This window comes from Medicago sativa, chromosome 3, assembly GCF_051527215.1.
Source record: "Medicago sativa cultivar Bolivia chromosome 3, Bolivia_mono, whole genome shotgun sequence".
Classification (NCBI taxonomy): Eukaryota; Viridiplantae; Streptophyta; class Magnoliopsida; order Fabales; family Fabaceae; genus Medicago; species Medicago sativa.
In genome coordinates, this window is record NC_140751.1 from 14,619,176 (window position 1) to 14,690,973 (window position 71,798).

The 71,798-nt window shown below is 34.0% G+C and overlaps 5 protein-coding genes, 1 long non-coding RNA gene and 2 pseudogenes across 16 annotated transcripts in view; 1 reads left to right on the plus strand and 7 right to left on the minus strand.

Annotated features, from left to right (window-relative positions):
* Positions 1-16,463: 16,463 nt before the first annotated feature.
* LOC146935985 (putative disease resistance RPP13-like protein 1) lies at positions 16,464-21,032 on the minus strand. Of its 2 annotated transcripts, XM_085750981.1 has the most exons (3): positions 20,910-21,032; positions 16,880-20,358; positions 16,464-16,777 (listed from the first exon to the last, which is right to left on the minus strand). In XM_085750981.1, the coding sequence occupies exon 2, from the start codon at positions 20,318-20,320 to the stop codon at positions 16,913-16,915; it is 3,408 nt and encodes a 1,135-aa protein (XP_085607107.1). In that variant the 5' UTR covers positions 20,321-20,358; positions 20,910-21,032; the 3' UTR covers positions 16,464-16,777; positions 16,880-16,912. The 2 variants fall into 2 exon arrangements, with proteins under 2 accessions (XP_085607107.1, XP_085607108.1); XM_085750982.1 differs by lacking the exon at positions 20,910-21,032 and having other exon boundaries at positions 16,880-20,374.
* A 1,117-nt stretch (positions 21,033-22,149) lies between these two features.
* LOC146935986 (disease resistance protein RUN1-like) lies at positions 22,150-29,024 on the minus strand. Of its 2 annotated transcripts, none has more exons than XM_085750980.1 (6): positions 28,932-29,024; positions 27,176-27,613; positions 25,736-26,834; positions 25,159-25,434; positions 24,291-25,046; positions 22,150-23,104 (listed from the first exon to the last, which is right to left on the minus strand). In XM_085750980.1, the coding sequence occupies exons 2-6, from the start codon at positions 27,397-27,399 to the stop codon at positions 22,268-22,270; spliced, it is 3,192 nt and encodes a 1,063-aa protein (XP_085607106.1). In that variant the 5' UTR covers positions 27,400-27,613; positions 28,932-29,024; the 3' UTR covers positions 22,150-22,267. The 2 variants fall into 2 exon arrangements, with proteins under 2 accessions (XP_085607106.1, XP_085607105.1); XM_085750979.1 differs by having other exon boundaries at positions 27,176-27,725.
* A 2,757-nt stretch (positions 29,025-31,781) lies between these two features.
* On the minus strand, positions 31,782-34,668 carry LOC146935987 (putative disease resistance RPP13-like protein 1; annotated as a pseudogene). Its single transcript, XR_015030419.1, has 3 exons — positions 34,535-34,668; positions 32,198-33,974; positions 31,782-31,905 (listed from the first exon to the last, which is right to left on the minus strand). The product of XR_015030419.1 is annotated as a putative disease resistance RPP13-like protein 1 (transcript).
* A 1,231-nt stretch (positions 34,669-35,899) lies between these two features.
* On the minus strand, positions 35,900-40,521 carry LOC146935988 (putative disease resistance RPP13-like protein 1). Of its 4 annotated transcripts, none has more exons than XM_085750986.1 (4): positions 38,040-40,521; positions 37,809-37,944; positions 36,678-36,989; positions 35,900-36,475 (listed from the first exon to the last, which is right to left on the minus strand). In XM_085750986.1, the coding sequence occupies exon 1, from the start codon at positions 40,388-40,390 to the stop codon at positions 38,042-38,044; it is 2,349 nt and encodes a 782-aa protein (XP_085607112.1). In that variant the 5' UTR covers positions 40,391-40,521; the 3' UTR covers positions 35,900-36,475; positions 36,678-36,989; positions 37,809-37,944; positions 38,040-38,041. The 4 variants fall into 4 exon arrangements, with proteins under 4 accessions (XP_085607112.1, XP_085607110.1, XP_085607109.1 ...); XM_085750984.1 differs by having other exon boundaries at positions 35,900-36,513; positions 36,678-36,994; XM_085750983.1 differs by having other exon boundaries at positions 35,900-36,513; positions 36,678-37,013.
* A 1,175-nt stretch (positions 40,522-41,696) lies between these two features.
* On the minus strand, positions 41,697-53,999 carry LOC146935989 (putative disease resistance RPP13-like protein 1). The gene is made up of 5 exons (XM_085750978.1): positions 53,704-53,999; positions 53,469-53,525; positions 42,798-46,401; positions 42,121-42,176; positions 41,697-42,004 (listed from the first exon to the last, which is right to left on the minus strand). The coding sequence occupies exon 3, from the start codon at positions 46,392-46,394 to the stop codon at positions 42,873-42,875; it is 3,522 nt and encodes a 1,173-aa protein (XP_085607104.1). The 5' UTR covers positions 46,395-46,401; positions 53,469-53,525; positions 53,704-53,999; the 3' UTR covers positions 41,697-42,004; positions 42,121-42,176; positions 42,798-42,872.
* On the plus strand, positions 50,447-53,056 carry LOC146935990 (uncharacterized). Its single transcript, XR_015030420.1, has 3 exons — positions 50,447-50,709; positions 51,385-51,581; positions 52,888-53,056. It is a non-coding gene; the product is annotated as an uncharacterized LOC146935990 (long non-coding RNA).
* Positions 54,000-59,306: 5,307 nt separating the features above from the next.
* Positions 59,307-64,941, minus strand: LOC146935991 (putative disease resistance RPP13-like protein 1). 4 transcript variants are annotated; one of them, XM_085750988.1, is made up of 6 exons: positions 64,842-64,941; positions 64,677-64,734; positions 60,557-64,068; positions 60,110-60,216; positions 59,773-59,853; positions 59,307-59,672 (listed from the first exon to the last, which is right to left on the minus strand). In XM_085750988.1, exon 3 carries the CDS (start codon positions 64,035-64,037, stop codon positions 60,570-60,572), a length of 3,468 nt encoding a protein of 1,155 aa, XP_085607114.1. In that variant the 5' UTR covers positions 64,038-64,068; positions 64,677-64,734; positions 64,842-64,941; the 3' UTR covers positions 59,307-59,672; positions 59,773-59,853; positions 60,110-60,216; positions 60,557-60,569. The 4 variants fall into 4 exon arrangements, with proteins under 4 accessions (XP_085607114.1, XP_085607116.1, XP_085607113.1 ...); XM_085750990.1 differs by lacking the exons at positions 64,677-64,734; positions 64,842-64,941 and adding an exon at positions 64,456-64,563; XM_085750987.1 differs by having other exon boundaries at positions 60,110-64,068; positions 64,677-64,896.
* A 6,090-nt stretch (positions 64,942-71,031) lies between these two features.
* Positions 71,032-71,798, minus strand: part of LOC146935992 (putative disease resistance RPP13-like protein 1) — a 5,238-nt pseudogene continuing 4,471 nt past the window's right edge. Inside the window, exons 4-5 of the transcript XR_015030424.1 lie at positions 71,337-71,549; positions 71,032-71,222 (exon numbers count right to left, since the gene is read on the minus strand). The product of XR_015030424.1 is annotated as a putative disease resistance RPP13-like protein 1 (transcript). The remainder of the gene's footprint in view (positions 71,223-71,336; positions 71,550-71,798) is intronic.

Below are 71,798 nucleotides of genomic sequence, written 5' to 3' on the forward strand. Positions count from 1 at the left end.
GTTAACTGCCAATATTATATTATTCTCCAGAACAATCTGGTCCTTGTTAATTAAATTAATCCAGAGTGCTCTGGTCCTAATTAACTATTAATATTATATTTTTGTTCAAATTTAATTATTCTCCAGAACGATCTGGTCCTTGTTTAATTAAATTAATCCAGAGTGCTCTGGTCCTAAATCAACTGTTAATATTATATTGCTGCTTATATAATCATTCTCCAGAGTATTCTGGTCCGTGTTAAAATAACATTATATTTCAGCTTAACATTATTTTTCTCGTTCTGCTTATATAATTTTCATATCATTATTCAAAATAACAAAAACATTCAAATAATCAAAAATCACAAAAAAAATATTTTCATAACAAACCTTGATCTCAAATCAAGCGATCGTCATTTTATTTTATTTTCTTAAATCAAATTTCAAATCAATTTTAATTCTACTTTAAGTCTATTTTCTTTCAATATCAAAAATACAAACAAATCCCAATTTTCCACTTGGCTTTTCAATTTAAAACCTTTTTCAAAACTAATAAAAAACACAAAACAAATCAAACGTCAATTTCTACCCCGAACTACGAGGTTTTGATCCCTCACGGGTACGTAGGCAAATGACAGGCGTCCTTTCAAATCAATAAAAATGTAGATAAATTAGGTCTTTCTTTTCTTTTATCATTTCAAATTCCATTTTTTAAGCAAGCAAGTTTATAGCACAAAAGTTAAATAAAATCAAGAGGTTCTCGTAGAGTACTACGAATATTTAGGGTGCTTAACACCTTCCCTAAATATAACCAACCCCCGAACCCTTAATCCCTAAAAATGTGGTATTTGAACCTTTTTCCACTTTCTTTTGAAAAGAATTAAATGTTCAGTCGTGAAATCAAAAGTGGGTCAAACGCCAATCAAATGGCCTTCGACCGTCCGAAAAATGACGCGACAGAAATGGCGACTTCACTGGGGAAAAAAAGTAAGAGGGTTAAGCCTAACTTGGCATTATTTAAATTTTGTGCTCAACTTGCAAATTTTTTTTTTTATAAAAGATGGAAATTACGTGTATGTTTGTTCTCATTTCTTCTTTCTCATTTCTTTTAACGTGAGTGGTGAGATAAGTCCTAACCCGGACTTGAGGGAAATATAAGATAGGGGTGGTAGACTCATAGTGGCATACCGAGAGTATTCTCGTGTCTTGACACATGTGAGATAACCACACTTAGCGGAGGAACTTGAAGTGATATTTGTCGGCGTGTGTTGTCACGTTTAGACTTTATTACTTTTAAGTTTCGTCGAAGCTAAGAACCTTTAGCTACCTTTAACCCATCTTGGCCTTTTAGGACGTAGTGCGGTGGCTAACCGGGTGTTGTCTCGGTATTAGTCGACACGCGATACTACACTCAAACGAGACTTTCCTACGAACGCTGTTGGACCGGGTGTTTTCTCGGTATCCGATAAAATTCGGAGGGGGTTGGACTTTGGGAACTTGGTAGAACCCTTGTTACAAGTGCAAATTAAACCATAGTCCTTACCAAACGGCGTTGTTACCCTTGACTCCAACATTATGGACCTAACCTCACCATGTTTTCACTGTTCTTGTTGCATAATCATGCATACATGCATTCATTCATAAAAACTTTTCTCATCAAAACATCGAAGGACTTAGATAAGTTTTTGTAAACATCAGATATATTCCCCCTTGAAAAGAGGAACACCAAGAAATACAAACTTTAAAAATCTTAATTAAGCTTTTAGCTTTTGTTAAGAACTTCTTCCATGGTTTCGTTCTTACCTTTTGAAAATAGAACCGATTGCAATATCTTTACAAATTTTCAAATGGAATTATGTTCATCTGCGATGTTTACAATTCACCTTGACAAATCCTTCGATAACAAAAATTGTACATTTTTTGCATAAGCATTTCATACATCATGTGCATTCATAGTTTCTAGTCTGTGTCTCATACTTTGTCTCTATCTACAAACGGTCAATCCATCAGTAAAGTGTCTGATGTCTTTATCCAAGTTCGGCTCGCATATGCAAACACTCGTACAAACACAAAAGATGGATCAACTTCAACAAGAGGTCCTTAAGCTTCGGGTGGTACATGGAATGTTTAGCTGCAATTGGGTCTTTGCTGATATTTATTTCTACTACTCATTTGTTCAAAATAATATGTTTGTTTGTTGCTTTATGTTTTTTCAAAAAAAAATCATGTCGTCCCGCCCAAGACGAAAGTGAACTTGTGTAGGGTCTTTTGCTTCATGCATTTTTCATCATTAAATTAAAAAGTCGTTTTGATCCCGACTTTGTTTTTATTTTTGTGCTTTTTTCTGGAAAAAATGGTAACACAAAAAAAACCAAAAAAATCTCTTTTTCTTTAATCAGTTCAACATACCTGCATAATCATATTGTTTAAATCAATAATCAAATCATGCATTAAATAACCTGTTGAATACAATAACCAAATACTCTCTTCCAACTTTGAGTTCTCTGTATCCGAAGATGAAGAAGAGGAAAATGTAAAGACTCCCAATGAAATCTCTCGCATACCGGGGCATCTTAGCCATCAAGGTTTCAAGCAAATATCATAAAAGATTTGTCCAGAAGATGACTTTCATTTACAAAGATTGGCACGAAATGCTACCGTCTACACTTCATGAGTATTGTACTGCAGTACACCCTTCAACAGGGGCAACTCCCCTCCATCCCTCAGTATACAATATGAAGGTGGTGTCTCCCGTGGAGGTCAAAGTCCTGTCGATCGGAGTACTGCTGAAATCCTAGCTTGGTTGAACTTAAAATGCATGACGACCTTGTACAAAAGAGGTTTGAAACAAGCTTCTAACAAAAAGGTTTGTCCCCATGAATTTCAAGAAGGGAACTTTGTACTATCTTCCCAACCAGACTCCAGGGGCAAGTGGATGCCTAACTATGAAGGCCCGTGTGCAATAACTCTTGTGACTACAGATGTTGACACATCCGCCAGCCGGTGCAGTCAAGAAATACTTTGTCAAAAATAAAAGCTCGATAAGTCGCAAACCTGAAAAGGCGGCTTAGGCAAAAATGAGCGTCTCGGTGGACTGAAAACCCAAAAGGGCGGTCCAGGCAAAAATTAGAGACATGAACAAAAATGATTGTCCTGATAGATTGAAAACCCGAAAGGGCGATCTATGCAAAAGTTAAGGATCATGACAAAGTAACTGCATCAGTAAGCACAATCAACTTGGGGCATCCAGTTATCAAAAGACCTCTGATTCGAAGCATCTGCAGATCAAAGACTCGGAACAGGGGCATTCAAAGTTGTTAGGGAGAATAACGGTTATTGTGTTCAATGTACCTTCCCATATACTTACCATTTTCCAAATTTTTCAAAGATCCGTGGAGCCATGCGATTGGCAGGTCACCACTCAATTCATCAAATTTGAGCCTGTACCCATTTATTTGGAACTCTCATTTATTCTATTTGCAAAATTTCTTCTATTTTTAATGACAATACTTGAAGCAAAATTTTCAAAAAAACAAAACAAAACTTTATTTTTTTACATCTTTTGAAAAGTGTGAACAACAAACACACTCTCTCTTTGAACTCTTGAGTAGATGAAGTGTACGTCAACATTTGCCTCGAGAACGGTTACATTCCGGAAGAGAAACATGACTAAGCACTATGGAGAGGACTTCTGCCTTGAGCAAGATGCTGTCACAGTCCAAAAATACAAAAAAAAAAAAAAAATCAATCAAAGCTCACTAAGTTGAAAATCTGAAAAGGCGGCTTAGGCAATAGGGAGTGTAACACCCCGTTTTCCCGACTTAAAAATTTCATAAAAATTATCAGAGTTTATCAACATAACGGAGCATCACATACATCAATACATCATTTAACAACAAATATAATACTAGGAAATACTATTTATTTAAGCAACCTGTCTTTATAAAATTCAATAATCAAATGCAGCGGAAATTTAGTTCGCAACGTCACATAAAATCTTTGGCATGAAAGGCCACAACTTAACATCTCAAATAGTCTTCATAAAAATGTTCAACATTATTAAATAAAATACGTAACAAGGAAAACAAGCATCAGACAATCCCCATCCCGTTACGTATCAGAGCATCCTAGACGACACGATGTGAGGAGTCTACTCACGAACACAGCTAGTCTTTATTACCTGCACATTACCCACGGTCGAGGCAACATATACGCAGAAGGGGTGAGATTTCACATTCATTAAAAACAAATAATATTTCATAAAAGATAACCAACAGCACATATCTAACTTAATATTATCATTTAATCGTCATTTAACAAGGTTAAGTAACCAACAACTTCATAGTTATTCAAAGGTAGCATATTCATCTTAATTCACTTCGTTTACATTATTATAATTATTGGGACGGCAACAACAACAACAAGGCAGCAACATCATCACAACATTCATCATTTATTTGAGTTATGACGACTCTACAATGCAACAACAACATCAACAACAACTTAGACAACATCAACATGCATGTGGTACCACCAGGGCATTAAGCCCCCATCGCTAAGGTCATATTTGGACCGTCGGGCATTAAGCCCCCATCGCTAAGGTCATAAGAACCTGTCAGGCATTAAGCCCCCATCGCCGACTATGCAACAACTCGACTCTAAATGCAACAATCTTCATTTTTAATGTTAAATTAATTAACAAATAATTCTCAACAACTCATTACATCAAAACAACATTGCCGGAACATCATAATTAGCAGTATCATCATTATTGTAAACATCAGAAAGTAACTCATCAAAGCAACGGGCGAAAAGACACAATTTCGCACAACAGCAGGTCTGTACTGCACTAACTCGCAGTGGCGAGCTAAACAACTCGCAGTGGCGAGCTCAATGGGGAAGCTCGCAGTTGCGGACAACATTGCTCGCAGTGGCGAGCTAAAAGGGTTACTCGCAGGTGCGAGTAGGAACGCTCGCAGTTGCGAGCGATGACAGAACAAGGTTCTGTCGGAGCTCTGCAACACATCTCAGCACTCGAATTCTCACTACCCAGCCCTCTAATTCATCACCAATCAGCATCTAAACGTGTTCTATGACTAATTAACATCTGTCTACATCAAACTACATCAAAATTCACTTAATTCTTCCACTTTTAATGATTTTTGACCTAATCCCAATCCCTTAAACCTACAACAATTGATCACTTCTATGAATTAGAACTTGTTAATAATGAGAGTTAGTCTCACCCTTACCTTAGATTATGTTTCTGAAATCCAACAGTCGCGTTCTTCGTTCTTAGGGTTCTCTGACTTCCCTTCTTTTCTCTGTTGTACGCGTTCTAATTTTCTCTCCTAATTACAGACTTTTATTCTTTCCCTAATTGCTCTTCTCACCACAACTTACTCTTTCCCTTAATAATTATTTATTTCTACTAATAACAATATTTCTCCCCCACTTAAGAAAATACTTATATTATTAACATATCTTCTACCAATATAAATATATTATAATAATTCACATGATATTCTAATAAAAAGCCATAAATTACTTAAATATTAATTATGAAAAAGTGGGCGTTACAACTCTCCCCCACTTAGAATATTTACGTCCTCGTAAACGTACCTTGTTCAAACAACTTTGGGTAAGATTCCCGCATCTTACTCTCCAATTCCCAAGTCAAACTTTCACCAGTTGCTCCTTCCCAAACGACTTTCACAAGTGATATTTCCTTGCCTCTCAGCCTTTTCACTTCACGATCTTCTATCCTTACTGGTAAGGTCTCGATGGTAAGGTTGTCCCTTACTTGCACATCATCTCTTGGAATCACATGGGATGGATCCGGCACATACTTCCGAAGTTGCGATACATGGAACACATCATGCAAGTTCGAAAGATGTGGTGGCAAACCCACCCTACAAGCAACTGTTCCAATCCTTTCTGAAATTTGCTACGGACCAATAAATCTCGGAGTCAACTTCTTTGACTTCAATGCACGTCCAACGCCCGTCACCGGAGTGACCCTCAAAAACACATGGTCTCTTTCTTGAAACTCAAGGTCCTTCCTGCGCTTATCATGATAACTTTTTTGTCTATCCTGTGACTCTTTCATCTTTTCTCTAATTAACTTCACCTTCTCGGTAGTCTGTTGGACAATCTCTGGTCCCAATACTACACTCTCACCGGATTCAAACCAACACAACGGAGTTCTGCATCTCCGTCCATACAATGCCTCGAAGGGTGCCATTCCAATACTAGCATGGTAACTGTTGTTGTACGTGAACTCTATCAGAGGTAGATAACTATCCCAAGTTCCACCTTGCTCAAGCACACAAACTCTCAATAAATCCTCCAGCGACTGAATTGTCCTTTCCGATTGTCCATCCGTCTACGGGTGGTACGCTGAACTTAACTTCAAATTAGTGCCCAAGGCCTCATGCAAACTCTTCCAGAACCTCGATGTAAACCTCGGATCTCTATCCGACACAATACTCGATGGGACACCATATAGCTTCACAACATCTCTAACATAAATCTCTGCTAACTGGGACACAGGAAAGGTAATATTAATCGGAATGAAATGAGCCGACTTCGTCAATCTATCTACGATCACCCAAATTGCATCATTCCCTATGTTGGTATTCGGCAAACTCGTCACAAAATCCATGGATATACTATCCCATTTCCATTCCGGAACCTATAGCGGTGTCAATAACCCGGCAGGTTTCTGATGCTCAACCTTCGACTTCTGACAAGTCAAACATGCATACACAAATTGTGCCACGTCGCGCTTCAAACCTGACAACCAAAACATTTTCTTCAAATCTTGATACATTTTAGCAGCTCCTGGATGAATACTCAAACTACTCCTATGGCCTTCTTCAAGGATCATCTTCTTCATCTCATCATTATCCGGAATACAAATTCTTCCTCGAAACCTCAACACTCCTTGGTCATCAACCTTAAAGTCACTGTCTACAGCAGGATCGCTTGCAACCATTAAATCCACCAACTTCACATCTACTTTCTGCGCCTCTCTGATACTATCCAGAAATTCATTGTTGATCTTTAACATCCCCAATTTCACACTCCTTGGCGACATTTCGCAAACCAAACTCAAGTCTCTGAACTGTTCAAGCAACTCCATCTCCTTAACCATCATTGCCGACAAGTGTAAAGTCTTCCTACTTAAGGCATCTGCAACAACATTAGCTTTACCCGGATGATAATTCAAACTAAAGTCATAATCCTTCAATAATTCGAGCCACCTTCGCTGTCTCATATTCAATTCCTTCTGATCAAACAAATACTTCAAGCTCTTGTGATCACTAAACACCTCAAATCTCGAACCATACAAGTAATGTCTCCAAATCTTAAGTGCAAATACAACTGCAGCTAATTCAAGATCATGAGTAGGGTAGTTTCGTTCATGAGTTCTCAACTGTCTTGATGCGTATGCAACCACCTTACCATCTTGCATAAGTACACCTCCTAAGCCCAACTTGGACGCATCACAATACACTACAAAAGGTTCATCAGGTTTCGGCAAGATCAAAATCGGAGCCGTCGTCAAACGCTTCTTCAACTCATTAAAACTGTTCTCGCAATGAATATCCCACACAAAGGTTTTACCTTTACACGTCAACTGCGTTAACAGAAGTGCTAACTTAGAAAATCCTTCAATAAATCGTCGGCAGTAAGCCATTAAACCCAAAAAGCTTCTAATCTCTGTAACTGACTTCGGAGTCTCCCATTGTGATACCGCTTCAACTTTAGATGGATCAACTGCAATACCACCACCAGAAACAACATGGCCAAGAAAACTTACTTCCTTCAACCAGAACTCGCACTTAGACAATTTAGCATACAACTTCTTTTCTTTCAGCACTTGCAAGACAATCTTCAAATGCTCAGCATGTTCTTCCTCCGTCTTAGAATAAATCAGAATATCATCAATGAACACAACCACAAAGCGATCCAAAAATGCATGAAAATTGCGATTCATATACTCCATAAATACACCAGGTGCATTACTAACACCAAAAGGCATCACCTTATATTCATAATGTCCATATCGCGTCCTAAAAGCCGTCTTCTGCATATCTTCATCTCTTACTTTAATCTGGTGATAACCCGACCTCAAGTCAATCTTGCTGAACACACGTGCACCCACTAACTGATCCATCAAGTCATCAATTCTTGGAAGTGGATACCTATTCTTTATAGTTACTTTGTTCAACTGTCGATAGTCAATACACAACCTCATACTGCCATCTTTATTCTTAACCAGCAACACTGGAGCTCCCCAAGGTGAAACACTTGGTCTAATAAACTTCTTGTCAAGTAGATCTTCTAACTGTTTCTTCAACTCAGCCAACTCAGAAGCTGACATACTGTAAGGTGCCATAGACACAGGCTTCGTTCCTGGAACAAGATCAATAGAAAATTCAACTTCTCTTTCCGGTGGCACATCAGAAATTTCATCAGGAAAAACTTCAGGGAAATCGCACACTACTTTTAACTTATCGATCACTGCTTGATTCTCCAAAGATAAGGATGCCATCAAAGAAAACATCAGGATTCCATCGCGTTCTAGCTGCTTCAGCTGCTTAGTAGACAAAAACTCCGCTCCACTCTCTTCTTCAGCAGAAGAAAAGTACACCGTCTTTCTAAAACAATTAATATGCACATGGTTGTATTCCAACCAGTTCATACTAGGGATTGCACAACAAACAACAAACAACAATCAGGACAACAAGGACAATACAAAATTGTCACACAACACTACTAGGCTCGACACGACTCTACTAATTGGCTGGACGGACCGACCTGCTCTGATACCAATTGTAACACCCCGTTTTCCCGACTTAAAAATTTCATAAAAATTATCAGAGTTTATCAACATAACGGAGCATCACATACATCAATACATCATTTAACAACAAATATAATACTAGGAAATACTATTTATTTAAGCAACATGTCTTTATAAAATTCAATAATCAAATGCAGCGGAAATTTAGTTCGCAACGTCACATAAAATCTTTGGCATGAAAGGCCACAACTTAACATCTCAAATAGTCTTCATAAAAATGTTCAACATTATTAAATAAAATACGTAACAAGGAAAACAAGCATCAGACAATCCCCATCCCGTTACGTATCAGAGCATCCTAGACGACACGATGTGAGGAGTCTACTCACGAACACAGCTAGTCTTTATTACCTGCACATTACCCACGGTCGAGGCAACATATACGCAGAAGGGGTGAGATTTCACATTCATTAAAAACAAATAATATTTCATAAAAGATAACCAACAGCACATATCTAACTTAATATTATCATTTAATCGTCATTTAACAAGGTTAAGTAACCAACAACTTCATAGTTATTCAAAGGTAGCATATTCATCTTAATTCACTTCGTTTACATTATTATAATTATTGGGACGGCAACAACAACAACAAGGCAGCAACATCATCACAACATTCATCATTTATTTGAGTTATGACGACTCTACAATGCAACAACAACATCAACAACAACTTAGACAACATCAACATGCATGTGGTACCACCAGGGCATTAAGCCCCCATCGCTAAGGTCATATTTGGACCGTCGGGCATTAAGCCCCCATCGCTAAGGTCATAAGAACCTGTCAGGCATTAAGCCCCCATCGCCGACTATGCAACAACTCGACTCTAAATGCAACAATCTTCATTTTTAATGTTAAATTAATTAACAAATAATTCTCAACAACTCATTACATCAAAACAGCATTGCTGGAACATCATAATTAGCAGTATCATCATTATTGTAAACATCAGAAACTAACTCATCAAAGTAACGGGCGAAAAGACACAATTTCGCACAACAGCAGGTCTGTACTGCACTAACTCGCAGTGGCGAGCTAAACAACTCGCAGTGGCGAGCTCAATGGGGAAGCTCGCAGTGGCGAGCTAAAAGGGTTACTCGCAGGTGCGAGTAGGAACGCTCGCAGTTGCGAGCGATGACAGAACAAGGTTCTGTCGGAGCTCTGCAACATATCTCAGCACTCGAATTCTCACTACCCAGCCCTCTAATTCATCACCAATCAGCATCTAAACGTGTTCTATGACTAATTAACATCTGTCTACATCAAACTACATCAAAATTCACTTAATTCTTCCACTTTTAATGATTTTTGACCTAATCCCAATCCCTTAAACCTACAACAATTGATCACTTCTATGAATTAGAACTTGTTAATAATGAGAGTTAGTCTCACCCTTACCTTAGATTATGTTTCTGAAATCCAACAGCCGCGTTCTTCGTTCTTAGGGTTCTCTCTGACTTCTCTTCTTTTCTCTGTTGTACGCGTTCTAATTTTCTCTCCTAATTACAGACTTTTATTCTTTCCCTAATTGCTCTTCTCACCACAACTTACTCTTTCCCTTAATAATTATTTATTTCTACTAATAACAATATTTCTCCCCCACTTAAGAAAATACTTATATTATTAACATATCTTCTACCAATATAAATATATTATAATAATTCACATAATATTCTAATAAAAAGCCATAAATTACTTAAATATTAATTATGAAAAAGTGGGCGTTACAGGGAGCGTCCCGGTGGACTGAAAACCCGAAAGGGCGGTCCAGGCAAAAATTAGGGGCACATAAAAAATGAATATATTCCCGGTGGACTGAAAACCCGAAAGGGCGGTCCAGGCAAAAGTTAGGGATTTTTCAAAGAAAAACATGACTGCTGAAGCATGCCAATGAAGGAACACTCTACGCTGGACTACAAATGACAACTTCTTTCAGACTTCTCGCCAACAATGGGATTTATCCCCAAAAGGCATCAGTTGCTACTTTGTGCCTGATTTTACACCGTCAACGGCTCTATTTGCTCACAATAGTATCATCTCCATGGAAGTTTGTCGAGTGTTTGTACTGCGATGTCAGTCCGCCTCCCATCTTATCTGTCTTATCTCATTTCTTCTAGTTCACCTGTCACAATCCAATCATACACTCGTACATTCATACACTCATACATTCATACACTGATACATTCAACATTAAATACTTTCACGTATTCATACATTCATGCATACGCAACATATACACAATGTCATTCATACATGGTCGTATTGGTCACCCAGAACTTTGGTTTTGTGCTTTCAGTCCAGTCCTCGTTTATCACGATGCCAAACAGCAAGTTTTATGAACAAAACGGTTGGAAATTACCTTTCTATCATCAAAAGTGTCATCCTGGTGTGTCTGGTCCAGGGATGTCACTAACCAATCAATTTCAGGTGGCTAGTTTCCGACAAAAGGACAGCTTGAGTCTACCTTCAATCAATTTTAAGTGGCTAGTTCCGACAAAAAGACAACTTGAATCGAACCAATCAAACTTCAAATGACTAGTTTCCAACAAAAGGACAACATAAACCCTTTCAAAGAGTGTCATCCCTAGCATAGCTGCTCCAGTGATGTCGCTAATCAATTCAATTTCAAAGGGGTCATCCCTAACGATTAGTTGTTCAAGTGGTGTCACTAATCAATTTCAATTTTCAAAAGTGTCATCCCCAGTGTGTCTGGTCGAGAGATGTCACCTGTCTTGTCTCAAGCTACCAGTCCACCAACGGACGCTTGACTTTACATTTGTTTCAAGTCACCAAGTCCACCAACGGACGCTTGAGTTTACCTCTTATCTTGTTTCAAGCCACCAAGTTCACCAACGGACGCTTGAGTTTACCTTTTTATCTTGTTTCAAGTCACCAAGTTCACCAACGGACGCTTGAGTTTACCTTTTTATCTTGTTTCAAGTCACCAAGTTCACCAACGGACGCTTGAGTTTACCTTTTTATCTTATTTCAAGTCACCAAGTTCACCAACGGACGCTTGAGTACCTTTTTATCTTGTTTCAAGTCACCAAGTCCACCAACGGATGCTTGAGTTTACCTTTTTATCTTGTTTCAAGTCACCAAGTCCACCAACGGACGCTTGAGTTTACTTTTTTATCTTGTTTCAACTTACAAGCCCACCAACGGACCACTTGAATTTACCTTTCATCATGTTTCAAGCAGCCAGTTCCAACCAATGAACAGTTCGAAATCACATTTCATTTTCTCGAAAATGTCATCCCCCAGTGTGTCTGGTCGAGGGGTGTCACTAAAAAGTTTTGTCCCCGTCAAACTATCGTTTCAAACCAATACGATAGCGGACAATCGCCTTCCCCAGTGAAACTACATTCCCCAGACGGGGTCGGATCCCTCTCTTCAAACTAATTTGGGTATCCCGTCGTTGTTTCTCGTCTCAGTCAAATTATCTTTGTTGTCCTGCATTCATAATCACATCATGAGCATTTCATAGCATCTTAGGTCAAAAATGGCGTACTTTTGTATTTAAGTCTCTTCGGCCCGTCAAATCAAAGATTCCATCTTCAAATCTCCGGACGAAGAAAACTTAAATAGGGGCATCTGTCATACCCTAATTTTTGACCTAAGGATCCTACATTCATACACCAACACGTGTCCTTTAAACCCGACTACTCTCAGTCTTTTTCAACGAAAATTCGGCAGAGAGGTATTTTAAAATACCTCATATTTGATTCGGAGTCGGGCCCTCTTCTCTCAATTTTTATTTTTTATTTTTAGTCCTTCTTTTATTATTATTATTATTATTATTATTATTATTATTATTATTATTATTATTATTATTATTATTATTATTATTATTATTATTATTATTATTATTATTATTATTACTACTATTACTATTACTATTATTATTATTACTACTTATTCATTTATTAATATTATTATTATTTGTTTTTTTTGTCTGTCCGTAAAAGTCCAATTTTTGTCCAAAATATCCAAACACAACTCACAACAGCCTGTCAATGTCCCCTTGTGCCCAAGCCAATTTCGTTTGTGTCTCTGCTTTAACACATTGTATGTCTCAACCCCTTTCTATAAATAAATCTGCAAGCAACACACAATAGAGGAGGATTTTTCCAGCAAGAAACAGCACAAACATGCATAAACATGCAGGAAGAATTTTTCAGGAACAATTTCCATTCCATTTTCGATCCAAATAGCCATCAAACACACAATTTTTACACAGAAACAATTTCACAACAAAACAACCAGCAATCTCATAACAAAACCACTCATCAACACAAACCCTCACCAATTCCGGCAACAAAATCAAGTCCGAACCAAACATAAACCCAACAAAATTACAAACCAAAACCTGCAAAACAGAGATCGAAGCACACAGCTCCAACATAACACAAACCTTCTCACAAACGCACAAATCTCACAAACCGAAATACGAATCGGTTTAAGCTTTAAAGGTAGTACCTTTTTTCGTTTCCTCTAGATCTAGGGTTGAAGGGTTTTGATTTCGGGGATTTTAAGTCTAAAAACGAAAAGAGAATAAAAAGAGGGTTTAGAAAATATAATTTTTTTGAAAAAAGGAGTCGTTTTTATTTTCCGATACGGTGGCGCCGCCGTCCTAGGCAGGCAGCCGCCGCACCGGAAAATCACTCCGACAGTGGCCTTTTTGTTATGAACGAGAGAGAGAAGAGAGTGGGGGGAAGAAGAAAGAGAAAGAAGTGAATGAAATGAATTAAAAAGGAAAGGAATCATATTTATACCTCATTTCTTCCTCAGGTTTGATCTAGGCCGTTGATCAAATCAACGGCCATGATTTAAACCCATGACTCTTACCCACGATCCATTAACCCACCAGGCTCAACCCAACTGAAATTTTACAAGCCCAACTCACTTTCTGTTTTTTTCTGCATTTGTTCTCTACAGTTTTACTCATGCACCCCCCGTTATACTGCTCACACTCCCTGCATCTCATGTTTTTATTTATTTCATGCATTTTAATTTCTTTAGCATTTTTATTTTAATTCTCATGCATTTTTATTTTATTTTTGCATCACATTCTATTGTCTACTACTATCATATGCATATTTAAATTTTGTCAATAAATACACACCTCAATCCAGAGTGCTCTGGTCCTAAGTTAACTGCCAATATTATATTATTCTCCAGAACAATCTGGTCTTTGTTAATTAAATTAATCCAGAGTGCTCTGGTCCTAATTAACTATTAATATTATATTTTTGTTCAAATTTAATTATTCTCCAGAACGATCTGGTCCTTGTTTAATTAAATTAATCCAGAGTGCTTTGGTCCTAAATCAACTGTTAATATTATATTGCTGCTTATATAATCATTCTCCAGAGTATTCTGGTCCGTGTTAAAATAACATTATATTTCAGCTTAACATTATTTTTCTCGTTCTGCTTATATAATTTTCATATCATTATTCAAAATAACAAAAACATTCAAATAATCAAAAATCACAAAAAAAATATTTTCATAACAAACCTTGATCTCAAATCAAGCGATCGTCATTTTATTTTATTTTCTTAAATCAAATTTCAAATCAATTTTAATTCTACTTTAAGTCTATTTTCTTTCAATATCAAAAATACAAACAAATCCCAATTTTCCACTTGGCTTTTCAATTTAAAACCTTTTTCAAAACTAATAAAAAACACAAAACAAATCAAACGTCAATTTCTACCCCGAACTACAAGGTTTTGATCCCTCACGGGTACGTAGGCAAAGGACAGGCGTCCTTCCAAATCAATAAAAATGTAGATAAATTAGGTCTTTCTTTTCTTTTATCATTTCAAATTCCATTTTTTAAGCAAGCAAGTTTATAGCACAAAAGTTAAATAAAATCAAGAGGTTCTCGTAGAGTACTACGAATATTTAGGGTGCTTAACACCTTCCCTAAATATAACCAACCCCCGAACCCTTAATCCCTAAAAATGTGGTATTTGAACCTTTTTCCACTTTCTTTTGAAAAGAATTAAATGTTCAGTCGTGAAATCAAAAGTGGGTCAAACGCCAATCAAATGGCCTTCGACCGTCCGAAAAATGACGCGACACACGTAATGATGTCATTTGGAATGCAGCTCATCATACTTCAACAAGCATTGGGAGGACGGCACTAGATTTATGGCAGCAATGGCAGGAGGTTCATAAACATCCCCCACAACCGGTTGTGCAACACGAGCAGAATAGAGTGCAAGGTAACAGCTCAGTTTGGGAGAAACCACGCGAGACATGGTTGAAGTGCAATGTGGATGCCGCGTTCCATGACCGTAACCATATTACATCTTTTGCGTGTTGTGTTAGAGACTCCCGCGGGCAATTTATTCGGGCTCAAACAAAATGGCATCGGGCAAATATGACAGTTTTGGAGGGGGAGGCAGTGGCCTTACTCGAGGCTCTTCACTTTGCTGATGCGAACAGATTGGACCGTCTACTCTAGTGCAAGCTCTATCGTCTCGGTGCCAGGGTGATTCGGAATTCTATGCTATTGTTTCTAGTATGATTTATCAGTTATCTTTACATTCCAACTTCGAGGTGAAGTTTGTTAGGAGACAAGCGAACATGGTTGCTCATAGTTTAGCTAGGGCGGCCTGTTCTTGGGCTAGTCACCGTATTTTTGATTCTTATCCTTCTTGTATTGAACATTGGATGATTAATGATAATAATTAATTTTGTTTCGGTCAAAAAAAAAAAGAACATGTATCATATATCAAAAATAGAAATTAGGTATTGAAAATTGTGTCAATTTATTTTTCAAAAAGTTGAAAACTATTTTCTTCTAAATAACTATTTGCTATTTGTGTTAACATGATCCTAAACTTAAGTTGTGACAAAGTTTTGACATGATGGTACTTGTGTCCTTCCTCTACTTTCTTTTTTGGGAGGGTGTCCATCTTGTATTGTTACAAGTGTTAATATTGACTGGCTAAAAATAATATATCTAATTGTTGTAGGACTTTTTTTGTTTACACAAGCATATCAGATGTAACACCATGTTGTTAGATAATATAACAATGACAAATATGAATGTCCATGCAAGAAAAAAAGGATCTCAACATTTAAAACACTTATATATCTGTAGGTAGAATGAGTAAAATTTGAAAATGAAGAATGCTATGAGACGGTTTTAAATAATTTGTGCTAATGAAGCAATGAAATTAGAGGCTCAAGAAGTTGTATGCTATGCAAAACATATGATGACGATGATGGTAATGATAATCTATTTGGTATATAACATGAATACATCAGAGAAAAACGAGAAATTTGTTGTAGACAGCCACTGTTTCTGTTTGATGCTATGTCAACAGATAGAAACTAAATAACCAAATTTCACTGATAACAAAGAATTTGCTTAAAACATGGTCCAACTATGATTAGAAAACAGCAAATTTCACTGATAACAAAGTGCCATGACATTCAGTTTTTTATAATAATTTTGATCACCTCTTTCTATCAATAAAAATGTAAAACTGAAAATCACAGATAAAGATCATATCGTCACCATATAATTGGTAGATGCAAGTTATTCTGGTCATTGGGTTGGCACATACTGAAAAACAGACAATTAATGGTGTACACATGAAAGTCGCATGAATATTAATGAGACCCCAAAAAAGGGATACAAAGTCACAAGAATAACAAAGAGAAGATTACAAGCGCAACAAGCCGCAGCATCCACACATCCAAATGTGGAGCCTACAATTGGACCATGCATGAGCTTTGTGGAAGTGGAATAAACAGCTGCATACTTCTGTTTGTGTGTGAGAGCAGTGGTCATGCCATTCATCTGGTCATGAATGAGAACGGAAGGCAACAAAAGAGCATGGTTTCAGGTCACATGTAAGCAGTCTGAAACACCATTGTAACATATATCACAAACACCGTGCACTGTTCAACATAAAAGATAGTATCTTATGAATAATTTTTACTATTCAAGTGAAAATATACTAATGTTTGACAACTATAAACAGATTGGTGAATGTGGTGCACCTGGCTACAATAACATCTCATCTCAGCCGCCAATCAGGAAATTGTCACATCAGGAATGTGACTAATTGTATGCCAACGCTCTCTTTCCTCCTTTTGGTACTTCTGCTTAATTAATGGGCAATCATGAATGGACAAAGTAGAAAGGGAGCTGGGTAGACCCTCCTCTGGTAAGCTCTCAAGACAAGGACAGTCTTCAATACATAGAGATTCAAGGGAAGTAAGGTGGAGAAGACCCTTGTAGTTTATTATTCTTAGGTTGGAACAATTTGTTAACTCAAGGGATTTAATAGTTGATGGCAGCAGACTCTCCTCCGGAAAGGACTCCAAGATTTCCAAATCATCACCAACAGTGAATTGTTTCAGAGACTTGAGTTGAAACAAACCCCACTCCTCTCTCGAAGCCATCAACTTAGGACATTTTTCTATTTGGAGGCTACATAGGTTGGAAGGCAACTGTCTCCCAGAAAACGACTCCAGCAATGGACAGTCGTACAACACGAGAGAATTAAGATTGGTGAACAAGTGAAGTGGAAAAGGCAAGGAGGAAGAGTGCCAACCTGTTATAGTTAGAGTGCGAAGAGTATTACAGCTATTGAAATCCAAAGAGGACCATTCTAGATTTGGATCAAAGAAGTCTTCAACTTCCAACTCTTCAAGAAAGGCACTGTTATAGAGAATTTGATCTAGGGACGATTGAATGATCCGAGTTCCACAAAGGATGGCCCTATTCAAGCTGGATGGCAATTCATTTATCAAAATGTCATCACATCTCTTTAGTTCTAGCTCATTGATATTAGCAGCCTTGGGAATTGATGCCTCCAACTCTTGGCAATCAATAATCCCTAATTTTTGCAAAGAAGGAAGGTATTGAGGCAAGGCCCTTTTTAACTTGGGACAATGTTTTATGCAAAGCTCTCGAAGAAAAGGGAAACCTTCAAGACATAACCAGTCCTTCCATTTAAACATGTGCTCAAATCGCAAAGTTTCAAGTGATCTAAATGGAACATTTGATGAATTATAGCCGCAAAACTCTGAACCAATGATCTCTATTCTATCACAGCTTGAAATGGAAAGCTTCTTGAGAGAGGGGAGCTGCCCAAGTGGTGGAAACTGGGAACGGAGTTTACATCCCAACAACTCAAGAGATACTAAATTTGGTAAATGATAATCTCTAAGCCAATTTGGAAAGCTACTGCCTCCATAGTCTTTGATGGTGAGCCTCATGAGATTTCGATTTGGTTGAAGAGCCTCCAAGACAAAGACACGTGCTTCAATTACTGACTGATCCATTTCTATCCATTCTTCGTATGACAAACTTAATTCTTCTAAATGTTTCATATCTTTCAAATTTGCTGCCACAGCATCTGCAGGATCAATGACATTTTCCAACCCTGAAATTTGAAGCCTTCCTTGAAGTTGGTTGAGTTTCCCCAACTGCTGAATATCAAATCCATGTTGCTCTCCCACAACAAAGTCAGTCAGCATCTCAAGATTGTTTAACACTCCTATCTTTGTTGGCATCATCTTTATATGAGTGCCTTCCAGATTTAGATGACGTAACTTGATGAGTTTATAAAAATTTGAAGGGAGCTTAGTCAGTTTAAAACAGTCTTGCAATAAGAGTGTCTGCAAATTATACAGCATACAAATGGAACTAGGTAAGCTTGCAATCTCAGTGTAAGAAAGGTCTAGATAGTGTAGAAGCTTTAAATTTATTATGTCATCAGATAGCTTTAAAAGATTGCAGCCAGAGAAAGACAAAATCTGCAAATATTTTAGTCTTGAAAACAAATTATGCTGCACATTGGTGCTTATCTTAAAGCGTTGGTCACCATAGCCCTGTGCTTCTACAATCAGACTGTGTAGTCCCTTAATTTTATGAATAAGCTCTAGTTTTCTATCACCATATTTCAAATCAAGGCTGCACCAAATGTGACGCGTCCTTTCAGGAATATCTTGCACGTTATCACCCTCTATTCGTAAGCGGGACTCTCCTGACACTGATTTGGCTAAATCATTGACAAAATCATGCATGATGAAGTAGTACTTACCAGTACATAATGGCATAATTACTGATTTTTGGAAAAATGATATTGACACTAGATCATTAAAGAATTCATTACCCAACTCTTCTCCGTTTTGGTCTCTTCCACGACCATTCAGCAAACCTTCTGCCCTCCAAAGCTTGATTACTTCACCCTTCTCAAACTCATAGCCCTTGGGAAACATAGAACAATAATCAAAACAATGTTTCAAATTTGAAGGGAGGTTAAGGTAACTCAATTCCAATACAGGGTTAATGTTGTTGTCACTCTCTGGTAAACGCCACAAATCAGTCTCCAATATCTTAACCCAATCAGGTTCAGAAAATTTTCTTCCCAAGAGATTCCCCAATGTTTTTAGAGCTAAAGGCAACCCTCCACATTTTTCTACCATTTTTTTGGCTATCAATTCAAGATTTGGATATTCAAACACATTTCTTCCTGGGAAAGCATGTTTCACAAATAAACTCCAACAATCACTCTCCTTCAATTGTTTTAAATGAAGTAGTTGCGTGGATCTCATGATTGATGCTACTTCCATGTCACGCGTTGTCATGATCACCTTACCTAAAAAAGATCCACGGCTAAAAGGAAGAAGAAAGTGATCCCACATATTCCTATTTTTATTCCTGACATCATCTAGAACGAGCAAAAATTTCTTGCCCATTAACCTCTGTTGCAATTGATGTTGGAGTATTTCCAAGTCTTCACTATCTGCTGCTGAAGAATGAACTGACCTAAGAATTGATTGGGTCAGACGAACAGGATCAAAAGATTCTGAAACATGGACCCAAGATTTAAGTTCAAAATGCTCCATGATCAAGACGTCATTGTAGACAAGCTTGGCGAGGGGTGTCTTACCCATCCCAATCACACCCACTATACTGATTATGGGTACCTGGTTGCCACTGTCACTGCAGGAAAGTAAATAGTCGATTATTTCATGTTTCTCAAGCTCTCTACCATATATGACAGATTCATAGACCAAAGATATAGTTGGTAATATTTGGGGAGTGGCTCCATCTTCATTACTAGCACGAGTTGCATCTTGAAGTCCTAAATAACTTATTTGATCTGCAATAAACTTTAGCCTCTTAAGCAATACTTTAATCCTAGATTCAAATATCTTCTTTCGTTGTACATCAGTAGCAATCATATCCAATATTTTCTCTACTTCGTCTACTTCATTTTTGAGATCATCAAGCCAATTCCTCACGTTTTGGTTATGGTACTGCTTTGCCTCTGCGTCATCCAGCACTTTATTGATAGAAACCAGTGTGATTTCAAGTTTTTTCTCCACATCTACGTGGACGTAGTCTCTGAAATCTGTTGAAGCTAACCTCTCAAAAATCACTCGAAAGACAGACGAAAGAAATGTCCCACCAACAACCTCTGCCATGATCTGAGCGAGCGTGGTTCAACACTATGGGAGATTATCTACAAGAATAGATGGTTATATTATCTTCTATATACTAAAAAAGAACAAGTCTACAATGGTAGTATAGTATTGTTTTATTCAGATAATTTTAATGATAAAGTAAATAAAAAGACATGATTCTAATGAAGTTTGATTTCACAAAAAATACCTAGTCAACAGTTAGAGTCTTTTATTCTATAATCTGACTTAAGTGATTAATAAACTTTAAGAAAAAACCGCCCGAGTTTAAATCTAGCTTTAACAGAAATTGAATTCTAAGGGTTTCCCCTACACATTAGAGAATAGTCTTTTTTTTTTTTTTTTTTGTGGTGGCCGGGGTCTGAACCCCTGACCTTGCATATATTATACATTGCTCCTATCAACTGAGCTAAGCTCACGAAGACCATTAGAGAATAGTCTATTCACAATAACAAATATGCAAAGATACTGTCTAATGCATATACATATACATACTCTCTAACAACAAGCAAACAACTCATAACTTAATACAATCCTTAATCAGATACCTCTGGATATACAAAGATTATGAATGTAAGAGAGGGAAAGTTACCTGAATGAGACTGGGATCAATCACCAAAAAGAAAGAATATAGAACGAATGAAGGAAGAAGTGTTGTAGAATAGAGGCATAAAATTGATATGAGACACTTTTTTGTTTCCCGCGTCAACGGAACAAAAATTCAACACCTCACCTACTATTATGTATCAAGACTACGACTTAGTAGTACCTACGACTTTTATTTACCTCGGATAGCTATCATAAGTAAAGTTAAGGAAATGCTTATGGTACCCATCTCATCTCATTTTAATAGTTGTTATGAAGTTGTGTGCGGTTCTCAAGGAATAATTATATGAGTTGATTTCAATCGCAAAATTAATATTTTCTCCGTCCCTATAAGTAAGCATTCAATGACTAAAAATTTGTCCTTAAATATCAACACGCTTTCAAATTACTAGATGCATTTATTAGTTTAACCCTAATTAATACTATAACTTATCTTAAAATATAAAAAATCAAATTTAATACACAGGACAATTTGATAATATAAACACACAAAATAGACACATTAATTGCACTAACATTTTTTAAGAAATATGAATAGGTAAAAGAGGTTTATATATAGGGATGGATGGAGTATAATTTACTAAAACCCCAACACTCTTATTAATTGTAGTTGTTAGTGAAATTCAATAAATAAAGGTATATTACGATGTTCTTGGTTCAATTTATGACCCGAGATCACCCCTCTTCATATTTCTCTCTATTTCAGTCTAAATGAGTGATTTTCAGATAGATCTATGTCTTTTTTCCTTCGTTATTTCGTCGTTTGAGTGTAACATTCTTTGATTTCCGTCTTGATGCGGTGTTCAGTTGGTTTCTATTGAAAGATCAAATATTCAATCAATGATTCGGACGACAACATTGTAGATCTTGAGGCATGAATATTTCGGTCATTTTAAGTTTATCATATTGTTTATAAGTCATTTTGTCATTGTATGCTATTAACTTATATATTGTGAGTTTGTTCGTAAATTCATCCTTTACATTTTTATCGATGTTGAATAAATGAATATCATTTTATTTTTTTGAGCAAAAATGAATATCATTTTATTTTTGTAAAAAAAAAAGGAATGGATTTTTTTGTTTATAAAATAAAAAATGGGCAATGAATTTTCTATTAAGGACGCATTCGTGAAAATTCGAATGGACAAACATTGTACTATTTAGCAGCAATCTTCAAGTCGCTAAACTACTTGACCAGAAAGAAGATAAAGATAGTATGCCCAATGTTTATGAACAATGACCACTTCATTCACAGTTAGTACATTCATATGGATTTTTCCTTCCCATAAAAATATTACACAACATATACAAGGAAATTCAAAATTTGGACAAAAGTGTGCACAATTAAAAATTCTTGAGACCTCTATTCCGATTCAAGCATAAACATTCTCCCAATCTATTTGAAAATCTTACAAATATTTTTTTATTTCTCTTAGGTAATGGCTCATTCTTGATGATAGGTGATGGCTCCATCTTCACATCAAGTGATTGCTGCATTTCATCTTCAAGTGATGGCTCCCTCTTCACATCAGGTGATGGTTGCACTTCTGGTTCAGGTAATGGCTCCATCTTCACATCAGGTGATGCCTCCCTTTTCCCATTAGACGATGGTTTCACTTCCAGTTCAGGTAATGGTTCCATCTTCATATCAGCCGATGGCTGCACTTCTTCTAGTGATGGCTCCATTTTCACATTAGATGATGGTTGCATTTCCGGTTCAGGTAATGGCTCCATTTGCACTTCACTAGATGGTTTAACTTCCACAGTATTTGATTGCTCAATTTTCATAGCACTTGACTCGGCATATGTTAGATAGACAACTGTCTTCTTAACAGTCAATCCATGCCCAAAAGCTACAAATATCCCCACATTGTCCCCAACTGCTAAATTTGATATTACACTCTGCCAGTCTTCATCGTTAAAGGACATTACTGTGTCTCGCTTGTATATATGGAGCGTGAATTTTGTGTAATTAATGATCAAAACACTAATCAGACATTCAGTTTCCATGTTTTCAGACATGGATGAATAAACAACATATAAAGTTATTCCCTTCAAGCAACCATCACAATCCTCAGGCACTTCAAATCGTACTGAAGGTCCTTCACTTGTATAGGCTAACCAAGAAGGATAATTGTCACCCAGAAGTAAAGAATCACTAGAATCATTGATTGTCAATCCCTGTATCATGAACATATGCTTTGTTATTTATGTAATTATGCTATGAAAAATAGTCATTTTGTACCATTTATAGTGTCAAAATAGTGCTCCTTCACTACACAGAAAAATATATACAAGGCAGCCGATTTAAGGAAAACAGGCAATAGTTTTGTAACACACCCATCAACAGTTGAATTTAATAACATATTTATGCTTTAATAATAGCTGCAAAACTGACATGTCATACGCCATACACATCTTTTAACTCGTAATCACCAATATTCTCATGTTATTATTACTACAAGCACTTAACTTCTATTTTTTCAAGTTGTTATCCTTAAAGGGTAATGTTATGGAAACAATTGGTTTAATGTCCTAAATTTCTACCAACTTAGAGGAAAGAAGTAGTATTTACCAAGTTCTTGTTCAATAGTAGTATTATACAAAATAATATCTTATAAAAAGACTTAAGGAAAAAAAAAAAAGCAAAATGCATTACACATTCTCAATCAACACAAGACGTGTAGTGGTCAAATCAGAATATGCTAACGACAGCAAAGATCCATCCCAAATACAAACAAGAAAACACATAACAGCCAGTATATCCCAATTTAACTGCACCATATATGCTTACTAAAAGAAAATGCAGCCAAATATGAACACCACCTAGAAACATAGCCACAGTAAAAACAAATACCAAACACTAAAAATGCAGGCCATGATTCAACCACAGCCACTCCAATTCAAAAGAAAAACCCCTTAATTCTGCTTCCACACAATGAACTAATGAATCCCTTAGTGATTTGTATTTTATAATAAGATCCAATACATTGATCACCTCAACACTAATATAATTTTAATCTGTTGTTCATTTTCCTCCTATATCTAAATGACTAAACCTGCATAGCTTCAACAATATTCAACTACCCTTTTCAAGTTAAACATATGTTACGTGTGTGAGTAAGCTAAAAGAATGAATATTAAAAAAAGTAACAGATATGAAGTTAAAGAAAAATAAATTGTTTTAATTTCTATGTCACATGCCGGATCCTAGCATTTATGATACTTTATCTGATAGATATTTGAATAAATCTGTATCTTTAAGAAACTTTTACCATATAAAGAAAAATAATGAAAAGTAGAAATTCATTCCATTTCTCTTAAACAATTATAGATATCAGTAAAGGTAAGAGGATAGAAGAGGAACCTGTGATAAGCTCTTGCCCAGAGCATCGACGACTATGTGGCAACTTCCCATTGTAATCAAAAAAGATTTCAAGGAAATATCCGAGATTTTTGATGCATGCGATGTTTCCGATTCAGTAAGGTTTGCACCATATAGACCATCAAGAAAACTTGTTAATTTTTGAATTAGTTGAATCACGGATTGGCATTCTACCCTAACACTTCTATGTTCTGAACAACTACTGCGCATTGATGATTGATAACCCAAAACCAAATTATTACTCTCTACATCCAAGGATGTGAGGGGAATATGTGGCAAGGGATTCATTGTTGGTGACATCCAAGACCAAATGAGAGAAGGAAAAACATCACGTGATAATCCTTCATATCCGCATAGGGATATATACACAATGCTTTTTGATCTAACAATGGAAAAGGGTGCTTGTTTGACGCCAGTATTTGCTGCAACTAGAGTTGTCAAGGATTTCATTTGCACTATATCTTCTTCCAATTTGTCAATCTTTGAACAACCAAAAATGATGAGAGTTTTCACAGATATCAGCTGATAGATCTCCCTAGGTAGATTGCCAAGACTTGTACAGTCCTTCAAATTTATCAGAAGAAGCTTCTTGAGAACTCCAATGGACGGGTGTATCTCGGACAAACTTGGACAATCCTTCATAATGAGCTTTTCTAGATTCGGTAATTTTGAAAAGTCAGGAGTGCTTTTCAAGTACTTGGAATGACTGAGATTGAGTATTTTTAGCTTGTCCAACGACTGCGAGAACATAATTATTTAAAGAAAAGTTAGAGAGGAAAATGAAAAATGAAAAGGTAGCAAGAGATACTATTGTTATCAACCTGAGTTTTAAAATAAAATGTTATCATACCTTGGTTTCCTTCCATACTTGTTTAACATTGCTAAATTTTAATTCTAAAACAACTAGATTTCCTTGATAAAAGTCTTTCGGTATACAGTTGAAGGTAGATCGTTGCCAATTGACCCATCTCAGTTGTTTAGAAAGATGTCCAAAATCTCCAGTGATGTCAACACAATCAAGTTGCAAAAGTCTCATGTTCTGCATCTGTTGGAAAACATTGGTACTGAAGCTATCTCTGCCTTTACTTTGCAAGTTCAAAATCAATCCCTCAACTTTTTGTGTTCCCTACATGTGAAGGAAAAAGGCTAAGAAAAGAAGGGAAAATGTTTTTGGTTGACTTGAATGAAATGGTTTAAATTGATTGAGAGAAACTTCACTAGCCTTCTTAGGGATATTTACATAACAGAAAATGAAACAAATCTTATACAAATCTTAACAGTTTACGTGTTAGAAAATGATAATAAAACAGAAGAGGTGCGGCCCATGTACACTTGTAATACACATCAGAAGGAAAACAAAATTTTATGATCATGATAAGATTATGCAAGATAATCAAAAATTTCAATTGTATAGAGTCAGTTCTTACCGTATTCTTTGTCAAAACACTATGTGCATCCTCGTGAAACCACAACCGACTACGCTCCCCTGGATCGTTTGTTGAACTTCCACGAACAATTTCTCTTCCCATGTCTCTTATTAAATCATGCATTCCAAGCTTGTTATTCTTTTCGACTTTTAGAAGGCTCCTCTCTATGAGGACAGCTATTCCTATACCAGCAAAAAGTCCACAGCCATTTAGTATCTCGGTAACATAGTCTTTGTCCTTGCCGATAAAGAAACAACATACGTCAAGAAATATAGCCTTTTTCGTGTCATCTGTCAAACCATCATAGCTTATTTTCAATTTCTCTTGCACTTCTTCATGGGGAATTTTTTCTAACTTTGATAGCACACTTTTCCATTCTTCTTTTGTCCTTTCAAATAAGTAAGATCCAAGGACTTCAACAGCCAGGGGTAATCCTCCGCAGTAATTAACTACATTTCTTGAGAGATCACTGAAGTTTGCTCTTGGGGTCGCATTTCTAAAAGCATGCCAACTGAAAAGCTCAAGGGACTCGTTTTCATCCATTTCTTTCGCTGTACAGACACAGTCAACTTCAAGTGACTTAAGCACGTGTGCATCTCTGGTTGTAACAATTAGTACACTTCCCAAACCTAAACATTTATAATTTCCACACAGGGCTTTTACCTGCTGAACTTTGGTCACATCATCAAGTACAATGAGCACCTTTTTTGCAGCGAGTCTTTTGTTGATTGTAAATGTCCCTGATGCAATGTGGTGTATCTTCTCCTTTGTTTTGAAGAGATCTGAAAGAAGTTGTTGTTGTAAACGCATATACCCTTTATCTGATTCACAAGTTTGTCGAATATTCTCAATGAAACTTCTATGCACAAATTTGCGATGAATTTTATTGTAGATGCCTTTGGCCGTGGTAGTTTTACCCAACCCGCCCATTCCCCAAATACCTACCATAGACACTTTGGTTGATTGATTTTCAATCGACAACATCACTTGGTCCACACGGGACTCTAGTCCTACGGGGAATTCTGTTGTAGGCAAGAATGTGTTTTCCAGCTTTCTCAAAACTTCATCAACAATTTTATTCACTAGTTCACTTTCACTCCTTCAAGTTCAATTAAATAACTATGATTATAAAACAGATAAAATGAAAAGGATAAAAATGATAAAAAGTAACAAGAAACCACAAGAAATGATTGACTATGAATAAACTATCAATTTGGTTCCTAAACTATTACTCTCTTCAGTTTAATCTCTTAAGTTTTGAACTATAGAAACGTAATAAATAGTCCTTAAAACTATTTTTATTCCATCAAGTTAGTCCCTAAATTATCATTCTCTATCATGTTTTTAAACCAACTAACATACTAATTTGATGCATTGATAATAGCTTAAGGACTACTTATCGTATTTGAACAAATTAAATGCTCTTTCTTGATTTTATACCTGAAAATGCTGGAATCCCATCCAGAAATATTTGCAGCTTGGGTAAGAGCACGCTTCCATGTCCGCAAAAGTTCTTGCCTCTCTTTTGGTGGGTGAATTCTTTTGGTAATAGCTTCTAAAGCTTTTCCAAAATCACCCACCTGGCGACGAACGACAGAAGGGTCAACATGGTAAAATATGGGGATAACCACTGGACCGTTATTATTAGTTTTGCGGTGTTCCATGATTTTCACCAGTTCAACAAGACACCAACTAGATTCTGTGTAGTGTTCTGAGAAAATAACCAAACATATTTGAGACCCTTGTATAGCTCGCAATAGTTCTGGTTCTACTTCCCATCCCTTTTTAAGCTTTTCATCGTCAAGAAAAGTGTTAATTCCCGCGTTTGAGAGAGCTGCATATAGATGAGAAACCAAGCTCTTACGCGTGTCTTCCCCTCTGAAATTTATGAACACGTCATAGATCCATTGTTGAGACATCAAATTGAACGATGACGATGAAGATGACATTGATTCCATGAAGTTAACACTTTTAATGTAAAGGCAAAAAACTGCAAGGATAGTACTTTAGATATATAGTAGTATAACTTCACTTTAGATTTCAACAAAGTAAAACATTTGGTGGACACCCCATATAGACGTATACACCTTGAAATATAGAAATATAAATAGTATGTGATAGATGTGTTAAATGAGTGTTAATTGCGGAATATTTGCAATAAAAATAAAATAAAAATGCACCATATTTTGTTTGAAACTTTGAGTTTGACTAATTAAAAAAATAAAGTTTATGAAATTCTTTTAAAATAACTTTCAAGTCTATCATTTTATTTAGGAATGAAATAATAATTCCATGTTACCAGAAAAGAAAAAGAAAAAAATTAGTGGTAACTAAAAAGAATTGAAATACTAGTTTTTTGTTCATAAATCAAACTAATAAAACCATACATGCCCGAGACATTGAAAGGAGTACACTCCAATATCCCAAGCCAACACCACCAGATCAATCCAAATAATTTACATAGTTCTAGCGTTAAAAATAGGGTTAATAGGTCTTTACCTCCCTGTAATATAGGTCATTTCCGGTTTTCCACCCTGTAAATTTTTTTTTTATTCAACCCCCTGTAATTTTTTTTATTTACCCCCCTAATAGGCCAAACAAAAACCAATTTTATTTTTTTTCTTCAGGAAATTTTCGTTTTTGTTTGGCCTGTTAGGGAGTAAATCAAAACAATTTTTTTTTTTATAGGGGGTAAATCAAAAAAAAAAAAAAATTACAGGGGGACAACCGAAAATGACCTATATTACATGGTAAAGACCTATTAACCCAATTGTTTACATCATTCGAGTTCAATTTATTAATGTAGTGAGCTTAAGTACAAATTTAACTTATTTAATTCACAAATTAAGTTCTAATAGTTAGTTATCCAATCGATTTGGGAAATAACAGTGTTGAGTTAGTATAGGAATAAGTTCCCTATACTTAATTTTACAGTGAAGTCTATATTTTTTTTGACAGGGAAGACTAAACTGATACATTGATATGCAGGGATTGGAATTCAGAATTCTGATTCTGTACTTCTCAACACATAGTGTGTAAATCTAATCACTAAGCTACTTGAAAGAAGAAAAAAAATGAGTTGAAAAGTAGAAATTAGGAAATATTAGAAAAGTAAAAAGATAACGATTACAGAATATATGTGGCGCCTAGCAGGAAAATAGTAGAAAGAAGAGTTAAAAGATTAGAGAAAATTTACCTGAGCGTGTTGTTTCAACTGAGACTGAGACTATACAGAATGAATGAATGAATTAGGAGGAAGAAGAGGTTGTACTTGTAGAAAGAGAAGTATAAAAATGAATGTACTTTTAATTTGTATCAGATGAAGTGAAATGAGATCCAGCGCGACGACTCTGTTTCGCGCGTCAACGCAAACAAATATCCACCACACCTACCATATGGTAAAACTATCATCAATATATATATATATATATGGGGTTTGCTAGGATACACCCACTAGTTTTTATTAAGGTGTGTTTTAGCAAAGATATAATTAAAAAGTTGTTAAATACACCTTAAGGTGAATGTTGCTAAAACACACCTTCTAAAAAATAAGTGGGTGTATGTTAGCAACTCCTATAGGCATTTGCTAGGATACACCCACTTATTTTTTAGAAGGTGTGTTTTAGCAAGTTATAACTAAGAAGTAGTTAAGTACACCTTAAGGTGTAATTTGCTAAAACACTCCCACATAAAAACTAGTGGGTGTGTTCTAGCAAATCCCTATATATATATATATATATATATATATATATATATATATATATATAGGGTTATGTTACAAGCCACCCTTTGGTGGTGTCTTTTATCAAGTCACACCTTAAGGTGTGATTTTCACTTTTTAGTTATAACTTTGATAAAAGACACCTTCATAAAAGGTGTCTTCTATCATAACCCATATATATATATATATATATATATATATATATATATATATATATATATATATATATATATATATATTTATTTCTTTTTATTCATTTACTTGTTTATTGTTTTTGTTAACCCTCTAGTTAAACTCGAATGTTTCAAGTTTCAAGAAATATTTTGCAATTAGCTACCCCTTATTTAATTTAAATTAATAAATTGGTTTTTATTTTCAATTTCTTTTAATATAGAAAAATATTAAGTTGTCTTATTAATCAATTTAATTAAATATAAAATCTTACTATGTTGATCATTGTTTTTAACGTAAATAGTTAACAACTTAGATTTTCGTGATTAATGAAGTTTTAAAACTAGTTATTAATGACACAACTCAATTTTTGTTGTATATATATTTTTTATGTATAAATAAGATGAAGTATACATTTTTTTGTGATTAATGACACAACTCAATTTTTGTCGTATATATATTTTTTTTATGTATAAATATGATGAAATATACATTTTTAATAAATATGATGAAAATTAGTATCAGTGTCCCAATATCATAACTGATTTTGATATGGTCAAATTTGAGGAATGATACCGCCAAACTCTCAAGCATCCTCCCAGTGACACATGCTTACGGTCTTAAAGAAGTCAATGATTTTCTTTTTTGTTAAATAATTTAATGACTATATTTTTACCTTTCTAAAATGAATAAGTGAAGAGTCTAGGATTCGAACTTTGTTTCTTGCATACAAGGTTATAGACCGACATAACTTTTTTTTTTTGGGTGCTATACACCACGTAGTGTAAAACATAATAAGTCGATGATCATTTCTTTTTCAAAGCAGGTAAGTTTGAATTGTGTTATTTGAGTTTATCTACTAGCGCATGGGTAATTATGAAACCGTTTGGGAGAGTTTATGAAAACAACTTATGATGTGTCTTGTACGATTCGTACTTTGGTGGAGATCATTTGGTTGACTTTATTTTATATTTTGTTATAAAAATAACAAGCATTTAGAAATTACAAAGAGTTGCATAATTCGAAACAAAAATTACTAAACCTTTTGATTGGATGCATATAACATAATCCAAAACTCTTGATTCAATCAAGTCTCCATATAGCTAGGAAACTTCAAATGCATATTCTAAGCATATCTTTGATGCACTGGCTAACAATATTGAAGTAACATTTTTTTTTTTTCTTTTTAGAAAGACAATGCACATACGAGAAAACAAATCATCATATACAATATCAGTAGGCAGGTCTTTAAATTTATAAACCCTAGAGGTTGGAAACAAAAGATGTTCCATAAAATAAAATTATCAGGAAATATGCATCATTTTCCTTACCTCAGTCAAAATCATCAAACTACAATAACTCTTAGGAGCTTCGAAACAGCAGTTGATTGACAAAAACATTCTGTTGTAGAAAACTGAGTTCTGTCGCAGAAGCATGATTCGTAAATGTGGTATTAGTGTTTTATCAACATCAATGATCTCTACATGTGATTCAAGTGTGGATGAAGATGAAAGAGTTTGATGCCCTGCTACCACACAGAGCCGCATGCACACATTGAATATATACCACACGCAGTGTGGCAGTGGATCATTTGTACGCTAAGCTTTATTTTATATTTATTGAGATCGTAGCCTAAGCTTAAGTTAGTGTTTAAGGCAATGGCAACAGAATAGTTTCACAAACTTGTCTATTTTATTAGACTTCTTATACCAACTTTGGTCAAAAAATTGTTTTCTAAATGCCTAAAAAGAAAGATAGAATGATGTTACTTGGCTATCTGTGAATCTCATTTCCTCTAGTATCATTTTCTTCATGAATGTCATCATTAAACTTCTAACAGAAAATTATATATTAGTCCTGTTGTAATCATTACTTGTAAAAGAAATAAACAAACATAAGATATAGAAGTCATAGTGTATATAATTTACATGCACAATAATATCGAAATACTTCTGAATAGACAAGAATATCTTTAATGTGTAGTCTGGACAAAATTTTGTCGCAAGGGTGGTTCACATGATTGATCTACATTATTCCAAGCCAAATGAAAATTACAGGAATTCATGAAAAGAAGGAGGTATTGGACCAAATGAGCCTTCTTTCAACAACTGAAGCAGGGAACTTGGATTTTCTGTTATAGTTTAATCCAATAGTTAGCAAACTCAAAGATGTAGATTTTGAAAACTTGCATGTCAAGACAAGAGATGTTGTTGCAAATAATTTGTTTTCTTCAGCTGCATTTTCTACTTTTTTCTCGAGTCTCGTGTTTTATGGGCCCCTGAAATTACAGTGACAAGAATATTAAAGAGACCCCAAAAAAGGGAAACAAAGTCACAAGAATAACAAAGTGAAGATTATATGGTGAATTATATGAAAAAGAAGAGATTGGATGGCAAGAAGAGCATGGTTTCAGGTCACATGTAAGAGGTCAAAAACACCATTGCAACATATATCAGTATATCACAAACACCATGCACTGTTAAGCCTAAAACATAGTATCTTATGGATTATTTTTACTATTTAATAAAAAAATCTACTAATGTTGTAAACAGATTGGTGAATGTGGTGACCTGGCTGCAATAGCATCTCATCTAAGTCTCAAATCAAGAAATTGTCACAGAAGGGATGTGACAAATTGTATGCCAACGCTCCCCTTGCTCCTTTTGGTAAAGCTGCTTAATAAATGGACAGTCATGAAGTCCTTTAATTTTATGAATCTGCTTTAGTTTTCTATCACCATCTTCCAAATCAAGGCAGCACCAAATATGACGTGTTCTTTTAGAAATATCTTGCATGTTATCACCCTCTATTCGGAAGCGGAATTCTCCCGACACCGATTTCGCTAAATCATTGACAAGATCATGCATGACAAAGTAGTGCTTACCAGCCCATTGTGGCATAATTACTGATCGTTGAAAAAACGATATTGACACTAGATAATCGAAAAATTCATTACCCAACTCTTCTTCACTTTTGTCTCTTCCACAACACTTCAACAAACCTTTTGCCATCCAAAGTTTGATTAGTTCACCCTACTCAAACTCATAGCTCATGGGAAATATGGAACAGTAAGCAAAACAATGCTTTAGATTGGAAGAGAGATTAAGGTAACTCTTTCTCAGTATCGGGATTATGTTAAAGCCAACCTCTTCTAAACACCGCAAATCAGTCTCCATTATCTTAACCCACTCACGTTTAGAGAATCTTCTACGCAAGAGATTCCCCATTTCTGTCACAGTTAAAGGCAACCCTCCACACTTGTCTACTATTTTCTTGCCAATAATTTCGAGATTTGGATATTGACTCGCATTCCTATCATGAAAAGCTTGGCTCACAAATAAACTCCTACAACCACTCTCTTCTAATTGCTTTAAATCAAATAGTCGGGTGGATCTCATGATGGATGCTACTTCCTTGTCATGCGTTGTCACGATTATCTTGCCTTGAGAAGATCCATGGTTAAAAGGAAACAATAACTGCTCCAAAAATTCTCTGTTCCTTTTATAATTACAGTCAAGAACAAGCAAATATTTCTTGCCCGTTAGCAATAGTTGCAATTGACGTTGGAGTATTTCCAAGTCTTTACTTTTTGGTGGAGAACAAAATGACCTGAGAATTGATTTGGTGAGACCAACAAGATCATAAGATTCTGAATCATGGACCCAAGCTTTAAGTTCAACATGCTCCATCATCGTAGGATCATGGTAAACAAGCTGCGCAAGGGTTGTATTACCTGTCCCAATCAGGCCCACTATACTGATTATGGGTACTTGGTTGTTGTCACCGTCACTGTCTGAAATTAAAAATTCGATTATTTCCTCTTTCTCATTCTCTTTACCATATATGGTACAATCATCATCCACCCAAATCTGCGGAGTGACTCCATCTTTGTTACTTGCTTGAAGTCCCAATCTATCCTTTTTCTCCGCAAGAAACTCTACCTTCTGTATCAATGCTTCAATCCTAGCCTCAAATCCTCGATTAACAAAAAGTGAAAGAAAGTGTTGTATCTTTCCCTTTGGTTGTGCATCAGTAGCAATCACATCCAGCAGTTGGTCTACTTCATATACCTCGTGTTTGAGATCATCAAGCCAATTCTTCACGTCTACGTTTTGGTACTGCTTTACCTCTGCATCATCAAGCACTTCATTGATAGAATCCAATGTGATTTCAAAAATTTTCACCAACCCATCATCAAAGTAGTCTCTGAAATAACTTGAAGACAGCCTCTCATGAATGACTTGAAACACATATGAAAGAAATGCCCCACCAGCCATGATATTAATTAATTGAACAAAGACAGAAGGACCGCAGATCTGAGCGCGGTTCACAACTCTGAAAGGCTAGCTATCTGCAAGAATTGGTGAAACAGAACAAGTCAATATGATTGAATGTTTTTGTTTTTATTAACATAATTTTTTATTTATGTTAAAAATACTGGAGGGTGTTTTAGATACTAGCTGGATCATTATCCAATTCAAAATTTTGAATAACATGATAATGCTCAGGAAACAAAAATTTCATATTGATCAAAGATTCTAAAGACACTACTAATCTTCCATAAGAAAACGATGAATTTTTACAAGGTTAACAAAATATATACTCTTGTAAAACAAGAAATTAGGCTCCTCCTGTGAAAAAGGCAACTTATGACCATGTTTTTGTGTTTAACAACGTTATTTTAAGACAAAACAAAAAGATATGAACATGTTTTTATGTTTAACAACGTTCTTTTAAGACAAAACAAAAAGATTAAAAGCACTAACATATTAATATATATTGCTCAAAATTCCAAAAAGTTAAACAAAAACCTTTTGAAGCAAAATTCAAGAACAAATGAAAAGTAAAAAAGAGCAATATTAATGAGCTGGGTTGAAAAACTAAGATAGAGAAGAGACAAGATGCACCTGATGCAGCTAGAAATGAAGTAATTTTCTTGGCCTGTCAAACTGGAAAATTTGATTGAAGAAGTTGCAATAGAAACTTAGCTAAAGCTTTTTCTGACCAAGTGGCTGAGATTATTGCAAACTCATTCATATATTGATATTTTTGTTTATTAGGGGAAAACCAACGAATTACATAAAACCAACTCAATTGATAGTGTGAGTGAGTGAACTATAGTACTTAATCCGGGGTCACGGGTTCAACTTCCACTGAAGGTACGAATTAGTTAGTTATTACTTTTGTTAGATTTTGGAGTGAGGGGAGAATATGTTTTTCTTTTCTAAATTATGAAAAGAAGTGTGATTCAATTGTTATATGACTATATATCATGGTATTTATTATTTTAATATTTTTAAAATCTTAAATATATAGCCTCTTCAAAAAAAAAATCTTAAATATATATTTTTTAAAAACTAACACTACTGTATTAATAAGGTTGAATTCAAACTCATGATTTCTGGTTTAGCTCGAAGAGATCCTTTAACATCCCATTCAATTCCGCTTGTGTTCTTCCCATAAAAATTAGAGGGATGTCACTAAAAAAAAAGTCCTTCTTTTAATACCCTTTAAAATCTCCCTCCTAAATAAATAAGTGAATGAATATATGTTCTATGACAATTTGTTGCAGACAACTTTGAAACATAGTTTCAGAAGACCTTTATAAAAGTATGTGAAATATGTTTCATTATAATACTTGAATACAAACCATGAACAAATTGGAATGGATGGAATTTACACAATGTCAGCCGCTTCCCTTGCTTACATCAAGATCGTGATACTCTATGTTGAATCCAAATCACCTTTGTGTAAAAGAAACAAAGACCAAAATTTTTGTTGCGAATGTGCATCGCATGCTACACTACATCTTTTTAGCAGCAAGAACAATGCCTTCTCTACCTAAACATGTACGAAGCAGACAGTAAGCAGAATATAAATGAAATTACCCTAAAAATCTGAATGAGCAAAACTCAACTTTTCTATCCTTATGTTTCGTTTTTCTAATTTCCAATTTATTATATACTCAGTTAAGTGTAGCCTAACAATGCAGAACTTACCATTGTAAGTACTATCTTTGAAAGCAATGAGCATGTCTGGTACATATTTCAAAATAAACTATATTTCATGATTCAATCGGTACAAAATACAATTTTATTTGAAAGAAGCCCTCATAAGTCACAAACTTCGACAACTCAGTAGGATATAGAATAAGAGGTGAAATTTCCAAATCAATATTAGCTTGTACAAGTTTATCTTATCCCCTAAGTTCTATTGCCAAGAAATATCAAGATTGGGTTAGAAGAAATTAAATTCAATAATATTAAAGAAAATTACTGAAACAAGATTTGTATTACTGAATAGAGATGATTACAACAAGACAATTAGAGATCAATAGAGCGAAGAAAAAGATTTAAGAGGAATGTGACAGTTTACATGGCACGTTGCCCATAAGTATGTTAGAACAGCAAACACGTTCAAAAATCAAAAGATTAAAGAAACAGTAAATAATGAACAAATAATGTTTGGTAACAAAGTTAGACCAATATCGCCTATGTCTCCAACTGCAGAGCAGCTGCAGTTCCTTTTTATTATGAGTGAAAGATTAAGGTTTACAATGCCCAACTTGTGTATAAAACTATTATTCAGACTACAACATCACCCCTCAACCGTACCCCCAGTCACCATCACGCAACAAACTATGATACCATTGTTCCTTATGCTCATTTCTCAGTCTTTACCCTCCAATTCTTATCACTTTGAGAACTTAGGCAAGTGTTCAATTTGTTCTTTTTTCATCAGTCTTCAATTCAGAAAGTGATTTGAAATTGAAACCATATTGTCGACAACTTGAAGCAAAAATGGCATCTTTCCATAAGCATCACATCATCCGTATGCTTCATCCAAACCTACAACATATGGTAGCAACATTTTGGTTCATAGGTTCCTATATGATAAACAATAACATGTCATTGTATCCAAATACTTCTGATTAGGCTTTCTTTTAAGCGTAACCTGAAGGATTTTTCATCCATACAAAGATCCATATGAATTTTTTAAAACTGTACAGCAATTAGCTAAGCATCCAAGAGATAAATGATTGAAACTTACCTCATGAAAATTACAGGCACTCGTGAAAAGGTATTGGATTTTCCATAAACGTCCGGGAGGTTAACAGACAGAAGATGCTGATTTTGAAAACTTGGCTGTTAAGACAGGTTAAGCTCTTGCAGTTACTTTGTTCTTCAGCTGCAATCTCTCCTTGCCACTGATGATGAAATGGTTTGGAGGGACTCACGTAGACTGTGATCCAAACAACATCGAAGCTCCCGTCCACCATGAGAACAGAGGTTTTTTCTTGAGTTGGATGCCATTGAATCCACCAAAATTCCCTTTGGCAACAAAGTGGATGTCTCAGGTTTTCTGAGCTGACACAAAAGGAAAAGACTTCAAAAAATATGATACACAAAGTCAGAAGAATAACAAAGGGGAATTGTGCTTTGCAAGTAGTTGCAGATAACTTTGAAACATAGCCGTCTCATTGGTTATAATTATAATGCCATCCAGCTGCATTTTTCAAAGTAAAATAAATTTCATGATTCAATCAGCGATATAATAAAGCTTTTAATACAACTTTATTTGACAGAAGCCCTCATTAGTAACAACTTTCGACAACTCAGTAGGATTTTGAATAAGAGGTCATCATATGCCGAAATCATTATTGGCACAAGTGTATCCCCTAAAAATATCAAGATTGGATTAGAAGCAATTAAATGCAATAATATTAAAGAAAATTAAAGCTCTGTTATATGATTTCTATCAAACCATTTTGTGTTTTTTTATTGCACCGGTTTTCAGAAGACTATCTGTTGGAAACTGATTTTAATTGTAAGAATTCGAACTGAAACTCGATTTTTGTTACTGAATAGAGACTGATTGTGTCAGTTTACATCAAATAACTACCTAATCTCCCAAATGCATAACTTCTTTAAGACTCTCTAGGATAAAAAATTGGCTTATTTCTCACATTAAAAAATTAAATTAAGACTCTCTAGGATAAAAAAAAAGGTTTCTAATTTCCAAAGTAGTTTCAGATATGGACACAAATATAGAACACAATCCATAGATATTCTGATGATTAAAAGTTGGGAAGAAAAACACATTATAAAATAAGGGAAGATGACAGTTACGAATTAATTAATCAGCATCTAATTTTGTTGAAGTTCAAAACTATAAATTTACCTGAAGAAGAAGAAGATAAATCTGAGCAGAAATTGAATCACCATCACAGTCCAATAAATAAATCTTAACAAAATCAAGACAATCATCATTTCCCAAACTACCCTCACACCATTCCAAACACAGAATCCCTCTCAGCCTGAGAAAATAAATTGAAGTCAGAAAATAGTGATATAAAATTAAGAAAATAAATTGATGCAATTGTTTGGTTAAGAATAGAATATATGTTCGTACCTTCAGAACCACCAAAAATGGGATTCCTGCCTAATTCCGTCAATCTCCACATTCCGGATGCGACTAATTGTATGCCAACACTCTCCTCTCTCCTTTTCATACTTCTCCTTAATTAATGGACAATTTCTAATTACCAAGTTCCAAAGAGAGTATACCTTCTCTGGCAAGCGCTCAAGACTAGGGCAGTTGACAATATCTAGAAATTTGAGAGATTTGAGGTGGAGAAAACCCTTGTTGTTCATTTTCCTTAGATTTGAACAATTATTCAAATTAAGAAACAAAAGAGTTGGTGGCAGCAGATTCTCCTCTGGGAATGACTCCACGTTTTCAAACTCATCACTAACTTCAAATGAATACAAGGAATTGAGTTGGAACAAACCCCACTCCTCTCTCGAACCAATCAGTTTTGGGCAATTGAATATTTTCAGTTTCCTCAAGTTGGAAGGCAAACCACCCATTGGAAACGATTCCAGCTCTGGACAATCGTACAGATACAGATAATGAAGTTTGGTGAACAAGTGTAGTGAAAAAGACAAGGAGGAGAAGCACCATCCTGTTATAGAAAGATCGCGAAGAGAATCATAGCAACGTAAATCCAAAGAGGTACATTTTACAAAGCCAGTAAAATCCAATTTCAACTCTTCAACGAGGGTAAAATTTATTAAACTTTGCTCCACGGAGAACTCAGTGTACCGATTTCTACGAAGGACAAACCTTTTCAAGCTGGATGACAATGCATTTACCAAAATGCTATCACATCCTATTATCTCTAAATGTCTGATATTATCACCCTTGGGAACTGATACCTTCAACTGTTCACAATTATAAAGTTCCAGTTTTTGTAAAGAAGGAAGGTGTTGAGGCAGCAAGGCCCTTTTTAATTTGGGACAATTTCTTATAGTAAGCTCTTTAAGCAAAGGAAACCCTTCAAGACAAAACCATTCCTCCCAATTGATCATATCCACCAATTTCAAAACTTCAAGGGACCTGAACGGAACATTTGTTGTACTATTGTTGTAAAACTCTTCGCCGATGATCTTTATTCCGTTACAGTTTGAAATAGAAATCTCCTTGAGAGAGGGGAATTGCCCAAGCATCGGTAAATGGGAACATAGTACACAATCCTTCAGTTTAAGAGATACTAAGTTGGATAAATGAAAACCACTTAGCCAATTTGGAAAGCTACTGCCATTGTAGTATGTGATGGTGAGACTCTTCAAATTGCTATTTGGTTGAAGAGCCTCAAAGACAAATACATTGCATTCAACTATTGAGCCATCCATTTCTTTTCTTGTACCATTAAACATCAAATGTAATTCTTCTAAATGCTTCTTATCTTTTAAATTGGCTGTCGCAGCAACTGCAGGATCAATCACATTACCCAACCCTTCAATATGAATTGTTCCATGAAGATGGTTTAGTTTCTCCAACTCCTTAAGATCAGGCTCATTTTGCTCTTCCACAATAAAATAAGTCAAGGCCTGAAGATTGTTTAGATTTCCTATATGCTTTGGCATCTTCTTTATACTAGGGTGATATCCCATATTGTTAAGACCTTGGTAATCTCTTCGATTTGAAAGTTCAAGATGACGTAAATTGACGAGTTTTGAGAAATTTGAAGGGAGCTCTGTCAAATTACTACAAGCTTGCAATAAGAGTGTTTGCAAATTATACAACATACAAATAGAATCAGGTAACCTTGTAATCTTTGTGTAAGAAAGGTCTAGATAACGCAAAAGCTTTAAATTTCTTATCTCATCAACTAGCTCTGAGAGACCGCAATGTCTAAATTTTAACATCTGCAGAAATTTAAGTCCTGAAAACAGATCACGTTGCACAGTTTTGCTTATTGACACACCCCTGCCACCTTGTAGTATCAGACTACGTAGTCCCTTAAGCTGACAAATTGGCTCTAGTGATTCATCAACACAATTTAATTGAAGAGAGCACCAAATGTGACGTGTCCTTTTAAGGCTACTTTCCACCCTGGCTCCCTCTATTTGCATACAAAATTCACCTGACACTGATTTTGCTAAATCATTGACAAGATCATGCATTAAAAAGCAGTCCTCATAAGAACCAAACATTGAATTAGATTGTTGGAAAAATGAAATTGACTCGAGATCATTGAAAATTTCATTACCCAACTCTTCTTCAGTTTTCTCTGATCTGCAACATTTGAGTAAACCTTCTGCCATCCAATACTTGATTAATCCACCTTTGTCAAACTTATAACCTTTGGGAAATATAGAGCAATACGAAAAACAATGCTTCCGATTGGAAGGGAGATTATGGTAACTCAGTCTCAGTACTGGATTAATATTATTTTCCGCGTCTGATAAATGCCACATATCAGTCTCCAATAACTTAATCCATTCATGTTGAGAGAATTTTTTTCGCAAGAGTTGGCCCAATGTTTTTATAGCTAATGGCAACCCTCCACACTTGTCCACTATTTCCCTGCCAATTGATTCAAGATTTGGGAGTTATACTTGTTGTGGAGTGTGCTTTTGATATAAAACGGCATAACCGAGTGTGGCTTTAAGTACCTTGGCTACTAAGTCACCTCGGATTGTTCGTTGCCAATTAAGCAACAAATTGCTCAACTGCATAGCCAAGCTTAACACAATGAATTTATTTAGGGTTAATAGTGTTTTTCACCCCTGTAATATAGGCTATTTCCGGTTTTCGCCCCTGTAAAATTTTCGGTTTGATTGCATCCTTGCAAAACTTATTTTTTTCCAGAAAACACCCATCCCCAGTCCAACTCAGCAAATTTGCTTACGTGGCGCTGATTTGACATTTTTTTTCATTTTTTATTTTTTTATTATTTCCACATCAGATTTTAATTTTAAAATATTTGAAAATAAATTTTCAAAAATAAAAAAAATCATAAAAATATTCAGTTTTTTTCCAAAAATTTAAAAAATCTAAAAATAATTTTTAAAAAATTCAGAAAAAATATTAAGATTTTTTCCAAAAATTAAAAAACAGAAAAATAGTCATATTTTTTATACAAAAAATTTAAAAATCGAAAAAAATCTAATTTTTGAAATTATTAACATATTTTTTCGAAATTTAAAAAATTAGAAAAAAAAATCAGAAAATATAATCAGATTTTTTTAAAATTAAAATGATTTTAAAAAATTCTGGAATTTAATTTTCAAAATACAAAAAAAATTAAATTTTCAAAATAAAAAAAAGGTCATAAATTCTGGAAAAAATTTCTGGAAAAAAATTAAAAAAATTCTGAAAAAAATTTAATTTTTAAAAATCTGGATACAAATTTAGAGGGTTTTATAAAAGTCGTGGAAATTCCATTTTTCCTAGAATTAAGCTCTTCCTTAGGGGAGGTAGAAATCATAAAACCAGAAAAGTCGTGGAAATTCTGGAATTAAGCTCTTCCTTACAGGGGCGAAAACCAGAAATGACCTATATTACAATGGTGAAAAACACTATTAACCCAATTTATTTATATCACACATTTACGGGGAAGGAAATCATTGTGCAGATACACTAGCTTCTAGAGGTTTATCTCTTTCTGAGTTTACTTGGTGGAATACCACGCTTGTTGTGATTATGTAGGACCCCTTGAAATGCTACATAACAACACAAACTAAGTGATCCTGCTTTGACTCACACATGATATTAATGACATTTTATCGGCAAATATAATTTACTATTGAAGTAAACTTGTATCACCTAAACAGATACAATAACAGTTGAGCCATTTTCAACATTTGTCTGTGTGGAACAGGTATGTCCAAGAAATGGCATTGTCACAAGAAATGTCTAACACTTTAACAATACAAGAAGCTGAAACATTGATGCATTGTTATCACCTAAAATTCTATTCTCTCTCACACACATATTTCTTCCACTTGGAGTATATTAACTTCGTCCTGCTGCTCCTCGTTTCTTTGTTCACGCAAAAAAATTAACTACAACTTCAGATATTCATGGCACTGCAGAATAAGAAGTACGTTATAAGGGATACGGGTCGTTGGTTCATCTTTGCACAATATACAATCTTACAAAACAATAATTAGTTGTATACATAAAGTAATCTTTGCACTATTACCTGAAGAGTCTTAATTTGGCTTCAAGGTCTTCAACAAAGGTTGAATATTCGCCAACCTACAGTATAGAATGAATTCTAAGTACACAAATCAAATTATTTATTGACCAAAGTACAACGTGATCATTTTGAAAATATATTTGAAGTCTTCAGCAGAGTAGGTCCATAGAAATAGAATAGTTTGCAATATGAACCTAATTTTACAGTAATAATTTGGAATAGTATTGACCTGAATTTGCTAATATTTGTTTTGAATGTCATCATGAAGTGTAGTTGACAAACAAAAATACAACTGAATGATTGTAAAAGAATAGAAAAATTATTGTTAAACTTGTGCATACACCTAGATCCATTTGTTTTCAGTTCTTCTCACCCACTGATTTTACTTTGGCTAATTTAGCTGTTATGGAGCACTTTCACCATATCAGTGGTTGATGAAGCTCAGATGGAATTCCCCTTTTGTTGGCTAATTGGATTTCAGCTCTTGGATTAGACCAAAAAAGGGATTTGCTAGCACTATGTGATTATCTACAAGACTACAACCTCGAACATGTTAATTTTGTAGTTTCAGCATCAGTTAATTAACGTTAAAGAGATTAAAAAAGGGTGCTACTATGTGATTCAGATTTTTACTATTCACCAAAAAAGTAAAAAAATAAAATAAAGATTCAGATATTCACCTATAGTCAAAGTATCTGTATCTGGGAGCCATAACTTGGTCTTGCTAGCACTATGTGGCGGTGGGGATTAGCATCTCATTTCTGATCAATGAAGTCAATCTTCACAAAAGGGATGCGACGAATTGTATGCCAAGGCTCTCCTCTCTCCTTTTCATACTTCTCCTTTATTATTGGGCAATATGTAATCCACAAACTCACAAGGGAGTTGGGTAGAGTCTCCTTCTCTGGCAAGCTCTCAAGACTAGGGCAGTTGCTAATAAATAGTCTTTCGAGAGATTTGAGGTGGAGAAAACCCTTGTTGTTCATTATTCTTAGCTTTGAACAATTTTTCAAATTAAGAGTCTGAAGAGTTGGTGGCAGCAGATTCTCCTCTGGGAAGGACTCCACGTTTTCAAACTCATAATCACTAACACAGAATTCTTTCAAGGAATTGAGTTGGAACAAACCCCACTCCTCTCTCGAACCAATCAGTTTTGGGCAATTATATATTCCAAATTCAATCAAGTTGGAAGGCAAACCACCCATTGGAAACGATTCCAGCTCTGAACAATCGAAGAGATCCAGAGCAACAAGACTGGTGAACAAGTGTAGAGAAAAAGGCAAGTAGGAGGAGCCCCATCCTTTTATTGAAAGTCTTCGAAGAGAATCATAGCAACGCAAATCCAAAGAGGGACATTCCACAAAGCCAGTAAAATCCAATTCCAACACTTCAAGGAGGGTAAAATTGATTAAACTTTGCTCCACGGAGAACTCAGTGTACAGATTTCTTCGAAGAACAAACCTTTTCAAGCTGGATGACAACACATTTACCAAAATGCTATCACATCCTGTTATCTCTAAATGTCTGATATTATCACCCTTGGGAACTGATACCTTCAACTGTTCACAATTATAGAGTTCCAGTTTTTGTAAAGAAGGAAGGTGTTGAGGCAACAAGGCTCTTTTTAATTTGGGACAATATTTTATAGTAAGCTCTTTAAGCAAAGGAAACCCTTCAAGACAAAACCATTCCTCCCAATTCTTCATTCTCTCAAATTTCAAAACTTCAAGGGACCTGAACAAAACTTTTGTTGAACTATTGCTGTAAAACTCTTCGCCAATGATCTTTATTCCGTTACAGTTTGAAATAGAAATCTCCTTGAGAGAGGGGAACTGCCCAAGCAGTGGTAAATGGGAACATAGTACACAATGCTTCAGTTTAAGAGATACTAAGTTTGATAAATGAAAACCACTTAGCCAATTTGGAAAGCTACTGCCATTGTATTCTGAGATGGTGAGCTTCTTCAAGTTGCTGTTTGGTTGAAGAGCCTCAAAGACAGATACATTGCATTCAACTATTGAGCCATCCTCTTTTCTTGAACCATTAAACGTCAAATCTAATTCTTCTAAATGCTTCTTATCTTTTAAATTGGCTGTCGCAGCATCTTCAGGATGAATCACATTACCCAACCCTTTAATAAGAATTTTTCCATGAAGATGGTTTAGTTTCCCCAACTCCTTAAGATCAGACTCATTTTGCTCTTCCACATTAAAATAAGTCAAGGCCTGAAGATTGGTTAGATTTCCTATATGCTTTGGCATCTTCTTTATACTAGGAAATTTAAAACTTGGGTAAAAAAGGCTTTCATAAGGAAGTTCAAGATGACGTAAATTGACGAGTTTTGAGAAATTTGAAGGGAGCTCTGTCAAATAACCACGGCCTTGCAATAAGAGTGTTTGCAAATTACACAACATACAAATAGAATCAGGTAACCTTGTAATATTAGTGTGAGAAAGGTCTAGATAACGCAAAAGCTTTAAATTGCTTATCTCATCAACTAGCTCTGAGAGACCACAATCTCTAATTTTTAACATCCGCAGAAATTGAAGTCCTGAAAACAGATCACGTTGCACATTTTTGCTTATCGACACACCAAACCAGCCTTGTAGTATCAGACTACGTAGACCCTTAAGCTCAAAAATTGGCTGTAGTAATTTATCATCACAATTGAATTGAAGAGAGCACCAAACATGTCGCGCCCTTTGAAGGATACCTTCCACCTTAGCACCTTCTATTTGCATACAAAATTCACCTGACACTGATTTTGCTAAATCATTGACAAGATCATGCATTAAAAAGCAGTCCTCATAAGAACCAAACATTGAATTAGATTGTTGGAAAAATGAAATTGACTCGAGATCATTGAAAATTTCATTACCCAACTCTTCTTCAGTTTTCTCTGATCTGCAACATTTGAGTAAACCTTCTGCCATCCAATACTTGATTAATCCACCTTTGTCAAACTTATAACCTTTGGGAAATATAGAGCAATACGAAAAACAATGCTTCCGATTGGAAGGGAGATTATGGTAACTCAGTCTCAGTACTGGATTAATATTATTTTCCGCGTCTGATAAATGCCACATATCAGTCTCCAATAACTTAATCCATTCATGTTGAGAGAATTTTTTTCGCAAGAGTTGGCCCAATGTTTTTATAGCTAAAGGCAACCCTCCACACTTGTTCACTATTTCCCTGCCAATTGATTCAAGATTTGGATGTTCATACACACTCTCGCCATGAAAAGCATGTGTCACAAATAAACTCCAGCAGTCGCTTTCGTCCAATTGTTGTAAATCAATTAATTTGGTGGATTTCAGGACATACACTAACTCTTTGTCACGTGTTGTGACAATAATCTTACTTCCAGAAGATCCATGATTAAATGGAAGAAGTAACTGCTCCCAATCTTCCTCCTTCTTGTGCCAAACATCATCCACAACAAGTAGATATTTCTTGCCTGTTAATATTTTTTGTAGTTCTCGTTGGAGTAGATCCAAGTCGTCACTGATTGCTGGAGCATGAAATTTGCTAAGAATTGATTTGGTGAGTCCAATAACATCAAAATTCTGGGATACATAAACCCAAGCTTTAAGTTCAAACCTCTCTTGTATCTTGGGGTCATTGTACACAAGTTGAGCAAGAGTAGTCTTTCCCATCCCACCCAAACCAACTATGCTGGTTACTGATACCAGGTTGTCATTGTCATTGTCTTCAAGTAAATAGTTGATTATGTCCTCCTTATAACCATCTCTACCATATATGAGAGATTCATTCACCAAAGATGTAGTTTGTGATCTTTCTGAAGGTTTCGAATTGAATCCAACTTCATTACGAGCACAAGTTCCTTTATTCAATTCCAGCATATCAATCTTCTGAGCAAGAGAATCTAGGCTCTTTATCAATTCTTTGATCCTAGATTCAAATGGATTAGTAAAAGTTGGAATGAAGTTGAAAATATTGCCAGAAGAAGGTTGAGATTCGGCCTTCAGCTTCTTGAGTGGTGCATCAGTAGCAATCTCATCTAATAGTTGGTCAGCCTCATACATAGAATGCTTAACATCACCAAGCCACGTCTTCACGTCTGGATTCACGTACTGCTTCTTTTCTGCATCATCCAGCACTTGGTTGATAGAATTGAGTATAGACTCAAGTTTGTCCACCAATGTCTCAAGTTTGACTCTACGAAAGTAATCTATGAAATTACTTGAAGCCAACCTCTCAAGAACCACGTCGGCAAAAGATCCAAGAAATGCCTCAACAATCATCTCAGCCATGACTTTTCTGTAACACAGAAAACATTTGAGATATGAGTGTGATGCACAATCTTGACTTGATACAACTCAGATGATATCATTTACTGTTGGCTTTAATGTTATGCCTTTAGTACTTCATTGTTTTGAAAGAAATATCATAAATAAAAAAAATAATACAGAAAATTTGGTCATGAAATCATGTGACTATATTAATTCAGGTTTCTATATTAATATCTCAAATATTTTTTTTTTTGAAGGAATCTCAAATATATTTTTAAATTTTAAAAATAATCAGTGCCTTTGTAAAACAAATAAAAATAAATAATCATTGTCTTTGTCTATCGTTTAGATATATTATCAAATACAATTCTGATTTTATTTATTTAGGATTAAATATATCATCGACGTTTTTTTAATAGATATCATCGAGGCTTCTATTTTTTTTCTTTCTCGGCCACTATCACAGTTTAATTGTTGTTGCATTTTGGTCTTATTCAAGAACAACAACAACTCCCATTAGTTACAAAACACCAAAACAAACTCAAATCCCTCCAAACTCCCTCAAACCAAACTTATCCAATTTCTTCACATTTAAGAAACACGTCACTCAAATAACAAATAAGTATTTATAATCCCTTAGCATTGACATTTTATGTTTTACATGTTAGATTTTTTTTTGTTTGAATTTGTAATGTTCCAGTGTTTAGCGTTTATGAAAATTTTGTTTTTTTTTTTGTAGTAAATGATCACATATTTGCATTGTGAATGTTGTTCATACTAGGTTTAAATTCAATGTGGTAGTTTAAAACTTGAAATAACACAATGAATTAAGATTATATATTTTGTTCTCCAAGTGTTTAATGAAATGATTGTTTTTTTTTTTTTTTTTTAGGAAATGAAATGAAATGATTGGTTGAGTTTTTGATTGATTTTTATTTCAGTTTATATGTTGTGTAGATATGGCTAACAGGCGCAGGCTAGGGAGGAAAACCATGAACGGTAGCTTACACAGAGAGAGGCAGACGGCGAACCCTATTCCTAAACAGGGACATGGACGTAGAAATGATGGGGAGGGGACCTCAAAGACGGATTCGTCTTAAGTTGTTGGTCGCTTAAAGATGTTTTTTTCCAAATATTTATTCTAACAGAGGTAATACTATTCAAAATATATTGGACACATTGAGAGATTCAAAAAATTTCTTTGGTGAATGCTAGAAAACATTACAGCCAATTTTTTGTGATATTTTTTGGATAATGCTTGATTTATTTTGCTAATAAAACTAATTAAATATCTTTTGTCAACAAAAAAAAACTAATTAAATATCTAAAACTTTTTTTTGTGTGAATAGGACACCAAACAAAAATAAAACTCGCAACCAAAAATAAGATTGATTAAAACAAAAATTCTAACTTTTAAATAATGATTCCTTTCACAAAAAAAAAAAAAACTTTTAAATAATGATTGCGAGAGAATGCACCTGTACACAAAAATTAGATGATATTGAAGTAAAAATGTGAATTTTAAATATTAAAGGAGTAATAATAAGGAGACAAAAAAAAAATGATTGCTTTGTTGGGAGAAGAAGAGTCGCGTAAGAGGTAGTTTTCGTAGTTTAAATTTTTTGCATGTTAGGCGTGAAGCCAACCAAGCTGCTCATTATTTAGCTAAATATGCTCTTAGGAATTTAGATTTCATATGGATCGAAGAAACTCCGCCTTGTATTTCTGCAGTCTTGGCATTTGATTTATTGCCAGACTTTCATTAGTGAAATCGTCTTTAACGTCAAAAAAAAAAAGAGTCGCGTAAGAGAGGAGAGTAAATTTAAGAGTGTGGAGAATTTGATTATAGAGTGGGAGGACTTGCATAGAAAAAAAAAGAGTAACTTGCACAACTAATCTATGATAATTTTTGTGATAATTTTTATTTTCTCTTTTTTTATTGGTTAATAACATTAGAGAGAGGAAAAAAAAAGGGAGAGGATAATATCATGTAAATATGAAATAGATAATATAAAAGTTGTCACAAAATAGTTGTTCAAATAACATTTCTTTAGAAAAACATGACAAGATAAATTGAGTTTCTTTGTAATTGGCTCTAGGTGTAATGAAATGTGAACATATGGTGAGTGTATAAGTGTAAGTTAATCGACAAGGTTAGTTTAATGGGGGCTGAAATAAATATGTAATTGTATTATCGTAGGAATTTGATTCTCTCTGGTTTTGATTTAGGTTGTTTAATTAAACTTTAAAAAAAAAAATCGCTTTTTTCTAGTGGCTTGAACATTAAGAGTGTGTTTGAATGAGGTAAGTGAGAAATTTTAAAGAAATTAGAATTCTGGACAATTTAAATGATTCAATTAAATTACTTTCATTTCTCAATACTTTTGTTTGGATGGAGTAATAAAAAAATTCATTATCATCATTTTAGTGCAATTTTTATAAATTTTAATTTTTAGGTGCTAAATTTGAAAATTGAAATTAAGAGTTGATTTGTAAATTTCAAACATTTGAGGGGTCAAATTATAATTTTTGAAAATTTTGAAGGGCGAATTTGCAATTTTTAGGAAATTTATTGGGGTCAAATTAAAAAATTTGAAAAATTTGAGGACCAAAATGCAAAATTTTAAAAATTATAACAATGAAGAATTTTGAAATTATTAACATTTACGTCTCATTTGAAAAAATGTGTTTGGACAAAGAGTCTTGTTAATAAGTACTCCGAAGAAATTGTTTACGGTACAAAAAAAAAATCTCAAAAATACAAGTTAAATACATAAACAATACTCCAACTTAGTCTGTTTGGATGAGGCAATGGAAATTTTTTAAAGAATTTAGAATTTTAGACAATATAAATGATTTAATTAAATTACTTTCATTTCTCAATACTTTTGTTTGGATGAAGTAATAAAAAATTTCATTGTCATAAATTTTAGGCAAATTTTATAAATTTTAATTTTTTTTGGCCAAACACATCTCTCTAATAATGAGTGGCACACTTGCTTATCTATATATATGAAACACGGACATGTAATAAAGACTAAATAAAAGAAAGAAAATAGTAAGTTTGCCATATTAATTTTAGGGTTAAATATGTTTTTAGTCGTTACATTTTGCGCCCCTTTGAAGAATATTCACTACATTTCATTAAATGTTTTTAAAATCCTCACATTTTATCGTCGTTATCAAAATTAGTCCCTGCTGTTAATTCTCTAACGGAATGATGATGTGGCAGTTAGTGGGTCCCAATTATTTTAGGGTTAAATATGTTTTTGGTCCCTACATTTTGCGTGATTTTAAAGAATATTCCTTACATTTTAATAAATGCTTTTAAAGTCACGCAAAATGTAAGGATTATTCTTCAAAGTCACGCAAAATGTATGTACCAAAAACATATTTAATCCTAATATAATTGGGACCCACTAACTACACATCAACATTCCGTAAAAGAATTAACAGCAGAGACTAATTTTGATAACGGAGATAAAATGTGAGGATTTTAAAAACATTTAATGAAATGTAGGGACTATTCTTCAAAGAGGCGCAAAATGTAAGGACAAAAAAACATATTTAACCTTAATTTTATCAAATGATTAAATAAATTATTAAGTAGACAATAGAGATTTTAGAGATATGTGTTTGTTTCAAGTTTACCAAATTTATTACTAGGAATAACATTCTTTGAAATATAAAGATGAGAATTTTATTCTAAGGTATTTAGAAAAAATATGTTTTGTTAACTTTAGAATATTTCTAGGAACCAGGATTATAATAGGTAACTACTTATAAATTTATTCTCATCTCCATGAGAACTTTATTGTAATACCCCGCATGAAAAATTCAGTATCAGTTATTTTATCATTGAAAAATTTAAGAGAATGACTAAATGGTAATTGTGCATAAGACTTTTCAGGACCGAATCATATTATTCCAACGGACTATTGAGAATGGAATTTGCCGCTTAAAACTTTTAGGACATTTAATCGGATATTTAGTTTGAAGAAGAGTGTAAAAAGGGCAAAATGGTCATTTTTATTAAAATGAGTATATAAGACAAAACCATTAGAATTTTCCACACTTTCTACATCCTTCTTTTCCCCAAAAAAATCTGGTTTCTTCCCTTTTCCCTCACCCTCACAACCGACCTCTCTCTCCCTCTCACTCTCAAGTTCTCTCTTCTTTATTTTCTTCCAAAAATTCAACAAAACAATCACACAATATTGATTCTTGAAGCCTCTAGCTTATTTAACAAGCTCAGTCCTTCTCCTACCTTGCCCTGGTTGTGCCTCTTCTTCAAAATTCAGATTTTGGGTTCTTGCAAAATCAAGCTAAAAGTGAGGTAAAAGTGCTTATTTTGAGAAGAAATTTAAGTTATGTTGAGTAATTATAAGCATAAGCTGTTATTGCCTTTGGATTCTGATATAACTCTGTATTTTGGGCTGTTAGTAGTAGCTATTTTTCTGTTGTTGCTGTTTGGAATGGAAAGGTAGAAAGCTAGAAGCTAAAAGCCATAAGTTGTTCCAATAACTTCCATAACTGATTTTTGAAGTTAACATGTTAGTATTGCAGTAGAAATGGAACAGGAGCTGTCTATACATGTAATGCTTTGGTTCTGGAAAATTTGAATTGAAATTGAATTGTTTAGAGGTCATAAGCTGTCAGTTAAGCTGTTTTGAGCAAAATGCCTTAAATGACTAAGTTGTGAGTTCAAACTACTGTATAAGTGGTTCATAGGGCTAATAATACATGTTGGAATTGCTGTGTTAAAGGTTGGGTCGAAATTTATGTGATAGAAGTTATAAGTTGCTAGTTAAGTCGTTGAAGAATAGCTTAAGTTGGAAGTTAAGTTGTTTCAAGTGTTATTTTCTGAAGAACAGCTTATGAGAGATATGTTTAATTGTCATATGAGTAATGGAAAAATGATAAGCTGTTTTAGTAATGTTAAAAGTGCTTAAATGATAATTAAGCTATTTTAGAAGTGCTTAAATAGCCAAACGGCAAACTTCTGGTGCAGGGACTGAAATAGAATTTTTCTTGTATGCTGGTTGATTAAGTAAGAATATGTCACAAGTCAGTTGAGTTGTTTCGGAAAGGGAAAGACCTATAAGCCAAGGCATAAGCTATTTTGGAAAAGTGATTATGGAGTTTTGGAGATAGCAAAAGCTGTAGATTGTGGATAAGCAGCGTTGCAATTTCCGGGAGTGATTCACAGTGAGTTCCTTTAGTTAGAAAACTTCCATTTGGGTAGTTAAATTATGCCTTTAGAATAATAGAGTATGATTTAGTACATTAGTACATAATTTAGTGACAATATGATTAAGATTTATACCCTTGCTAGAGTACTCTAAAATAACTTTTATATTGATAAATATGATTATGGTAATGTAGAAGTTAGAGGAAAAATATTATGATAAGTTTTACGTGAGAATGAATAAATATGCAATTTCGGCGTTACGTAAAGTGAGAATTGTTTGATTTTATTACTTTATTTCGACTCTTAGCTAATATAAATTACACTTTTAAGGTAATATAATGCTTTAGCTTGGCTAAGACTCCAATTCTCATTATTGCCGAATATGTAGCCGAAATTGTATTATGCATATCCTCTAACCATACACTACCATAGTGTATATTTATTTGTGTAAAGGAATATTTAGAGTAAAATAGCCATTGAAACAAATTATTCATGGGTAGATTTCCAATCATTGGAAAGTAAAGAATTCTAAGTATGAAAGTTCGGCTTAATTAGTCGGATTTAATTTATCAGGATATGGGGAAAATTTTATATCCTTTTAGGAATGGCGTATGACAACGATATGCCTAGAACCTAAATAGGTTAGTATCAGAATTAATTTCAGAATAAAGACAGAATCACTACGTCTTTATTATCAGTTTCAGGATGTTTACATTATAAGAAAATCAGTTAAGATAAGTTATTCCTCTCTAACTCCCCGTCAGTAGTGGAGTTGAGGATTAACTCAGTTATCAGAGAATCAGTTCAGTTTATAATATTAAATAATTTATAAGTCATGGCTTTCGCTATTCCCGCCAGTTGGATACGAAAGGTTCCCGCCAGTTGGAACGGGCACTATCCGTAAGGATGACCCCATGACAATAAGAGGAGTCCGGTATCCCCGTCAGTTGGGTTCCCGCCAGTTGGAAATTAATACCGGTCAGAGTGGAATAAATTCCGGGGTTACTCCACCTGGGTTTATTCCGTAAAATCAACTCAGATAATATTGTTTGTTCAACGCTAACATTTCTAACATAATATGACAGACATTATGATTATGTTTATGATTTTGTCATTAGTATTAGAATTATATTAGTAATTCAGATAGCGATCCTAGTTATCCCCGATCGCTCAGTTATGCATGATAGAACAGTATAAACCCGGAATGGGTTAAGTTTAGAGACAGATGGCGATCCTAGGTTCCCTGTGATTGCCTACAATCTAGGATAGGTGGAACTCACTGAGACATCATGTCTCACCTCAATCCCTTTTATTTTATTTCAGATTCGCAGGTGGTGCGCACGCTGAACATTTGGTGATGAAGTAGCAGAAGAAGCTGGAAAATTATGTTTACTTGTCATTGCATGTATTTTGTAAACGTCATTGATACTCTTTCAGATGTATAAGACAAGTAATTCTATAATTTATTTGGAGAAATTTTTATTTATTGTAATTTTAATGTATCCAATACTAAGTTTAACGCACATGCTAAATATTCTAGATACATTTAGTATGGGTGTTACATTTATTCTCATTCTTTTCTTTATAAATTTTTTTTATTCCTAGGAACATTTTATACACGGGAATAAAATTTAGTAAACTTGTAACAAACATAAGCATATATATTTCTATCATTTTATTCCCAAGAATCAACAAATATAACTTGAAACAAACACACTCATATTAATTAATTAGAAAATACAATTGAAAAATAATAATGAATAAAGTATGACATCAAAATCGAAAGTAATACTCATTTTCGAACATTTTTCTTTTAACAATTTTGTCACTTGTTGAGGGAAGGACAATAGGACATCATAACATAATCTGAAAGATTAACTTTTGTTAACAAAGGTAGAGATTACCTGAAAAGTGTGCCAAAACAAATTGAGAATCTTTGTCGGAATAAATCAAACTGAGATCTGCCAAGGAAAGAGAAATTGTGAGAGAGTATAAAAAGATTAGAGAAAGATTTAGATGCAATATAAAATACGTCAAATATAAAATACTCTTATATGTCAAATATGGAATTTCAGTACCAAGAAAAGAGGAAGTAGTAAGTAACAAATGTGTATACTTTGAAAGAGAAAGTCAACTCACTTGGATTGTTCTTATGGTGTTGGTTGTTTAAAATCTTGGAGTATACCCTTCTTAAAATTTTAGATTGATTCTTCTCGATGTTAATTTCTGTCGACTATTTAGTTCTTCAAAAAGATTAATCGAAAGATTGTGAACAACTCATCATTATTGGACCAAAATATATGGATTGGGGTTAATACTGCAACAAATGCAAAAACTGTGAGATCTAAAAACAAATTAAACTTGAGAGTTGCAATGAAAGACTTAGAAGAAACACAACAAAATATCTATGAAGTTTCGTGTGGAGGAGAATGATGATGTGCATTTTTCTATCAACTGATTGAGCATAAATAATACGCGTCTTCCCACATACCCCACAAAAGCATGGCACCTTCCCACCACTTGCAAGGAAATACAATGGTAATTTAGGTAAGGGTTAATTAAGTTTTTAGTCCCTATAAATATTCACAGTTTTGTTTTTAGTCCCTACAAAATAAAATCACATTTTTTAGTCCCTGTGACATTTTCCTTAAGCATTTTAGGGACTAAAAATGATGATGGAAAAATTTTATAAGGACTAAAAATGTTGATGGAAAATTTTATAGGGACTAAAAATGCTGATGGAAAATTTTATAGGGACTAAAAAGTGCGATTTTATTTTGTAGGGATTAAAAATAAAACCGTGAATATTTATAGGGACTAAAAACTTAATTAACCCTTTAGGTAAATATCTTTTTTTTCCTTTTCAGTTAGAAAATTTAGGAAATGTAAAACACAATAATAATTTTTACTACTTTAATTATACCATTCACTTTTATTATTGTACTAGTCGAGATACCCGTGCTACAGCACTGGTAGCGCGGCTTCGCCGCGCTGTATGGCCGCGGCTCCGCCGCGTGTCGCCTCTCGGTTGCGCTTGGCATAGTTATTTTTTTGTCCATGGTGAAAATATGTAAAGTATTTAAAGCATAATAATGTATATATTGATCGGTAGTAATGAAAAATTATAAAATAATTAAATTTTAATATGAACAAATATATATTAAATTTTAGTATTGACGATATTAAAAAAACTAATAAATAAAAATAATCATAGTTTTTATTTACTAATATGTTTTAGTGTGAAAAATACTAATAAGCATCCCGTGAAAAATGATAATTAATGTATTATATAATATTGTTATCGTAAAATATATTCATAAATAAACATATGCGCTAACATATTCCCGTAAAAAAAATACAGTGAGATATATTTTTGTTAATATATAGTCCATACACTCATATATATTTTATCAATATATACAGTTCTCATTAGATTTCAGAAATAAGAATATACTAATATATTCCCGTAAAACAAACATATACTCATGTATATTTTTATTAATATATAGTCCATACACCCACATATACTTTATTAATATATTAATAAACCTTAGGCAGGCGCGGTGTTTAAATAGAGATATTAAAAAATACTATTTTTTTTGAAAGATTAAAAAATACTAATTAAAACTGATCACTCGTTATAGTTACTAAAATGGGTCCCGTGTTACAATTGTACACTCCAACGGGTTTTTTATTGATACATTTTAAAGAAAAAACAACGGAAAAAATTGTAGTATGATTAATCATAGTATATTATAATTTTTTTGTTTGTTTTAGTATTGACGATATTAAAAATAAAAATGAAAATACATTTCACAAATAAACATATACTAACATATTCCCGCATAAAAACATATAGTGAGATATATTTTTATCAATATATAGTCCATACACTCATATATATTTATCAATATATAGTTCCCATTAGATTTCAGAAATAAGAATATACTAATATATTCCTGTAAAACAAACATATACTCACATATATATTTTTATTAATATATAGTTCATACACCCACATATATTTTTTGAATATATTAATAAAAGGCTTAAATAGGTCTTTCGTCCCTGCAAATATAGGTCATTTGAATTTTCGTCCCTGAAGTTACTAATCCTTCCAATCTGCCATTGCAAAATTTAATCATTTGACTTTTGGTCCTAATTAGGTATTTTTGCCGAGGTGGCTGTCATTAGCGACGTGGTGCCCATGTGGCAAGTGATGATTGGGTGAGGTGGTTGGCTTAAATAGGTCTTTAGTCCCTGCAAATATAAGCCATTTAAATTTTCGTCCCTGAAGTTACTAATCAGATGTAATTAGGACCATTTTTCAAATGATTAAATATTGCAGTGGCATATTGGAAGGATTAGTGAATTCAGGGACGAAAATTCAAATGGTCTATATTTACAGGGACGAAAGACCTATTTAAGCTTTAATAAAACTTAGGCAGTCGAGGTGTTTAAATAGAGATATTAAAAAAATACTAATTAAAACCGATCACTCGTTGTAGTTACTAAAATGGATCCCGTGTTACAATTGTACACTCCAATGATTTTTTCAGTGATACATTTTCAAAAAATAAAAAAACAACAGAAAAAATTGAAGTATGATTAATCATAGTATATTATAATATTGTTCTTGTTTTTTTTTTTTTGAAGGAAATATTGTTCTTGTTTTAGTATTGACGATATTAAAAAAGCTAATAAATGAAAATACATTTCATAAATAAATATATACTAACATATTCCCGTAAAAAACATATAGTGAGATATATTTTTGTTAATATATAGTTCATATACTCATTTGTATTTTATCAATATATAGTTCCCATTAAATTTCAGAAATAAGAATATATTAATATATTTCCATAAAACAAACATATACTCATATATATTTTTATTAATATATAATCCATACACTCACATATATTTTATTAATATATTAATAAAACTTAGGCAATCGTGGTGTTTAATTAAAGATATTAAAAAAATACTAATTAAAACTGATCACACGTTGTAGTTACTAAAATGGGTCTCTTGTTACAATTGTACATTCCAACGGGTTTTTTAGTGATACATTTTAATAAAAAAACAACAGAAAAAATTGAAGTATGATTAATCATAGTATATTATAATATTGTTCTTGTTTTAGTATTGACGATATGAAAAAAGCTAATAAATAAAAATAATCATAGATTTTATTTACTAATATGTTTGAGTGTGAAAAATATTAATATGCGTCCCGTGAAAAAACATAATTAACGTATTATTATATAATAGTGTTATCGTAAAATACAATATCATATTCTCCTATAACAACAACACTTATTAGTTTCCTCTATAAAAAAAACTTGTTAGTAAAACTGAATTGAAAATTAGTAGAGAAATGGAGTTGAAAATGAAGAAAGAAAATGAAAAATGAAGAAAGTTGGTAAGAAAAAGATAAGAGAGGAGAATGAGATTGAGAGAGAAAAATTTATTATTAAAAAATAAAGGTGAGAAAAAAGTTTATTATTAAATAAATAAAGATGAGAGAGAAAAGTTTATTATTAAATAAAGAAAGGTAAGAAAGTGAGTTTTAGTAAAGTGAGTTTTGATAGTGGATTTGACAAAAATAACCCTAAAGTTGTAAAGGAAAAAGTTTGGAAGAAAATTAGGTATGGGTAGTTAAGTAATTTTGGTAGTGTATTGTTTTCATGTATTGTAAGTGGATTTACAATTTTATTTTTTTATAATATTATTTAAATTTTCAATTAAAAAAAAAAGTAAATCCTATTAAATACGAGCAATCTCAATTCAATTAAGAGTTTAATTAGCATATTTTGTTAGAGTACAATTATTTTACACATTCTTTCAATAATATGTTGCCACATCAATTAACAATATGACAATTCATGTGTCTTCACCAAAAAAAAAAATGACAATTCATGTGTGTTCATTACTCCCTCCGGTCACTATTATAAGCAAAAGTTCACTTTTTAGATTCATTTAATTAATGATGTATGTAGTCTATATATAGACCACATACATCATTTATTGAATGAACCTAAAAAGCCAACTTTTGCTTATAATAATGACCGGAGGGAGTATTTATTAATTGGCACGACAACCCATCATTAAATGCATGTATAAAAATAAATGTACACTTACATAATATACTTTTTATCCAAGAAGGTAAAATGGATTATGTTACTAAAAGCCTGGAGATTTCAGTACAAGGAGTGCCAAAACCCAAGCTGAAAGAGTCAAATACAAGTAATAACAAAACGTGGAACCAAAACAGGATCCAAAAAAGAAAGCTACCTGTTACATAAATATTCTCAAGCAAGGTAAATGATTCAACCACCATGAATCGTAGGAGAAGAAAAAACTAGGACGATTCGCTTTCAGCCCACAAGTAAGATTGAAGTTTAACTTTATCAAGCAATTGATTAAAATAATCTTCTTTTTGGTGAAAAATCCGAGCATTCCTTTCAAGCCAAATCACCCACACACAAAATAGCCAAATAAGATTAAGAGTTGAACGTTTGTTGTTAGAGAAACCGCTAAATGTGTCAAATTGATATAAATAGTCTGACACATTTTCAGGAAACACTATGTGGTAACCAAGCTAGTGAGAAATACCATACCAAAGTTTGCCAAAAAATCACAAGAGATGAATAAATGCTTAGCGTCTTCTATCACGCCGCATCCACCTACGCATAATTGGGCATTCGAATGTTAAATGTGTCTTTTTGATTAGATTGTCCGTTGTTGATAATCGATCACGTAACAAGCGCCAAGCGAAGAGATTGGTTTTCAGGGGCACTTCCTTGTTCCAAATTTCAGTCATGTGAGTAATCGCCAAGTTATTACCGGTTGATGTCAACAGATGGTTATAACCACTTACATAATATACTAATTAAATTCTTCAATAAAAATTTAAAACAGTATAAGACACTATAAAAAAGTATCATATTTTGATCTTATTTGCAAAAGTCTTTTGATTGTGGTACATATCACAAATTTATAATCAGATACACTGAAATTTATTTAAATATATACTGACTTATGTAAAAAAACTTACTATATACTTATTTTGTATGAGATATATCTTTCGTATAGTGATAATCAATTTTATTTAAAATGAACTTTTTATCATTACAATTTTATAATAACAAATTATCGTGTTTGACACGGGCTCACACATTAATTCTTGGTATATCATCATTTTAGTCTAGTTATTGCCATATTTATTATCACATATTTGTCTAGTAAGATAGTTAAGTATGACAAACAAGAATACGTGAACACAATGGTATCACTGATGTTTGGTCGAGTATGTACTCATCATTTAATTATTTATTTTTTTGAAGGAATCATTTAATTATGCATTATCATGTCATGCTTTCTGCAAGAGATTTGCAATTGAAACTAAAATGAATCTCTCCACACGTATCATATTATCCATCTCATTCATCCACGTACACTTACATGATAAAGATGAACATCTGAAACATTAAATGGATATATCTTAGCACACTATGCTATCCAGTAATCTGGCAAATGAATAGCATAAGTTTAAGCATTATAAATAGATTAATCATATGATTAGTCAAAATTGCCATATAAACCTTCAATTATATTTTTATTTTGCAGTGAAACACTCATGAGGATAGAATAAACATTCCTAGCAGAGTACGTAGAATTTAACATCTGTTAACTTTGCTTGATTTCTAACCTTCAATTATATGTAAAATGAACATGGAACTAAAATAAAGTTTGATTGATTTCATATTCATTACACCTCCAAATATAAATCTTGTGCACTAAATTTCTTATATAAGTATATTATTTGAGGACTCTTCTATTTTGTTTCCCTGAAAACTATTTTGTTCAATCTCAAATTTGGACACTAAACCAGCTGAAAGTGAACTGAAATTTATTTTTCACCATACATCAAAACTTCTCAATTAAGTGTAACCTAAGAATGCTGAGAGCATTTACCATTGTATACGACATGAGTATGTCGTATCCAAATTCTGCATTTGAATGTGCGATATCAACTCCCTGGCTTCCTTCAGTTCTTGATATATAGTTGTCTCAATGGTTTTGAGTACTATGCCATTCAACTGCATTTTTAAAAGTAAAATATAATTCATGATTCAAAAGAGCATTATAAAAAAACTTTTAATACAACTTTATTTGAAAAAAGCCCTAATAAGTTACAACCTTCTGATACACATTACGATTTAGAATGTGAGATGAAATCTCCAAATCATGAGTTGCTTGCATAAGTGCATCACTTAAGTTCTGTTGTCAAGATTGGATTAGAAACAATTACAGGCAAGATAATTAAAGTTCTGTTATATAGTAATCCCTCCGGTCTCAAATATAAGCAAAAATTGGTCGGCTAAAGTTGAAGTATTTGGTTAGCTGACCAATTTTTGCTTATATTTGAGACCGTAGTAGTACCTGTCAAGACCTTTTGTTTACACTTTAACTTACTAAATATATAAGCTTATGTTTCCTGTTGAAAAATAATATGGCACTGATTGATTTTTCCTACCTCTGTACATAAAGCTCTCAATTCCTGAAAAAGTATCATTCTCTTCAATAGACATCCTCGTTCAGAAATTCTTCCACGAATTGTGTCCCTTTTTGAAGGTTCATATACTGATATAAGCAAGATTCGAAACTATATCAGATATGAAGCATGAAAAATATGAATGTCGAATGAAATTTATTGTAAAAGAACTCAACAATGTAAACTGTTTATATAAATATATAGAATGAGTAAAAATTTGATATTGAAAATGAAAGGGATTTGTTATGTGATCTGTGTTAATGCAACACAGAAATTAGAGTCGCAAAACAAACACAAAACCAATGACTTTTGGGAAAAACAACATGCCGTGTTTTCCCTTGAATATGAAATTGTATGGAAAAAAGAATTCATAAATGAATGTTGGACAATGTTTGACAGAATATAAAAATATAGGTGTGGTGCACTTGCCTATAATGACATCTCATTTCTGCTGCTGAAAATTGTCAATCCTCACTGAAGGGATACGACGAAGTTTATGCCAACGCTCTCCTCCCTCCATTTGATACTTCTTCTTAATTAATGGACAAAGGGAAATGTCCAAAGTAGAAAGGGAGTTGGGTAGACCCTCCTCTGGCAAGTGTTCAAGACTAGGGCAGTTGTAAATATCTAGAAATTTGAGAGATTTGAGGTGGAGAAAACCCTTGTTGTTCATTTTTCTTAGCTTTGAAGAGTTAGACAACCAAATACTGTCAAGATTTGGTGGCAGCAGACTCTCCTCTGGGAAGGACTCTACATTTTCAAAGTTATCACTAACTCTAAACTCTATCAGAGAATTGAGTTGGAACAAACCCCAATCCTCTCTTGAAGCAATTAGTTTTGGACAGTTGAATATTTCAAGCCTCCTCAAGTTGGAAGGCAAACCTCCCCTAAGAAACGATTCCAGCTCTGGACAATTGAACAACCTCAGAGAATGAAGATTGGTGAACAAGTGCAGTGCAAAGGGGAAGGAGGAGGAGCGCCAGCCTTCTATATAAAGTTTGCGAAGAGAATCATAGCAGCGCAAATCCAAAGAGGGCAATTCTTTAAAGCCACTAACATCCAACTCCAATTCATCAAGAAAGGTATTGTTAAATAAATTTTGATTCATGGAGAACTCAATGTACCGATTTGCACGAAGGACAAACCTTTTCAAGCTAGGTGGCAATTCATTTACCAAAATTTTATCACATCCTACTAGCTCTAAGTCTCTGATATTATCAACCTTGGGAATTGATGCTTCCAACCATTCACAATTACTAATCTCCAATTTTTGTAAAGAAGGAAGGTGTTGAGGCAAAGCCGTTTTCAATTTGGGACAACTCTTTATAGAAAGCTCTTTAAGCAAAGGAAACCCTTCGAGACAAAACCATTCCTCCCAATTGTTCATCCATGCAAATTCCAAAACTTCAAGGGACCTGAACGAAACATTTGTTGAACTATTTCCATAAAACTCTTCCCCGATGATCTTTATTCCGTTACAGTCTGAAATAGAAAGCTCCTTGAGAGAGGGTAGCTGCCCAAGTGGTGGCAAATGGGAACATGATCCACACCAATACAGTTTAAGAGATATTAAGTTGGGTAAATTACAATCCCTTATCCAATTTGGAAAGCTAGTGTCTCTGTAGCATTCAATGGTTAGCCTCTTCAGGATGCTATTTGGTTGAAGAGCCTCAAAAACATCCAATTCTCTTCCATTGTTTTTGAATTTGAAACACCATTTCATATACAATTCTTCTACATATTTCTTATCTTTCAAATTTGCTTCTGCAGCATCCGCAGGATTAATGACATTTTCCAACCCTGATATACAAAGTTTCCCTCGAAGATGAATTAATTTTCCCAACTCCTTAATATCCGACCCACTCTTCTTTCCCACGACAAAATCAGTCAGTGTTAGAAGATGGTTTAACCTCTCTATCTGTTTTGGCATCATCTTCATGTCAGTTCCTTCCAGATAGAGATGACGTAAATTGGCAAGTTTGTAAAAATCCAAAGGGAGCTCAGTCAATGGACAACTTCGCAATATCAATGTCTGTAGATTATATAGATTACAAATGGATTCAGGCAACCTTTTTATCCCTGTGTAAGACAAGTTTAGATAGCGCAAAAGCTTCAAACAGCTTATCTCATGAGATAGCTCAGAGAGGTCACATCCATTGAACGATATCATCCGTAAATATATTTGTCTTGAATACAGATCACGTTGTACAATATTGGATTTAGAAATTGGACCTAAAATCATATGACCAAAAGTCTCACACCTCTTCATACATTGCCAATTTTTTGGTTGTACTATCAGACCACGTAAACCCTCAATCTTACAAATATTCTCTAAATTTTTTCTAGTATCATTTGAATCAAGAGAGCACCAAATGTGACGTGTTCTTTGAGGGATATCTTGCACTATATCACCGTCAATTAGAAAACAAAATTCTCCTGACACTGATTTTGCTAAATCATTGACAAGATCGTGCATTACCATACCACTAGAATGTGAATTCACAGATTGTTGGAAAAATGAAATGGACTCAAGGTCATCGAAGAATTCATAACCCAACTCTTCTTCACTTATGTCTCTTCTTGAACACTTCAGTAAACCTTCTGCCTTCCAAAGCATGACAATCTCTTCTTTTTCAAACACATAACCCTTGGGAAACATGGAACAATATGCAAAACAACGCTTCAGATTGGAAGGAAGATTGTGATAACTCAATCTCAATGATGGGTTAATTTCATCATCAACTTTCGATACATGCCACATATCAGTCTCCAATATCTTCAGCCATTCACCTTGAGAAAATTTTCTTTGCAAGAGATTTCCTAGTGTTTTCACAGCTAAAGGTAACCCTCCACACTTGTCTACAACCTTCTTGCCTATCGATTCAAGATTTGGATATTCAAAAACATTCCTTCCTCGAAAAGCATGTTTCACAAATAAACTCCAGCAATCACTCTCTTCTAATTGCTTTAAATGAAGTTGATGGTCAGATTTCACGACTAATGCAACATGCTTGTCACGTGTTGTCACTACAATCTTACTTCCTGGAGATCCATGGTTCAAAGGAAGTAGTAGCTGCTCCCAACATTCTCCATTGACATTCCATACATCATCTAGAACAAGTAAAAATTTCTTGCCTGTTAGTGACTGTTGTAGTTGACAAATGAGTGGATCAAAATCTTCACCGTCTGCTAAATAATGGAGTGACCTAACAATTGTTTTAGTGAGTCTAACAACATCAAAAGGCTTCGAGACATGGACCCAAACTTTAAGTTCAAAATGTTTCTCCATCCTTTGGTCATTGTATACAAGCTGAGCAAGGGTGGTCTTTCCCATCCCACCCAAACCCACTATGCTGATTGTTGATACTTGGTTGCCGTTGTCATTGTGTGAAAGCAAATAGTTGATTATTTCTTCTTTGTCCCCCGTTCTACCGTATATGCAAGATTCATCCACCAAAGATGCAGTTGGCAATCTTTTTGAGGATTGTAGGCTAACTTCACCTTCATAACTAGTGCAACTTCTTTGTGTCAATCCCAACACATCCTTTTGCTCCACAAGAAATTTTAGTTTATCTAGCAAATATTTGAGCCTAGGTTCAAATCGATTAGTCAAACTTGAAAGGAAGCGTTGCACCTTGATCTTTCGTTTTGCATTTGTAGCAATCTCATCCAGCAATTGATCTACTTCATATACCTCGTGTTTTAGACGATCAAGCCAATTCTTAACATTCTGGTTTTGGTACTGCTTTGTTTCAGCATCATCCAACACTTGATTGATAGAATTCAAAGTGATTTCAAGTTTTTCCACCAGCCTTTTATTGAATAGGTCTTTGAAATCTCTTGAGACAAACCTCTCAAGAGTGACTTGAACGACAGAAGACAAAAATGCTCCAGCAATTAGCTCTGCCATATGATAGTGTGGTCAAAGCCCGAGAAGCTCACTACAAAACGATAATTTGTTATATTGTGTTAAGCAAAATGGAACAAGAACTATCTTCTATACATAATTGATTGACAAAAATTTTACACAAAATGTAAATTTCTAAGCATAAGATAAAAATAACGGACTGTTCGATTAACGATTCACTATGCAGTTATAATAACAACTATGCAGACTATCTTCATTGCAAACAACAAAGAAAGATCACTTGTTACTATATCTTAATCATTTCTGACATTTATATTTGAAAAAGCAAAATGTTTATTTATTCCACTAATCTAGCACAAGTTGTTCTAGATTACACAGTACTTTAACACAGCAATCTACACTGGATTTAGATATCACTGATCCAATGTATAATTTATCCAACTCCACACAATTATTTTACCTTCCATTGGTCTGAAAAACACTTTATTTTTAAGTTTTCATAATTCACAAACTCCTCTAGTCCTAACCATCCATGAACACATGAAAAAGTAAAAAGCACACACACACACATATATATATATATATATATATATATATATATATATATATATATATATATATATATATATATATATATAGAGAGAGAGAGAGAGAGAGAGAGAGAGAGAGAGAGAGGATTACCTGTAAGTAATTGTGTGAGCGAACAAACAAACTGAGATACTTCCGATGGAAAGAGTGTCTGAAGGTGAATGTAAAAATTACGTCAAATATGATCAAATGGCAGACAAAGATGAGGAAAAACAAAAAATACAATGATCAAGTCAACATACGTGTCTTCCCACTCACCACGCAAAAGAATGTCACCTTCACACCACTTGCAAGGAAATAAGAGAACAGAGACGTTAGGTATAGGGTTCGGGTTCATACTTATACTTGTGATTCTTCATTTGTCCACGTTTAAAATATGTGAATTTTTGGTGTAAATCGGGTATGCCAAGACTAATCCCTCGAGTCTTATAGAATCTAAATGGGCGGCAAATTCTTTCTAAAGATGCGTTAGATTTGCTAAAAAATGAAGGACAAGACTTGACAACTCAAGTTACACAGTGTTTAATTTGTAAAACTGTTTCTTGGACATGACAAACTGGAGGCAACGAACATGACAAAAACTAAGAGTTCTAACGGTGTTGGATGCCCAAGGTTGGATTCGAATCCAAGACCTTGGTTAAATTAGAAGAGACTGTGTCATCTTATTTAAACGCTCTTGGCTAAAATATGTGAATTTAACCATCAGGTTATTTGATATAAAAAGTAAAAAAAAAATATTTTAATTTTTTATTTTCAAAAAATTAAACATTCAAATCAACATTCATTATGCCCTAAGGACACTTATTAAGGATATTTAATTAAAAAACTATTCATTGAAAAAGCTTACCATTTCAATTTACGATGCATTGAATGAACAAGTTTTCTAAAAAACATACTCCCTCCGTCTCACAATATTAGTCCTTTAAGGTTTGTACACGATTATTAAGGAAATGATTAATTGCGTTGATTTCAATAGTAAAATTAGTAGCATTTACTAAAACACCCTTATTTATTGTAGTTAGTGGAGTAGTTAAGTTAGATGAAATTCAATAAATAAAGTATAATAATGGAAAAAAATAATAAATGTTGTATTGGTATTGTAAAGTGACAATTATTTTGAGAAAAAGAAAAAAAATGTTAAAGAGACAATAATTGTGAGACGGAGGGAGTACTATCTAAAGTCTTTAAAGGGTGTCCTTAAGGCACTCATTAGCATTTTCCTTTAAAAAAAAAAATTAGTCCCTCATGTTTAACCCCTTTTGCAAGTGGCCAATTTTAACCCGGTCAACGCCTGCATGGCACCTTACTTGAGTGAGTTCGATGTCACATAGACAATTTTTGAATTAAAAAAATATAAAATGCCACATATACATTAGAATAATTAAATAAATATAAGAAAAAAATTAAAAAATAGGTTTTATTTAAAAATATTCATCATCTACACTTATTTATTCAACTCATGATCCCTACCTAGTCCAAACTTTTCCTTCATCCTGTAGTCTCTTTAGATGGTGGTGCGATGAGATATATTCTCCGCACAATCGTTGTAGCCTTCTTTCTCCCGACGGCCCAAGCTTCTTCCCGTTTTTCCAACCTTTCGCCATCCTCTGTGTCGTCGTTGTTTCAAGGTCTGCAAAGGGTCGAGAAGTTGTGTTGCATCCAGATTTCTCTGAATGGTTAGTGGTGTTACTGGTTTTCCAGTTTGTGGTGTTTGTTTACTTGGTTTTGGCTTCCGGTCATGCCTCCTCCACGCCGGAAGGAAGGGCTGCTTTAGTATGGGTGGCGCTGCCTCCATACCATGGTTCTGGAACACGTTTCTCGCGCGTCTGTTACTTCTAGGAGAAGATCCGGTTCTTGGAGAACTAGGTGGTTAAGGTATGTGTGGTTGTTCTCACACTACCACGTGGCTTGCTGCTTGTTCTATTTCAACCAGATTTGTTTTTTGCATATCTGGCAGTGTTGTTTGCCCATTTGAAGTCGTTGATTCGATGGCTGGTTATGTGGGCTATAAATGGTCGTGAAGCTTACTATGTTGTTGCATAGTGAGTTGTAGATGCGGGGGTTTGTACACGTGTTGGCGTTCAGATCCTTCGTCTTGCTGAAATTCGTACCTGTTGAGATATGCATTTTTTTTTATCATTGTCAAGAACTGTTGAGATATGCATATTTTGAGGTTTCAGGTTCGCCTCTAAGACATGTCATTCCTTTTTTGTTTGGCATGGACTGTTTAGGGCTCAAAAGAGTTGTTAATGCCTACAATTCATGTTGTTGCAAGGAGTTGGATGGCATGTAATTTGTTTTTGTGTTGACAGTCGGTTCATCCGTCCAAATATAGACCTGATTGGCTAGCAGTTAGGGTTTGATCCGTTATGCGGTTGATTCGCTTGGATCTACTGGGTCAGATTTTATGTCCCTCCAGTTTTATGTATTTTTTTCATTTTTTTTAATAATATATATGAGCAGTTGACCCTTTGATTATGTCATTTGGCTCTTGTTTTAGCCAAAAAAAAATGTTTATTCAACTCATCTCCAAGCTCGGGTCCAAAAAACCATCTTCATCACTATTGACTTGAGTATTGTGAAGTTTTGAGAGAGCAATGAACTCCAACTAAATGATACTTCCTCCATAATAAAATAAAACAAAATTGTTAGTTGAAAAGTTGGTGTATGTACACCAAATTTTTAAGGGTTAAATATGTTTTTAGTCCTTATGTAACGCCCACTTTGATATTTAATTATTTTTATTAAGTTAGAGTCTATTTATGTGATTTATTTTAAATATGTGAGGTGTTGGTATTTTATTAAGTGGCTTTATTCTATTATTTATTAGAATATGAGAATTATTAGAGTAAGTAGATTTGGGGGTTAGAATAGAAAGAAGAAAGAATTATTGGGCCTAAAAAGATTTAGGAAGAGTATTTAGTATTATAAATAAGGAAGCTGATGTTAGAAATAGATTTTACGTTAAACCACTTTTTGGAAAAGAGGAGAACTAGGAGGGAAGAGAAGAGAAGACAAAGAGAAGAGAGAAGAGGCTGCATCGATTGTTAAGGTAAGGGTGAGACTAGCATTCAATACTATTATGTGTATGATTATAAGGATTAGATTTAACGAGTTGTAGGAAGAGTTTGTGAGGATTGAGGAATTATGGTTATAAGTGAAGAATTGAGGATTAACCGATGAAAAGTTGTTAGATTGATGTAGAAACTGTGTGCAGACCTTAGATAATCCATATGATGATTATTGGATGTAGTTTTGAGGTTAGAACCATGGAATTGGATGACATATCGGTGAGTTTAAGAATTAGGGTTTAAGAATTGTAATAGGTTGTTAATAGATTTGAGAACCTTTTGACTTTGCATACAGTAGGTTGATGAATAATTAGTGTTCTAATGATAGGGTAATTATAGGGTAATGATTAGGGTCAAGTTTGGAGAGTATTGGATCAAAAAGGGAGTTGAAAAGATTTCCCCAATGCGAAATCGCAGCTGAACTGCGATTTTGCCGTCAGTGTGCAAAACGCGTTTTTATGGTCTCAGTTTGACAAGTTTAAGTTCCGTACTGGGTTTAGGTGTAAACACAAAAGTTGTAGGTATGGATGTTAGTTTTCTAATGCCGTTGGTCTAGTGTCAAAATGATTTATAGAACTTGAGTTATGGTCAAATTATTGCACGTAGGTCACAGTGAATTTTTATGGACTTTCTGCACAACTTTTCCTAATTTAAAACAAAAACTGGTATTGATCGGTACAGAATTGGCCTTTGGTGTAAACATGAAAGTTTTATATAATTTTGTTAGCTTTCTAGTGGCTTTGGTTTGATGTGAAAATGACTTTTAGTTTCTGAGTTATGATGAAAATACTCCAAGGAGGTCTTAGCGAAATTGTACGGTGACAACATTCTCTGTTTCATGTTTTTGCGTCTGTTTCACATGTTTCTGCTCTGAGTTAGTCTTTGGTATAAACATGAAAGTTGTTGATAATTGTGATATCTTTCTAGTAGCTTTGGTTTGGAATGAAAATATGTTGTGGATAATTTATTATGTTTTTACAAAGATGCATGATGAATTGTTGATGTTTAAATACGATGTTATATGATGAATTGTTGATGTTTAAGCACGATGTTATATGACGTTGTTTATGATTGATGAATATGAAATTATGACGTGAAGTCGTTGTCGTTGTCGTTACCACAGTTGTCGTCAATGTCTTCAAAGTTGTAAGTAGTTTGTCAATGTCGTTTAAGTTGTAAGTTGTTTGTCGATGTCGTTGAAGTTGTTGGTCGTCAAAGTATTGTTGTTGAGTCCGTGCATCATCATTAAAGAAGAGGGCTCATGCCCTGGAATGCTTTGTCATTCACCCTAAAGACGAGGGCTCATGCCCTAGGAGCTTTTGCTCAATAAAGACGAGGGCTCATGCCCTAGGAGCTTTTGCTCAATAGCGACGAGGGTTCATGCCCTAGGAGTATATTTATGCTCAATAGCGACGAGGGCTTATGTCCTAGAATGGTACCACATGCATTTGCATTGTCAAGACGTTTTAAGACGAAAGAGTTGCATAGTCGAGTCAAGATGATTTAAGACAAAAGAGTTGCATAGTCGAGTCAAGTCGTTAAGTTGTGATGTTATGATTAAGATGATATATGAGGTTATGATATATGATGATATATGATGTTAAGATGAAGATGATATATGATGTTTATGTTTATGATTAAGATGATATATGATGTTATGATTAAGATGATATATGATGTTTATGTTTATGATTAAGATGATATGTGATGTTTATGATTATTATGATGATGATATATGATGATGCTTATGACTAATGTTTGATGATATATGAAGATGTTCATGATTATTATATCGATGATATGTGATGATGTTTGTGATATTATTGATGATATGTGATGATGTTTATGACTAATGTAGGGAGAGTAATGATACTAGTTAATAAAGTTTAAGATGTTAGATATAATTGTTGAATTATATGCTTAATATTATTGTTTTGTGAATCTCACCCCTTCTGCTTGAAAATGTTGCTCTTCGTATGGGTAACTTGCAGGTAATCAAGATTAGGCGTGGTCGTGAGTGGACTCCTCACAAGTGTGTCTTAGGTGCTCTGATACGTAACGGGATGGGGACTTTGCTATTGTTTTCTGTTCCTTACGTATTATTTTACGAGATTTATGATTAAGTTACTAGATTTGAACTAATGAGATGTTTTAGACTATTATGAGACTTTTATGATGAGACCTTTTGTGCCAAAGACTATTTTTTAGATGTCGAATAATTCCGCTGCAAGATATTAAGTACTTTGTGATTGAATTTCGAAGGATAAATATTTATTTATTCAGTTTATGATTTTTATGAAATGTGACATTCCGTTTACGATGAATTACTCTGATTTATTTATGAAATTTTTACGTTGGGAAAACGGGGTGTTACACCTTACATTTTGCGCCCCTTTGAAGAATAGTCCCTACATTTCATTAAATATTTTTAAAATCCTCACATTTTATCTCCGTTATCAAAATTTGTCCCTGCTGTTAATTCTCTAACGAAATGCTGATGAGGCAGTTAGTGGGTCCCAAAATGTAAGGACTATTCTTCAAAGTCACGCAATGTAGGGACCAAAAAACATATTTAACCCTAAAAACATTTAATGAAATGTAGAGACTATTCTACAAAGGGGCGCAAAATGTAAGGATTAAAAACATATTTAACCCAATTTTTAATGACATTGATCTTTTAACTATCACTTTTGTATTCTAGAGGAAATATTTTTGAGTTCCACATCATTTTAAAGTAACTCTTATTCTTTTGATTTAATGATGCGACTCTTTTTTTTTTTTAAGAAGTTAAATTAGACCACATAAATTGGCACTGGAGAGAATTGAACCTGAGACCTCGAGGAGGAGCACACTCTCAAGTCCAAAGCAATACCACCCGAACAACCCAAGTGGGTTAGATAATGCGACTCTTAAAGCAACTATTTTGGTTCCCCTTACGCAGCTCATAGAACTAGCATAGATTTTTAAAAATTAAACATCCTTATCTTTCTATTTGAATATTTTTTGCACTAAGGCCCTTACCATGTATTTGGCCTCCAAAAATGCTGATGTGTCTAATTTCATGAGCTGAGTAAAATAGACAGATTAAATGTGTAACTAAGCCTAATAGAAACTGATTTTCAAATTTAAATTGAAAAACACATCATTTAATTAAACTAAAGCATTTAATTTATAATATACTAACAAAACACCCATGCATTAATGTGAAATTTATAGTAAGGTCAGTATTATATAATATATTATGATATAATTTTTTTAAATCAATAAACTTTATTTTTTTTTAGGGATAATCAACAAACTTTATTGTAAGGTCAGTATTGTTATAAGGTAGATTTTTTTTTTTAAAAAAAAGAAAAAAAATTGTTATAAAATATTACTAAGATGCAATTGACGTTATTTTTTATTTTTTTGAAGGGAAGAGGCAGAAACATTGATGCATGTGATCACCTAAAATTCTATTCTCTCTAACACATATTTCTTCCACTTGGAGTATGTTAACTTTGTCCTGCTGCTCCTAGTTTCCTTGATCACGCGAAAAAATTATCTACAGCTTCGAATATTAATGGCACTGCAGAATAAGAAGTACGTTATAAAGGATATGGATCGTTGGTTCATCATATATATCTATAATCTTACAAAACAATAATGAAGTGTATACATAAAGTAATCTTTCCACAATTACCTGAACAGTGTTAATTTGGTTTTAAGTTATTCAGCAACCTACAATATAGAATGAATTCAAAGTACACAAATCAAATTGTGATAAGCAGAGACCCTTCTTATGGCCAATTTTCCTGGTGTCCATAACGCACTCAATTTCTCAAAAACATCTTTGTTAAGACAGGAGAAGCTGAAATTGTTAGGTAGCTCTAACCAACAGGAGCCATCTTACAATCTTCAAAGAGCAATGCACATGGGTCAGAGAACTTTCATTGAGTGGCTCGAGAGAGATATGACTGATGCATATATCTGATCAATGGTATGCAAAAACGCCAACCAAAATTAATGGTAATTACTAAACAAGAATCAAATCTAAATGGATGTAATTGAATAAAGAGAATTGACCAAGAAATGTACCATGACCCAACTAATCATATCAAAATGATACTGAAACTATATAAATGTACTAAAGTATACTTTTACA

Excerpts from the sequence above, each read along its gene's own strand:
- LOC146935985 (XM_085750981.1), bottom strand. The coding sequence starts at position 20,320 with ATGGCAGAGGTTGTTGGTGGGACATTTCTTTCGTCTGTCTTTCGAGTG.
- LOC146935986 (XM_085750979.1), bottom strand. The coding sequence starts at position 27,693 with ATGGAATCAATGTCATCTTCATCGTCATCGTTCAATTTGATGTCTCAA. Across the intron at positions 25,435-25,735 it reads GTGTTTTGACAAAGAATACG|GGAACACAAAAAGTTGAGGG; the intron begins GTAAGAACTGAC and ends CTTCACATGTAG. Across the intron at positions 23,105-24,290 it reads TGGGCAAGAGCTTATCACAG|GGATTGACAATCAATGATTC; the intron begins GTTCCTCTTCTA and ends TTCATGATACAG.
- LOC146935988 (XM_085750986.1), bottom strand. The coding sequence starts at position 40,390 with ATGTGGCATTTATCAGACGCGGAAAATAATATTAATCCAGTACTGAGA.
- LOC146935989 (XM_085750978.1), bottom strand. The coding sequence starts at position 46,394 with ATGGCTGAGATGATTGTTGAGGCATTTCTTGGATCTTTTGCCGACGTG.
- LOC146935991 (XM_085750988.1), bottom strand. The coding sequence starts at position 64,037 with ATGGCAGAGCTAATTGCTGGAGCATTTTTGTCTTCTGTCGTTCAAGTC.